Source organism: Pipra filicauda, unplaced genomic scaffold (assembly GCF_003945595.2).
Source record: "Pipra filicauda isolate LSUMZ 115617 unplaced genomic scaffold, ASM394559v2 scaffold133_size2016399_pilon, whole genome shotgun sequence".
In the NCBI taxonomy this organism is placed as follows: Eukaryota; Metazoa; Chordata; class Aves; order Passeriformes; family Pipridae; genus Pipra; species Pipra filicauda.
In genome coordinates this window covers 1-64,543 of record NW_024103807.1, presented here as the reverse complement: position 1 = coordinate 64,543, position 64,543 = coordinate 1, and the positions used below count along the sequence as shown (strand labels likewise).

The window sequence follows — 64,543 nt, the reverse complement described above, 5'->3', positions numbered from 1 at the left end:
AGGTCTTATTAGCACAAGCTCTGGATGCCCTGCATATCTCACTCATAGCTTTGCCAGATGCCGGGTGTCAGAGCAGCACGAGAGGGCTGCTCTGCAAGGGCTGAGGGTGACAGCAGGACAGGCAGGGCAGTGCTCCCACCCACAAAAGTGCAGGCCCACAGTGCAGGAGCAAGGAAACAGAGAAGATCCAATGACTCTAATCACGGCTGGACTCAGTCCAGCAGTTGCCAGACAAGTCCACAAAGGCAAGGCAGCTTTGAAGTCAGGCTATGAATTTCATTCACTGGGTCAGGGACCAGGGGGTAGGTACACGGTCAGACACAGACATATGTGCAATAGAGCTTCAGTAAGGACAAAGGGCCTGAGTTTAAAAGTGGCTCCCAAGCACTCTCCCAGGTCTCTCCAAGGGGGAGACCCCTGACTAGGCTTTACACAGATCTCACACTTCTTGTGTCACAGTGACTCACACCAGGTTACAGCTGTGCATAGCAGACCTGGTCATGGGCACAGGCAGCCAAAGCCCTTCCCAGGGAGCAGGGGAAGGTTGCAGAGTCTGTTGGTACACTCTGCCTATGGCATAGCAAAGGTCCCCAGACCTAGTTTATGCCAATGGCTCTTCTGTATTACCCCAAAGCTATCATGCATGTGTCAGCATTGATCCTACATTTGTTCTTGCTTTTTCAGCTCTTCCTAATCTCAAAAGATGGTAAATCTGAAATGGATGCTATGTCTCCATCAAGCAGTGCCCAGTGCCTGAGGATGAGATATTTTATCATGGTTTGGAAAACAATATACAGCAGAAGAACTGAACAAAATGTCCAGAACAAGCAAGCAAACAGAAAAACATCTGTAGCACGTTATGGAGACACATTCAGAAACAGAGACACCCACATCCATGCCCATTCACGCAACACATAAGAGGTCATTACAGAATTCTATTTGTTTCTGCAAAAGAGAAATAAAAAAATGCTTTAAGTTTCCTTCTCAAAGTATATTTAGAACCTCTGATCGAATTTCCTCCCTCTATCCATTTGGTTTGACTCAACTCAGTATACCTTTCTCCTGCATCAACCATTTAAGCAGCATAACAGTCTCTGCCACTTCAGCCCAGTCATTCATGGCACCTAACAGCTACTAAGGCTCCTATAGCATTCCTGAAATCAGATAAGGCTGCCTTGGAAATCTAAGGGACAGGCTTTTGATACCAACGGCACAAAATAAAAGAGATAATGGATATACAGGCATGTGAGTATGCCCTGGAAACTGAACCTGGGAAAAATTATAACTGAAACACAGGCTGTACGCTGAAGAGTATCTTCTTTGCTGCAGGAAGAAATAAAACGCAGCCCTTACAGAGTAAATCCAGTCAGCTACAAGCAAAACCATCTGATTGAGTCCTTGTCATTGCCCAGACAAAACTTCAGAAGAGGGCATCAGTACTGGTATCCAGACACAGAATATTTGCCACTCCTATGACACCATGCAAGTGATATTACTCAGGTGATGGCACAGACAGATACTGAGAAGATGAGGAAGCTAATCAGCAACACCAATGAATGCTGTGCTTTGTCTCAGTCCCTTTACAGACTCAGATTCAGATACACAACAAACTCAAAGTCAAGTGAGACTTGGAGATTAGCATCTGCCTGTTATGAAGAAGCTGTTGTTAATGTGTTTCACAGTCAAACCAATAAAAACTGAAACACTCAGCACTCCAGCCACATAGCAGATTTTTCACCATAGGCTGAGAAAAAAACCCAAAGGGAGTCACAAAAAGAGCCTCTGTTCAGAAATGAGAAATGTTAGCAGTTTTCTCAGTGGAAGAAGTCCACCTAATGCCTGTTCTAACAGTGTCTGACTCTAGTTGCTTCTGAAGCAACAATCTGAATAATCTTGAAAATCTATTCAGATTCTTTTATGCAAAAGAAAAGGCATCAAGAAAGAGAAGTGGGAAAATGAGTAGTGTTAGCAAATTTAATCTTTTGGTGAATAATAGCTCTGTACAAACTCTGTTTCCACTGCTGGTGAAGTGGTGTACTGTGGCAAGAGGAAAAGGGATTAGAAAAACAAGAGAAGGAAAACAAATAGTCCTATCTCACTCACCACCAGAGACTATAAAAGAAGGGAAGAGGGTTCTCCTGAGCTTGGTACATCCCTCTACAGTGGGAAGGTCACAGGACAGCTTTTGGAAGTTCCTGACCTGAAGGCCTTCCTGCTCTTTGGGGGCCTCTCTTTCCACATAGTGTTATTCCAGAAAACAGAGACCATGTCCCATAGTTGACTTTAAACACTAAGTCAAGGTCAGGGTATTAGGAAAGCAGCTAACATTTGCTAGGAAAAAGTGCTTAGTATTTTCAGGAGTTTCCTTGACTTGGGAGAGAAAAGGTTAAATTAGTAGGTTCAGTGATGAAAAAAACTACTGTCAAACATAGCCTAAAGGATTATTTTACTGCTAACCAGTGGATTTTATTGTAATCAGAATTAAAAACACACTTCTGGATATCAGAGCATCCAGGCTTTATCGCTGAGCGGGACTGTCTGTAGTAGGAACCGCAGGAACTGGAAAACAAGACTTCGAATGTAAGGCTTATTCTATTCAATTAATTCAGCTTACAGAAGAGAAGTTTTAAAGGTGACATAATTGCTGAATATAGGGATTTACACATAGAAAAGGGTTTATAAGGAGGAGGAGGCAAGCAGACAGACGTTTCAGTCTTTCTGTCAAAGACATAATGTGAACCAATACTTGGAAAGTCAACAAGAAAAATTCTTTCTTATTTAAATAAGATGCAATTTCTGGGCAGTCAGAACTACAAAAGCATAATAGTGGAGGTCACCCTCTTTTGGAGTCTTTATGACAAGACTGTATATCTTTTAAAACCCCATATTTACTATTTAGCTTCAGAGGAAAAATTGCAAAGGGTGTGTTCAAGCTGTCTACTTTCCTTTTGAAGTCAAGATACCTCTGCACTGCATTCATCCTTCAGGACAGACAGCAAAGTTTGAAACAGGGCTGACAGCAGAGCACCCTACAGGAGAGCCTTTGGTACTACTGTGAAAGAGATGTCCAGGCGTTGTGTAAGCAGCCAGGGTCCAGTGCCCCCAACTACCCTTGCACATGTGAGACAGCACACTTGCAGTTTCATGCCACAAAGGTCTAGAAGGAACTTAAAATCAGTTAAGAATAACTTTCCCAATACAGGGATCACATATCTCCCTCTAAAGCATTTGGCAGTGGCTGGAGATAGCATACCAAAAGAGACAGCCCACTGGGCAGACACAGTCTGGCAGTTGCTATATCCTTGGCACAGGCTGAATAGCACACAGGGTGTCCTTGGAGGTCTCCTATGCACACATTGACCAGAGCTGACCCTACTTAATTTATGAGCTCGTCTGAGATCACAGCCTCATGTATTATGGCTCCAGGCTCCATTGAAATGAACTTTATTAAAATAAATTCCAGCTGTTTGGAAGGAGTTACAGAAATTACAAAAAGAAGGCAAACTCCTCCATTCCCTAACTCACTGCAAGCAGAAAAAGAAATAGTTGCAGGAGACCAAGCAAAATTCAGCTGGTTCAATTGAAGGGCCATGAGAAAAACATCTAGCTGAAGAACAAGCAATTTTGATAAAATGGGATGTTTACAAATGCTGAGGTAGAACTCACAACTAGGTAACATACAGGGCAAACAGGCTTAAAGCAGAGAGGTAGAGGGACAAAGGGTCAGGAGGGCACCTGATAAAGCTTCTGACTGAAGGTGGGATGCATTTTAATAAATCAGATTAATTTCTAAGAGGTCTGGAATACTTGTACCTTTCCTGTTTTGTCTGTTCCCTGGCCTTTGGTCTGCTGTATTTCCTTCCCCAGGATGCCTGTGGGCTGTTAATGGGGAATATTAGGGAGCAGCACCAGGATGTACCTCACTCTGCATGTTGCTGCCAGCAGCCTACATGTTGATTATTGTCCCTGTTTGGTAGATGCTCTTTTTATCCTTGCCTGGCTCCTGGGGAATTTCAAAAGGATGAAATTTCTAATGAAGCCTGGCATTCTTGTCCAGCCACAACTAATCAGAATTGAGTCTGCTAAGGATCTCAGAAGGAAAGCTTGAGTTTTCTGCCCTTTCATGGGCCAGCAGCTAGAAGATTAGACCTAGACCCTACCATAGGAGAAGAAATGCTCTCCTTGATTAAGGGGTTGTCAGGAAAAATGCAGTTTCCAGAACTCATATGCTCAGAAAGCTATGGGGAAGGAGCTGAACAAATAGGATTAGTTGTTGATTTAGGTGGGAACTAACCATGTGTTTATGAAGTACTCATGAACTAGTTATGTTTATAGAATCTACAAAAGCGGGGTGTAACATTCACCCCTCTTTCCCCATCAAATGCTGACTCTGAGCTCACTGTAGTGCAGACAGCAGTGGCACAGCAGAGCCACCCACCACTCCTACCTCACGTATCGTCACTGAAACTGCCCCTTGGAGTTCCACTATGACTGCCTACATTTTCAGGAGTTAGGGAGCTGAGACATTAGCAGTGCTTATGTGATGTTGTCCCCACCCCTATCTTTCTGACTAACAGCAATGAATTCTCATGACCTTCTAACAGATTTCTCCAATTTAAACCAACATTGCCAACAGCCTGCTTTCAGCAAGAAATTCTGCAGTCTCCTAACAATTATTTCTTGATAGTCCTGGAAATAGCCTTTCCTGCTTGATGTCAGGAATCACAGACAACCTGAGTGATATTTTACTTGAGGTTCCTAGATTCAAGCCACCTACAGTGCTAAATGAAACAAACAAACAAAAAATCCCCAAACTAGTAGCCTGGGATCCACTAGTTTCAGTAAAGTGGAAAGAGCGCATCTCAAGTATAGTCAGTAAAGCAAAAACATTTGCCAGATAATCCTGTAAATAGGGAAGATCTGCAGGTTGTCAACAGTTTTATGGCATGCATTGCCACCCTGGGAAGGATGTGACAACTCAGTAGGAACAGGTTCTACTGACTGACATGAGAACATTCCAGTTCAGCAGTCGTTTCACTGAATATCAGCTCTAGAGCAGGGGTTTAATGTGAATACTGTAGCTGAAAGCCATTAGACTTCTCCCTCATGCTATCATCAACCATTTTTGGCAAGGTCTGTTAAATGGAATAACTTGTAGAGTGAGCCAGAAATACGGCCTGTGGAACACATTCTTCAGATCACAAATGTTAAACTGTGGAGATGGATTGGTGAGAAAGAGGGTGGAGGGGAGACAGAAGTTTCCACATACTATTTTTTTCTCCCCCATCACCACCACAGATGTGGTCTTCACCCCAACATATGCTTGCAATGAGTGTAGGCCAAGAGACATTCCAGATCTTACTCAAGATTTGAAACTTGAAAGAATCAGCCAAGTTTGAGATTAATCAAAGGGCAGGGTAGCCACGTGTACTAAGCGTAATGGAGCTGCCCATGCTTAGATTCCACAGGCAAGGGGGTAGAGAGGTACAAATGGTCCTGTGGTAGTGCCTCTAAACTGTAGTCTGAGACTTCAGCAGCTACTAAAGGGCTCACCTCCTAGTTCAGATTAGGTTTTCAACTGTGAGTAGGCTATCAATTCAGGCACCTCAGGTGTGTGCCCAAAGTAAGAGATGAAGCTTACTTTGGGGAGCTCTTGGTTTTGAAAGAAGGTTCTTTGAATTTTATGGCTCCTTCCTTTCTTGCCTCTACCTCCTCCTCTCATCCTATTACCACTGAATTAGTTTCCCAATCTTCACAGAAGCTCCCTAAGCATAAAAGAAAATGCCTCTTCACTTAGCTAAATCCAAAGTATATGAGGAAAAATGGCTGCTGAAGAGTGAATACCACTCAGGTCATGTCAGATCAGAACTAAGGAAGCAAAATGTTTTTAGCAGAAAAAAGAAATTAAATACAGCAAGAGGATTACCATGGGACACAGAATGTTCATACTAATAAAATTCTTGAAAAATTTACCTTATATGTATGTTTAATAGAGACATTTTGTGCAAATAATTTTGTGAGTTTGATAGAGACTCATACTTTCTTTAAAATTCCTGAAAAAGTGTTACAGAAAATCAGCCATACAAATATAAGTTCTAACACATTCCTCTGGTAACATAAGTTAATTTAGGGAGCACCTCTTAGAGAATGAGATAGTTTATGTAAATATGTTGTTTTATTTATCACAAATGTTTGTGCACTAGATTTAAAAGACAACTAAATATTTACTGGGACCTGGGATATAGCCTGTGGACTTTTATAAAGCTATAAATGAAAAAGGAGCAGAAAGGAGAAACACATTTCAATTTTATATACCCGGTACTGAGACTTGAACTAAATACAGAGAAATAGAACAGTGCTCCCAAACAGCCACAGCTGTGTCACATGGGGGCATGGTAGGTAACACCTCTGATATCACTATGGAATTGTTAGCTGGGAAATGACCCACCAATTTCTAGCGCAAGTAGAACTTTTTCCCAATGGAGTAAGTGCAGTAACTAAATAAAAATTTATGGAATGGGCTGAATGCTGCAGGTCCATATCTTATCGGAGTTGGTGCCTATGTTAAAATGATGAATTAGTTTTGGCAACTAGATTTAGAAATTTATAGCCTTAGTACTGTGAATCTATTTATTGCTGTTTTTACTTTTCTTCATTGGAGGAACGACTAACAGCTGGGAAGGAAGCCTATAAATCTTAACATTAGAGAGGGGAAAGGGTAAGGCATTTTACATACACACAGGGGCTAGACCAGAAATTGGTTTTTCTAGAGACAAAGAGCAATGTGCAACAGATTTCTTTTGAAGACTTTTCATTTGCTGAAAAACAGAAAAAAAACTGCAGCGCACATCTCCTTCATTCTTTTAATTCCAGGTTTTATTAATTTTCACAAAAAAAATCTGTAGGCATTTCAAAAACAACAAAAAAACACCCCATTGTTTCTTTTACACAAAAAAAGTGATTGCAGATTTTTGCCAGAAAGAAGAAATGTCAAAAGAAAGCAAACCTGTTTATCTCTTTAGAAGAGTACATAACCTTTGAGTTTTTCTGGGATGAGAAGTGTTTGGGAATCACCTTACCTTTAGGTGAGGTATCTGCCCCAAACAGTGGTTTGCTACTCTCCAGTATGGAGCACAGATGAGGAATGCACAGTCCCTATGGGGAAACAGCCAAGTAGAACAGTATGTGGCACAAGGCTGCTGAAAGGGTGATGGGAGCAGCACTTGTAAATGATAAAAAATCCTGACATCAGTTGAAAGTAGTCTGAAGAGCTCCAACCTGCATGGAAAAGCACAAGGAGAGGTATATAGTTGTAATAAAACTTTCTATTGGCTATTTGCAATGATTCCTCCTATCCCTGGGCGAGACGTGCAAAATTGCCTAATTAAGTCCACATCTCTGAAAGTCCCAATTAAACCATCTTCTTTTGCTGAGAGGCAAAAGTGCCTCTCATTCTCTAACTCTGCATTCTCTAACTGAAGCTGGTGGCAGCATTTAATGTAGTATGCAGAGAGCTCACGGCTAAAGTTTGAAGTTCCAGGAATCTCGTCCATGCCGGTATGTTTGGGATGGAGCTGGTAATCAGCAGGCTCTAGAAGGAACATGAACACTTTAGTTTGAAATGAGCCATTGAAGAAGTTCATAAACTCTCTGGTATTAGCAAGTGATGACGAGAAACACTCATGGGTAATAGGGGCTGGCAGGAGCTTCAGAAGAAGTTTGCTTCTTACCTTGGCAAGCACAAGGGAAACTCCCTTCTCCTTCTCCTCTTTCCCTTAAACCAAAACAACCTCCCTCGGAGCATTCTTTCCTGATCTTAGTTTTAAATCCAGTCCAGTAACCACTTCCCACATTATGCCTCATGCATTTGCCAAAACCTCACCAGCCTTTTTCTTAATACTACAAAACCTGAATAGATCCTCCAAATCCCTTTTAGTCCCTATCTCTCCTGAACACTGCCCAACCCTAGCCTCACCTCACCCTCAAACTGGTACCTAAACATCCATGGCCCTTCTTGGAAGCAGCCTTTATTCTTGCCCTGTAGGCAAGGAAAGCCAGAATAGAACAACAAATCTTAATCCCAGCCCAAATCCTGTCCTTGTCTCCGGTGGAAAGACATCAAGCAGTTCTGTCACCTGTGCTGAACTTCAAAGCATCTTTAAAAATCTCTGCTCTCTCTGAAAGCTAGAGTTAGGTTACTCAACACTAAATTGTATTTGCAGGCATATCCCAATGGGTAGCCATCAGTAACATCCTAGGAATTGCCTCTACTTTGAGATCTCTGGGCTTTAGCAGACCACAGTTTAGACTAGCATTAGGAGGTTGTAATAAAGAGTTTTTACTGCAATACCAGAAGGCTTGCAGATATAATGAGGCTGTTGTGGCAAACACCCGGTGGCTCCAGCTGAATTTGCAGGGAGGCCTATGCAGCACTAAGTGAACTCCAGGGTTCAGACTGGATTTATAATTCTTTTTCCAAAATAGAAGTATCAAAGAGTTTCAGCCTGATTCCTATATGTAGGTTTCCAAGAGCATGCTGTGACTGCATGCCAAAAAGTTCCTCCAAGCCATGATTACTTTCAGGGATGCAGTGCCTCAGCAGCCTTCAGATAAAGTTAGGACTGTGGATACGAAATAACTAGAAGTTCCTTTGGTTCATGAATCTCAGAAATTTGCACAAGCAGACAGCTAGGGCTTCTTGGCTTATGTGTTATTTGTGGCTAAGCTTGCAATATCAAACTCTTTTGAAACTGAATGTACAGCGGGAGTTGGGCTTTGCTTTTGGAATAGAGGTATAGACCATAACCAGTTCTTTTTATGCTCTCAAGGCTTGCAGAAGAACAAGGAAACAGCAGCGTTCAAGGGTGTTATTTAGAAGACACAAGGTCTCACCAATTATGATGTAGTGTAAGAGTATGCAAGAAAAATGAGGAGAATGCGAGTTGTTTTTACATACTAAAAGACTTCTATAGATAGTGGAAAGAATTATGTTCAGTAGGATCCTATAGCTTGCAGTTACTTCACTGACACCATGCTGTGTCAAAGCTTAGGCCTGGGAAGGAATCAGACTGAACTTCCATCTCCCCTAACTAAGTAACAAAGTGCTAGTAGCAGGCTGACCACAGTTGCTAGTTTTCTGGGCAGTCCTGAAGCATCGCTGTACGATGGGTGCTGAGATCACAAAGGGTGTTCTAGGACCTTTTACCCAACTGCCTAAACCTAAGCCAGTCAATAGCTTCTCAACTCATTTCACCCCAAACAAGTCATTGTTTCTTTTTCCAGTGTCACAGGTTTTTTAGAATACAGCAGTAAGAGGTGTTCTTAAATCAATTCCATCCCACAGCTAACATAAATGATAAGAATTTCTAGTGCCAGAAGTTTTCCTAAACTACAACCTTCTTGCATAGCTCTTCATCCCTCGTTCTTAATTGAGGTCTCATTTTATTCCCATGAACAAGATGTTACTGAAGCCAAAGAATCCTATCAACACTAGACTTCTACCATTCCCGAGGAATGGGCAAACTCCAGCTTCAGCTTTTCTTGTCCCAGCCCTCACTGTCCTTGCAACTGACTCAACAAAAAGGAAAAAAAAAAGGCTGTTAGAGTTGCATTCACACTTTACATTCCTTACCGTACACAGCATGTCAGGCAGTCACACAGCAGCAGTGCTACGTGGGCAGGCTGGGACTCAACAGCACAAATATGGGGGCTCATAAGAAAGACAGGTACGTACCTTCTACCAGGGCCTGTTGCAATAGAACAGGAGTAATGACTTTAAACTGAAGGAGGGTAGATTCATATCAGATATAAGGGGAAAACTTTTTTACAGTTTTAGTGTTGAAACACTGGAACGGGTTGTCCAGAGAGGTGATAGATGTCCCATTATTGGAAACATTCAAGGCCAGGTTGGATGGGGCTCTGAGCAACCTGATCTGGTTGAAGATGTCCCTGCTCATTGAGGGGGGTTGGGGATGGTGGACCACCAAATATTCTATGATGTTTCTATGAAATATACTCCCCCTTACCCCTTAACCAGATTATCAAGACATTCTCTGCTTCTGTCACCAATTACTTTGCTATAAACAGGTGAGTTTTACAGTTTTAATACGCTTTTATTTGTCCTTGCATGGATCCTAATCATAACCTTTCACTGCCAGTGAGGCAGGCTTTGCTTTACTGATGGAATCTGACAACAGCAGTTGTAAACACTACAAGTCTTCCAGGATCCTGAAATGTGCCATACCCTCAACCTTCTGGTCCTTGGCTTTTATCCTTATGGGAAATATCTCTGCATAATATAAACCAATTACATGCTCAACTGTAGTCCTCTCCCTGCAAACAACAGTCAGCAAAGCTCTTAGAAGGTCCTGCTGGTGTTAACCAGAGCACATGACAGAAGTTCTCTTAGTTTGGGAGAATAAAGGGTCAAGTGGGAAGTAGTTACTCCAGAGATTTCACCATGAAGACAGCAGCTAGCAGACTACCCTTTCCCACCATGCTCATTTCAGGTTAGAGACAGAGAGACTGCTTCCTCCTCTTTACCCTCCCCTTTGCTACTAGAGCATAGGTGTCCTCAGCACAGCTCATGAGGAATTCAAGAGAAGGGAGGATGATCTCATTACCATTTTGCTGGCAATTAAAGAGTGAGACAATCTAGCTGTGGTAAAAAATAAATGGCTGCATGCAACTATGAGAATCACCACATATCTCATTTCATGTCAGGCAAGACTATTGCCTAATAGGAAGACAATACAATCCTGCTGTTGCCTAGCTCAGATGAGTGAGACTTGAACTAATTAGCTGCCACTATAGCCAGGCATGAAATTGTTAATTTTATTTTATGATAGCCATCTGAACAGTGATGTGCTCTCTGCATCTTCTCATCATATAAAAGCGGGTGTAACCAGCTTCTTCACTACTCTAACAAAGTGCAAGTTCCTCACTACTGACCACTGAGATACTGTGGGAAATCTAAGAGAAAACAAGAGAGGGTTCCCAAATCCCAGACACACCTCTGTTTCGAAGCCTTGGTCCTTGGCAGGACATCTTCCCTCACTTCTGCTCACAGCTCACCAGTGTGTGGGGATTCCTTGCAACTAAGAGCCTGCACTCCACAGCATTCTGCAGCCAAACTTTCTCATCAAGTTTTGGGACCCACTAGCCAAAGCAGAAGTTGCTGGGGACTTCAGGAAGAGCCAGTAAGCGTGAGAAAGAACATTTAATCTGGGTGTTTAGATTGGGAGGCAGGAGATTGTTTTCATAACATCTGTGGTGAAAGTGTATAAACCAACAGACAGACTGCCAATACTTGGAAATACACAAAAGGCAACTCTGGCAACCTTGTAGATTGTTTTATAAACAACTGGTTTCAAACTGATCCTGAAATTAATATAAAAGGCAGTAGAGTTACTTAAGGACAAAGGTGCTGTGGTTTCTGCATTCCCTGCTGCCTACTTCCACAACAGCAGCCCTACAATGGAGTGCTCATGCTCAGGCACAGAAGTTGTGTCCTTCCATCTCACAATGCCGGTGAGAACTAATGTGGCAAACCTCAAGAGCTGAAATACTGCCCACTACCCTACCTGTCTCATACTCCCAGCCCCCTGAGAACAACTCTTCAAGAGAAATGTGCTTTCTACATCCCTTCCAGGGTTGGCTGCAGCTCATCCCAGTGCCTTTCACGGTCAGACCGCAGCTTGGCATTTCTTTAGCAAACCAACCTACCCAGCCACACTGGCTCCTCAGACTGGCTTGTGGGTGCTGCTCTGTGGGGGCCCATTCCTCAGGCTTCTCCAGGCACATCTCTCACAGGCATGACCTGCCCCCCCCCCCCAATTTATGTCACCTTGCAGAACAGGGAAGTGAGGCCTTGTCTCATCTCTCCTTGCCTCAAGAATCCAAGAGACTCCTGGATGGATTGACACCACTGCCAGATGACTCCTGCTTGGCTTACAATGGGCAGTAGCCCTGAGGTGGTGCTGTTGCCATTGCCTGGGGCACAAACTAGGCCTTCAATAAGAACACAAATTAAAGCCAAACCCCTTTCTAAACAGTCATTCAGATTTTCTAGAGCAAATAGCTGCAGCTAAACATCTAGGAATGGATCTCCACCACCCTACTCTCTACTACCTTCCCACCCTGCTCATTGCAGGGCCCTGCCCTCTACCATGGTTCCCTCTTGTCAGGGCAAACACCACAACACCTCTGCCTGTCCCAGATACCTCCTTCACCCCTAGATCATGTGCCAAGGGCTCATCCTCCTCCCTAGACTCCTCCCCAGGTTTTTCCCTCCTGTGGATGCACCTCACTTTCCAGAAGCTCCCGTACTGCCCCAGCCCACCTTCCACACCACCTCACCTCCACAGGCTCATACAGACCTGGTACTGGTGCATTTCCACCTAAAAACAAGCTCTGAGGACTTGCTCACATGGGTCTATAGGAATTGCTCCAAAATACAAAATTCTCAGGTGTCAGTCTCTTTTCCAAAATAAAAAGTGATAGGATGAGAGGAAACAGCCTCAAGTGCCACTGGGCAGGGGGAGAAGAGGTGTTAGATTCGATATTAATTTCTTCAATGAAAGGGTTATCAACTGTTGGAACAAGTCGCCCAGGAAAGTGGCTGAGTCACCATTCTGGGAGGTATTTAAAAGACATGTAGATGTGGCACTTCGGAACATGGTTTATTGGTAGGCTTGCAAGTGCTCAGTTTGTGGTTGGACTCAATCTTAGCAGAAAAAATGTACCCATCTTCCCATTCTGTCCCACCTCAGAAGCCCCATATACCCAGGTTTTAGGTGACAGATTTAGAATACAGTTTTATAATTCTATTTTGTTCAATTCCAAGTCTTTCACATGTTTACTATGTAGCAACCACCAAGAAAGCAGAAGAAATCCCTCCATCAGAAGTTATCCAATTATTTTCAGTCTGTTTAAGCAGAAGGAAAAAAATCCCCATAAATAAAACACACTTTGTTTTATAGGAACCTACACTCTCTAGGGAAAAATTGTTTTGGCAAAAGAATTTCCAACCAGTGCTAACCAGAGCTAATTACTACGTCGCATTAAAAGAACAACTTCTTTTCAAATACTTAAGAGCATCATGAAACAATCTCTGCCAAAGATCTGCACTGTACTGGGTTATAGTTCCAGGCTGTCTGCAGACATCACTGCCTGAGGTATACTATTCTGACATCATTGTGCAAGTTCAGTGCACAAAGCACATGTCTGTACTATAACATGGTCTTGACAGGACCTCACATTTCCACCCTGGTAAACCCTAAATAGTTTCCAGAAGAGCTATGTAGAAAATACCCAGGAAGCATGCTGGGTAAGCCATTCAGATGATCACATGCTCTGGGATTCTTGCTGTCTCTGAAGAGCTTCCATATGTCCAGTCTGTAACTCTACGGAGGGAAAAAAAAAAAAAAAAAAGGAAAAGTTAGTCTGATGCACAGTCCTCTGACCTCCTGCACTGTCACAACTGTTGTTTTATTAGAGTTGGTTACCTGATGCTGGCAGTCAGATTCAGGAAGAACTGCAGACTGAGAACTTCCAGGAAAATTGCTTGGACACGAAGAAACAACATGGAGAAGACTTAAGGTTGTGAACAGCAGGTAATGCTGACAAGAGACACACAGTGGACAAAGTGGTGACATAGTAAGGATCTTGGGCCCTGCAGGAGGCCTAGATCTGATGTAGGTCTGGAGCAGCAGCACGATGACATCACTGTGGTGTAAAACCAATAGTTCCTAAGCTGGTGAACACTCACAGAACAAAGAGTGATATCAAGATAATCCCTGAGCTGCTGCCATTGCTCGAAGACACATCGTGAAGGAATGGGAGTTACTAACATCTGGAGCCCATAGGAGGGGAGGAAAATGCTCTCTGGTTTCCTAAAGATAGGGCCTGTTTTAGTTACAGAAGTAGGTTTCCATACTTTCTGCGTAACTCTGGATTGTTGTGGACAGAGGAGTCACTTCATGATGCCATTTGTCAGTGAGAGAGTTATAGGAAAGAAGATACCAGAGAGAAATTTAATTCAAGTGTGTGCAAATACCATCCTCGGGGCCTAAAGCAGGATTTTACCTTTCACATTCCATACCTCTTAGAGCATCCACATACTACTTGGAGCTTCATCCTCCTCTTAAACCCCTATTTTAAATAGAGGTAATATTTTTGCCTGGAGAACTTAGAATACCTTTTCTCCATGTACAGAGCAACCAATATCCCCCTAATCTCACCCTACAAAAGCCAAACAGCACACACACCTCAGCCAATTGTAATATTAGGATCTTAGCAGGGAGAATCCCAAAAATTCATATCTGGGAGAAGTAAGAATGTATGGCTGGAGTTATACAATCTACTTAGGAGAAGGTAATTTCCCATGTTTGGCAGAAGGGATTCTTGCCACAAGGCAAAAAATTGCATGCGCTCTGCCAGCCACACTTGCTAGAAATTGTTTATGATGGCTAAAGCACACTTAGTAGCTTTACTAGCAACATTTTACTAATAGCTTTGGTTCACTATTTGCATATTTTTTGCTAAGGGCCTTTTGCCATCTTGAAAGTGTTTGAAGACTTCCATGCTAGTAGATTTTTACATTGACAAGTTTTTAGTGTCAACCTGGTTTAATATATCTTTCAGAAATCCTGTCTGCTAATTAAGATTTATTTGTAATAAAAGGCCACAGCTAGAGCAGAGTCTCAGCTAATGGAATAGAGCCAGATCATGAATAATTGAGGGTATGTTCTCCATTTATGGCATCGAGTGGCAGCATTTGTAGGAATCCCAGGGTCCTCAGGCTTTTCAGCAGTGAGCCCCTGTGGCTGCCTGTTCCTTGCCTTCCCCAACCAAGTCATGGAGTCTGACACCACCACTTGCAGCCTGTCCTTCAGCAGCCAGAAATCAGACATTTCTGAAGTCTAGCAAATTCAGCCTAATTCCAGAGCAAAGCTGGCAGAGACCAGCCACATCAACACACATGGGACAATTAGAGGGAAAAGAACAGTTGCCACATGTTACATTTAAGCATGAGCTATGCAGAAACCATAAAAGAAAACAAGATGCATTGTGACCTATAGACTTGCCCATAGTCACTCTAACTAATGCCATTTCTTTTCCCTTTCCAGAAGAAAAAACACCTCACGGAAAGAATTATAGCAGCTTCTGCGTGCTTCATGATCACAAAGAATGAGGAATGTCACCAGTTCATTACTAGGAGCTCTGCTTCAGGCCACATGGCAGTCACAACTCTACTCTTGCAATATTAATTATTGGCCTGGGACAGCCATATAGCAGTTTATTGGCTACACACAAAATGCTTCCATGTGCTGAGCTTCTGCAGTGGCTGGCCTGTGGGCTTTGCTAGACAAACACTGCAGCTCCCAAGAAGTCTGAGTGCTAGTCTGATTCCTAGTTCCAGCAGCAAACCTTTACCTCTAGAGAAGAGCTGGGAGCCTGGCCCAAGAAGCAGCAGCAGATTTTTTCCCTCTCTGAAGATCTGAGGACTTTCTTCCTGGAATCTTTTTTAGATCAAGTTTATAAGCATTAAATGCCCTCTCCTTTCCCACAGACTGATTGCACAAAGGAACTGAGGATGGAGCAAAAAGGAAAAAAATGGGGACAAGGAAAGAAGCAGTAGGAGAAGCTACTCATGCTTAACTTCCAGAGCTACATACAGCAGAAACACAAGAAGGAAACATAACTCTCACAGTAGCGAAAGACAAGCAACAAAATATTCAACAGTGTGCCCCAAAGAATGGAAGGGAAAACTATGCCTAAAAATGCCAAGCACGTAGCACAAATCTTTCATGAGGAGAATAAATCTGTAATTACAAATTATTTTAGCTACCCTGCTGCCAGGAGCAGAAGGAAGCCATCAGTGTCATCCTCTCATTCCCCAGGGACCTGCCTGAACTTAGTTTTCTTGGTGGAACACCTCCCTCCAGTGGTCAAAGGCAAGTGGTTTCCACAGAGCTCGGGCAGTTTGGAACCCAAGCTGTGGACGCGCAACGGACCAGTCCTCACTTTCCCTCCTCTCTCCTTCCAGCTCCACATCAGGCTGAATGGAAACCAGCAGCGCCCTTCTACACCTAGGAGTCATCTGGTCGGGGCTGGCATGAAATGTATCCTTCTAAATGGTGGGGCCCGGGGAAAGCATTGCCACCTGATTAAAGCAGAGCGCTCTGGGAAACCAACCAGAAAGAAGGGGGACTCTGTATTACCAAGAACCAAGCTCTCCTCAAGCACAGCCCTGGAAAGCCGAAAGGAACAAGTTGTACTCACAATAAGACAGATCATTGCACCCTTCTGTGGGTCCAGGATCCATTTAAGCACCTCTTGCTCTGCACTCATCTGGTCAGGGTTACTGAAGTCTTGGCTTTAGATCCAGTTGCCACCAGTGTTTACCGATAGCACCCCAGTACCTTCTTCTCTGCAAACTTCATTCTGTTTCTTCAAATATGTATGAAGACTTAGGTCATGTCCATTATTTGCTAAAGCAACAGCTGTAGACTTCATTAGCACACTACCACAGGTTCCTCTAAGCCATTTTAAATGGTCAGAAACACCAACATGGCACAGGATCTGAAAGAATTTTGAGATCCAGCTCATATCCACTTCTCAACTGCCAAGCTGAGAAAAGCAAGATTTATACATTTGCCCTATCTACTTCTCAAGAGCTTTTCACTCAAGCCCAGTGTGTGGTGACATAACCTACAAAAATTTCTTTCTTCCTCCTCACAGCGGTAGGGCAGGGGCTGAGGAATCTTTTTTTAAAATAGCAGCCTGGTGGCAGAAGCCTGCTGACGGTGAGTACGAAAAAATTATAAAGGTAAGTTAGCAAGAGCTGTATGCACTGTGGGCATAGCAGCAAGCTTCCATTTTGTCAGAATTAGTCCTCAAGGCTTATGAGTTCATACTGTGCAGACTGTACAGATTTGAAGCGACATCTTCAAATAGAGAGATCACTTAGCTTAGGACATAGTAGGTAATCTAAAGGAACTACCACTCAATCAGATCACCCCAACTCAAACATACTTCATAAAACAAGGCAGAGTACAGCCCAGAAAATTGTCACCTCCCTCTGCTGGCAGTATCTTCACAGTCCACATTGATCTCACACATGGGTCTGAGACCAGCTTTTTGACAGGCCCCTTTGCTACCTTGAACAAACAAGAGGTCAGTGATTTGCATGTAAAGCAGAAGGGGATGGAGAGGAAGCAAGGGGAAAACACTGCAATGCACAAGTCACAGACAGAGATATATATTTTTTTAGCAAAGTCTTTATTACAGAAATATTCACCCTCTAGACTTTTATATCTGTACATGCATTTCTTCCAGTAGGAAGATTTTGCTAAAAACAGACAAAAACAAAAAAGGAAATCCAGAATGGGCTTGGTATTTTTTTACTTGCTGTTTGGTATTGGCATCTGTAACTGAACAAGAATCTTACAAATAAGAACATATTAGAGAATAGAGTGTGTTACAAAAGCTAGCAAGCTTTACTGCTAAAGGTGCCTTCTGCTATAGCAAAGATCAGCTCAAAGGACCTGTGCAGGAAGGGGCTGATATCTCAGAATTGCAAAGCCTTATCCGACCTCTATAAAAATCAGTTGCCCAGTCATAGCTACTCTCTCCCCAGTCACTACTGTGTCCAGAGAGGACAGAGCAGGGACCCACTGCTGGGGCCCTGATCCCCTGCACAAGCCTTTCTCCCCAGAAGAAAACTGAGTAGGTAGTGAAACCACTTCCGGAACTGCTACTAGGGTTATGACTACCAACCCCCCCCGACAGGAGATGGTCCAGGGACCACCTCTGTAAGGCAAAGGCTCTCTCACCAGGTACCTCGTAATAGGTCTCAGGCAAGGACCACCCACTTCACTCTCATACAGCTTCCTGCTATCAGGGTGGTTGTATTATGTACAACAGCAGGAAACCTATTGTGCGCAAGACACCTCTAAGACCGAAGATTTGCACCCAGCTCTCTTCTGCAGGAAGATGGGGCAGTGTTTCACACACATCTCCTACCTTCTTTCGGTCTACACCACTCCTTGCTGCTGGCCACTGGCTGAATAGAGTGAACAGCCCAGCCATTTAACACAGAATCCACCCACCCTGCATGACTGCAGAACCTGCTACTTATCTGCTGCAGTGCTGGCACTTGAGACAGAACTCAGGATGTAGCCATGGCTCCAGACCACAGTGGAGTTAGAAAAATGGACAACTGAAATAAAAGCAACTTATTCTTGCATCCAAACTACAGAACTTACACTGGGCACTGGCAGCAGTGGTCTTTCCAATATACAGCATCAGCAATCCAGTCAGATCCCTCCATATCCATATCTAAAAACCACAGCTAACAAATTTTAGGTTCATATAGGGGCAGGGGAAGAATCAAAATTAATCGTAATCTCTGTAGAGTTGGCAACCCAAGAATGCAACCAGCAGAGACAGCCTGGGGCTGAGTCCACACTATGCAGCAGTCTCTGAAGTACCTTCAACTGACAGGAGCCAGCGAAGGGGAGCTAAGAGGAGAGGAAAAGGTAAAGAGGCAAATGGGAGAAACATCTAAGCATCAAACCCAAACTCCAAGGATCCATTCCAGAGGTAGCTGAGCACTGCCACCACAATCAGCCAGGTCACACTAGGAATTAATGGGTAGGCTTGGCTCCCTCCCAGTGGCTTCTCATCACGCTCAAAGGGAAGAACTCCACTGAAGGCAAGGCATAGCTGACTCCAGAAGTAGAAGAAGCAAGTATGATGGTAGCACTCTATTTCAGATGAGAACCTAGTCTGGAAGATGCACAGTAGGAGCCAAATAAGGTTAACTGCAAGGGAGGAGAAAGCCTATAAAGCATGATTAGTTACCACCACAAGTCAGTGAAGCAAGTGAAGCTACCAAAGCACTGGAATCTCAACAGAATTCCTGGTTCATGGGACTAAGAGATGGGACTTCTGGGGGGAGGTGAAAAGATGTGCAGGAGAAGAGCGAGAGAGAGAGAAGTTACTGTATGTTAGGCCCAGTGGGTTGTAGAATGATGATATGAGTAGTATTGTTTATCATGGAGCAGGCAGCAAAAGCATTGTCCCCTCAGGTTAATCAGTGTCTCACGTGATATGAGACAGTTCAAGTTCTGCTTCTTGAAGTAGAAATAATCCAGAGGCAGGATGCAGGTGGCCCAATGGCCCTATTGCCAGAAGATCAGGCTGTGTTGCAGGTCTAACAGTTCTTAGCAGAGTGGTATCAGAAATGGGATGTCACAGGAATAATGGTCAACGGTTGGACAGTCTGGGTATGAGGCAGGAATGTTCTGTTTGCTCCTTTCTCTGTGGTGCCGTAGCTCTGGAGTCAGCCAACTCAAGACTTGGGCACTTTGGTGTAGTCTTCGCTGTGTATGTTCTTGCAAAGCGAAATGGACAGAATCATCCCCAGCAGCTGGAATAAATATGAAGAATGGGAACAAAATCAGCAACCAGACAGATAATAGGGGGACAAGAACAGGTGATACAGGGGAGCAGAATACAGTGAATGTCTTTCAATGACACCACACAGGTGAATAGAATTGGTCCACAACACAAAGCAAATGCAGTAACTGGAATGGCAAAATGGACTGCAGAAAGATGTGCCTTCCTCGGGAATCTATGTTATGGGCTTTTTAAGGCAACAAGTGGGATTTCACTAGCAGAATGCTGCTTGTCTCAGTCTTCCTGGTTATGCATACAGTGAATTGTCAAGAGTCAGACACATCAGAAGGAACTACAAGTAGACAGGGCTTTGTTCCATTTTTAATCCAATCAATGAAAGCAGCAGTTCAAAGGCCCAGGTAGACATAACCAAGAGCTAAAACTGCACCACCATTAAACCAGGTGTCAATTACTCAAGAAAATAGCTTTGCCTTTTAAAGAATCTCCATGGTAAGAGAGTACAGGTTCACATCAGGAAGTGACTTACCTCTATAACAGCAACACCAGTGCAAACCCCAAGAATGACACCAAGGTTGTCCTTCAACCACTGCTCTACACCATCCATACATCCCTATAGAAAAAATACGGTCACAAGAAAAAGAAGCATGAATCTAAATATCTCAAGACTAAAAATCCGTAACACATTGCCTTTGCATGCAGGAATTATCTCCATTACATGCTATACCAAGTTTCATGGTAGCTTTAGCCAAAAAGGGTGGGATCTCTGTTCCCCCTTCCCCCAAATTCCACACGTACTTCAAGCACTAATGACGTGAAAGTAGTTCCCAGAGGAACAAAGATACGGCAACTTCAGTGGAAGCTTCACAGGGCCCAGGCATATCCACTCACCTGCCCATGAACAGGCCAGTCAGTATAGGTTGCAGTGCCATTGACAGGATCATCCAGACGACAGAACCCTCTTCCTTCCTCTAAGTCTTCAGTTCTATTGGAGCAGGAGCAGGGATACTCAGTCATGCTTTTGTTGATAATAATCTCATTATCTTCCCAGTCTTTTGCTCCAGTCCAGCCACAGCAGGAAATCTAATAACCAGAGAGAGATCATCACAATCTTACACTTTGCACTGGCAACATAACTGAAAATAAACAGGCAGAAGTACACAGGAACTCTCCATGTAACAACAACAGTCAGGCCATACCATTTGCATGAATTAGCTGCATTAGAACACCACCCTGTTCACTTATGCATAGGGCTGTCCAGAAGACAGGGACATTATTTCCTACTAAAGAATCACTCTCCTAGCAAAACAAGAGTTGAAGGTTGACTTCTAGCAGACTAAATACTAGCAGACCTGATTTTATTTCCAGGTGACAATGCTAAATAAAGGTAAAAATGCAAATGGAGGTGTTGCTGGTGGGTCAGCTGGAGGAGGGCAGTTGTCCTGTGTGACACATTTGAGAAATTTTTTCAGTCCCTCCTCTTTTATCATTGGCAGGTTGATTTGGTGAGGGAGAGGCAAGTCAGGCAAGAGATTCATACATTGAAAATTCATCACGTGTATTCACAGACATGTCAAAAGCCTTACTACCTAGTCTTCCACTAGTGATGCCACTTCCATAGGTTTAAATGCTAATACTTGATTTTTCTTTGAGTAGCACACATTTTTTGATCAGGCACGAAACAGGAACTTCTCATTTTCTTGTTCCCAGTCGCAAGGTACCACTGATCTCGGCCGTGGCCCCGGGGACAGCAGCAGCCACCGCACGATGGCGTCACCAGGCTGCCGAGCCCCAGCACGTCACCATGAGCTAGCGCCTGCCTGGCTGCAGTGGGGACTGGCTGGAAAATGGGATGAGGAATATTTTCCATCCAAAGAAACATTTACATTTCTATACAGCCACGTGATAAAACTGTAGTTGCTGGAGGGGAAAGCACATCGGGAAGTCCAGCAAGTACTAAGATCCTATCATAAGCATGGATCCCTGTGCCTGCATGAAAGGCTATAAATCTCAAGGTAGAAGGTTAGGGAAAATCTCCCTCTGCCCAGAAAGGAAAAGTAGTGTTTCTGCTATAACAGACACGAAGCAGAGATACAAACAGCTGAACATCCACACCAGGACAAGTATTTGCATTCCCAACAAGGGTTGTGAAGATCCAGCCTCCAGAAGGAACTACCTCTGCCTCACAAGAGGTTTGGACTTTAACTCCAAGACTGGTCTACAGAATACCCACCCCCTTTCAAATGCTAACTTCAGTGTGCAAAGACTCCCAACACTCTACTTCTCCACCTCTACAAAACCCTCGTCTTCTTACATACAAAAAGGGCTCAACATGAGCCTCTCTCCACAGTAGATTCAGGCTTCTCTTGTGTTCACTAGCAAGGAGTTGCAACCACAGCGATAAAACATAAATAAATCATTCTCCAAGGAGGAGAAATACTGCAGGTCAACATTTTGCAGACCAAAGAACAGACAGAGGACAAATGCTATTACTTGTACTTACTACACATCAGTCCCATGCTGGGCATGTATTTAACCACAACAGCCAGCCAGCTCTCAAGGCTTGTGGTTTGGCAGTAAACAGCTGTCATGACTCCAGTGTGCTTGAATACTCTCTAGCTGCTCAAGTGCTGACCCTGATGCTAAAACAGAAACCATGGGCAGTTGGATGGCTCCCAAGAATGCTGACACTTGCAGAAGAACCATCACAATAAGCAAGCAACATGCACCAAGTAGTAAGGCAGATGGTGCTGCTGACTTGCCTGGCAATAAGCTTGCTACAAATATCATATGCAAACTTGCTACAAAAGTCATATGCAAAGTGGTTTTCACGTGTTAGTATTCAGGAGGCCCAGCAAACAAGGACAGGCTGGATACATTAGGCCATGCAGCCGATACTAGTTAGTTTTAACAGCCAATATGTAGAAATGGTCCAGGGTCTGACCTAGTAGTAGCAAGCAAGACCATTTTCTAGTCTGCAGGCACCAAACCTCACAGGCAACTTTGCAGATCAGCCAGATCAACATGCAATATCTGTTTCCCTGTCCTCAGCCTAGCTTTAAAGGCCATTGTCTGAACTGACAAGTCATCTAACTCTTGGTGTCCCCCATGACTCACCTGTATTTGCACATAGTCCCATACTTCTCGCAAGTTCTTCTTATCTTCATTCAAAGGGTTATACTTTTCAATCAGATCTTTAACTACGTGGGACAACTCTTCTTTCAGCTGTCAAGAAAAAAAGAGGCAGGAAAGTTACATTAGTCAATTCCTTGTAGCCTTTTCTTTGGGACTTAGAATACATATATGAGGCTTCAGTCACTCTAAAAAGCTAACTGCAATAAATTAAGGACAGCAGCTTTGCCGCTGCAGCAGCCAAAGCACCAGTACTTCCCAGCAAGTCCTTGCCCAGGCACTGGGAAGGGCTTCAAGCCTGATGAGCTGTAAGGAAACAGAACCGGGTATAGTTATCCTGCTAAGACACAGACTGAACTGCCTGCCCCAGACAAGAGAGATGTGCAAGATAAGTGTAAGCTGAAGGACAACATTGCCTTAAGGACTCACAAAAAATGTGAGTCTGTGTACTGCCAGCAAAACTCTGGTCAAGAATCTCAGTCACTGCAGTTCATCTCCACTGCTCAGGGAAGGTATGAGTCACTCTCCTGCTCCTGTATGCAGCTGGGTTTACTGACAAACAGCTGGTGGAAACTCGCCTTTTTCACAAGGCCTTGAACTGCCTCTCCTCAGATTCCTACAACTTCTGTTTCTGTATTAAGACAGGAAGTATTACAACTATCTAAATTGCTCATTAACAGTCTTATCACAAATCTCAGGTGTATCAAATCATCCCTACAACCCCATTCCTTATCCAGAGACATTTACAACACCTTTCAGTTCGATAAGAGGTGCAAGCTACACCTGGCAGACCCCTTCACCTTCTTCCTCCCACCTCCTTCTGAAGCTCTTCTTCACCAGCCCGTACATGATGACAGCTCTTACTGCTGAGGACAGACCCAGATAACAAGAAGTTGGAAAAAAGTGTCATTAGACTGCCTGAGGGATGGGATAGAGTTACATCAGACTAAGGACTAGGATGTTCCCATCCTATATATTACCTGTTTGACTGTGGTACCACAGCATATTTCAAATCAGTGGAAATGGTTTTTCTCTTTTCTTCTACTATTAAGCATGGTAAATGACCACAGCAAACTCCAGGACACTCAGCCAGAGGAAACACTTCCTACTGTTAAGAAAAGCTTTTCTACATCACCAACTCTTCTTCCTAGGAAAACTGGAGCTCAGTTCACTAGGACCAGCTATGTCAGGCCAGACAGATGGGAGCTGCATGATCTTTCTTCTCATGATGTCTAGCTCTTCCCCGTTTAATTACTTCACTTCCCCTTTTCCTTCCCTTCAAATTGAGGCAACCTGACCTGGTTCTCACTAATGAGATTGGCCTTGGCTTCTGCCATAAGCCTTATCAGTTACTGAACCTCTGAGTTCCCACCCTCACCCCTCCCGCACACTGCTGCTCCACATGCAGAGGGAGGCAAAGAGAGCTGGATTTGTTTTCCTACCCTGGGCCCATCTAGTCCCTTAGCTATTGGGTCAGATTCTGCAAGAATCCCAGGCAGTGCTTCTGTTCTCCATCCCAGGACCCCACCACAAGCAAAGACAAGACCTGAACCTGGTGACCCCAATCACAGCTGCATAGGGAAGCTGTATGTCTGTTATTCCCCTACTCTTATACAAGAACAGGCAAGAGGTCTTGCAAACAGCGCTGGTTTCAAAAAGTGAGGCATTTCAGCTAGAGAAAAACTCAGGCATTCCTACATGTTTCAGAAAGTAATCTGAGAAAGGGAGAATATTACGCAAACAATAGCACAGCTCTGGAGAGCACACACACAGCCAGCTTGTTCATGAGTTTAACCAGCAGAGCAGCCCAAAGGGAAAACACAGGCACCTGCAGCTGTTCACCCTTAGGTACCTGGCAGAGTAAAACAAAGAGCAACAAGCTAGAAGGGATTATGGAACCCTTAGACAGGTTTTCAACATCTCCACCATCTTCACCCATTTAAGGCCTGTCAGGACTCAGTGCTTTGTGAGACATACAATGCTCCAGGAAAAGCCACGGACCACTGCCAGAAAGCAGCAAGGCTGTCAGTCTCCCCTTCACATGGGCTTACTGAAGAGGGAGATGGAGAAAGCTGAATGCCAGAGGCAAGAGCCTGGGTCTTCAATCCCCGTCTTGATCATAGAATGAATTGTGCAGGCTTCTTCCACTGTCAGTCATCTATCCTGTTCCCTCTGTCAGACTCAAGCTAGACTCTTCCTCCAGCATTTATTAGCATCTAGCCTGCACACATAAATAGGCTCAAAAAACCTGGAGGGAGCTCTCCCCACCTAGTCACTTCAGATTTGTAAACTAATGCATAGTCCATAGCCCCAGACAAGTCATTGCACAAAATCACCCAAGCCTGTTTGCTGCAAACAATAGTGAGCAAGTAGGACTATTCCCAAAACATCACTACCTCTCCTTCACTCCAAGCATTTAGAGGCAAGCTGCAGAGCACTGTGTGGACTAGGCCAAGAGAGACTTTGCCCACGCTCTCACGTCTAAGGGCTTGTCATCCACTAGATGTAGGTGAGTAGCGACATTAGGCTCACAAAGCAGAATGCCATTAGTAACATTTGTGAAGTTACTATTTCATTGTCCATTAAAAAAACCCTCTCCACAGTTTCAGCCACCAGCAGACGTAGGGAAATGAATGTTGCATCAACATCCTCCCAGCAGTACTAGGCAATTCCAGTTTGAAGGGGCATTCCTCTAACAATGCTCATGGCAGAGGCAAAGCAGCAGTCTTCCTGTCAGAGGCTCGGCCTTTTAGTTATGCCAACTTTATTTCAATATACTGTCACATGTCAGGGTGGAGGGGATTTTGACATCGAAAAGGAGCAGATATTCCAATAACATCAAGCGAACCTGTAGAAATAAATACTTGAGTTACAAGAAGTGGAGGAGCAAGCACCAACTTGCTGCATCCTGGATCCAAAATCCTTTCCCTCACTCTGTTAATTCCTTGTTTCATATCTAACCAAGTTCCCAAAGTCAGAAAGAAATAAACACAAAGAACACAATAGACATCTAGGGACTGGATCTTGTGCAGTTTCCGTGTGCTTCACTGTGCTCCGAGCTGCCCTGGGATGACGCACACCAAGCGAAGCAGAGCGACGTGCACTGAAGCGCAGCCTCAAACCAGTGTGCTGGAGGTTTCAGCCAAGACCTTCCTGAAACAGTTTTTCATAGCACTTTAGGTTGGCACTTTGGAGGACCCCTGAAATAGAAGGGCTCTAGAAAAAGCTTTTCCGTGGATTTTGTTCACTGAGGACTGAACAGGAGCATCTGTTCAAAGCCCAGCTTCCCTGACCGTTCTGTCAGATCTATACAAGTGATGATGTCAGTCACACCAGCTCCCAGGGCTGTGCAGAATAACCCCCAGCACTTTAATCTCTCCCAGGTCTGACTGAGGTTTAAATGAAGAGCTACAGCTTAAAAGCTAGAGTTTATTTTAGAACAGAGTGACAACTGGAGGAGAAATAACAGAGGTACAGAATTTCATGGTCTGAAAAGTCGTATTTCCCCATCACAGGGGAATGCCCATCCCCACAGCTCCTCCCTGTATTAGTCAGAGCTGTTGAGATTCAGCAGCTCATTTAAAGCTGCATCTTTACACACCTGTTAGCCAACATTTTATTTTCTCCTTCAGCTTCAGTCAGCCCAAAGAGCAAGCTACATTCACACCACATCTGGCAAGGAACCCAGGCAACAGCTGCTCAGAGTCACCACAGCCACTTACACAAAGCTCATATCCGTTAGGCTCATGGAAGGCACCTTCCCTCTGCTCCCAAACTACTCCACCAGGTCCCATCCATAACTTCCTCAACCATCTGTTTTCTGTAACTGCCTAGCTGAAGGGCTGGCTTAGGAGAAACAAGCACAGCCATACAGTGGTATAGATATACAGTTATGCAGCAAAGGACGGGTTATCCACAACTGGTACCAGAAGCCAGTAGTGACCCCACAGTTATAACTTGTGACTGCATGTCTGTGGCTCCCAGTTTAGCCAGGATGAGTTGTTGCAATGCACTTAGGTAGCTCAAGAATTATTCCCTTTACACTACCAAGCCTGTTGGAGCTCTAGAAGCATACACTGTGAAACTGCATTCCTGACAAAGAGATCCACTTCAAAATATTAAACCACTGGTTTTTAAGCTCCAGTTGTAGAACAGGAACCGTCAGATATTTGGGTTTGCTCTCGGGGAAAGAGGAGAGCTCTTGCAAGGAGAGTTTTGTACAGATGCAGAAACACTGAAAGCACAGAACAAGATGGTACAAGGAGGTAGACCAGTCCTAAAAGCGCTTAGGCTGGTAACTCCTCAAGGCACCAGTGATGGCAACGTGGTAGTAACCACTGCTAATACATGCCCAAATAGTTTTCTACAGCAGGATCAAGAGGAGGTGCAGACTACAGCCTTTCAGGATTTTCTTTTTACTGTTCCCACTACCCAAAAATAAAGCCTGCATACCAAACAGAGCTTCATATTACTTGAGAAAGCAGCACTATTGAGGCACATACAGAAAAATCAAACTGCCCAACAAAGCTGCTGAGTGTGGGTAGAGGAAAGGAGAATCCAGTTATGCCTGTTCGTTATAGCCTAGTTTGGAAGAAAGAATTTCTAGATGTCTCCTGTTTTCCCAAACCAAGACCAAGGAAAAGATACATAGTAAGAAACACTTACCGTTTCTTTCTGGAAGTAGATGACCAGTCCAGCAGCAACCTGAGTAATGAGGATTATCATCAGGCAGGTGAAGTACTGGAAACCAAAAAGAAACCTTTAGAAAAGTCTGTACATAATAGCACAAGTTTAATAAGGTTTCATATACAAGAGAAATCACAACATTGAGCTAACACCTTTTGTGCTTGCAGACAAACTGCTATCAGCAATGTTCTTCCTGGGAAAAGGCTTACATACAAGCATCCACATCAGACCAGTGCACCTCAGCACTTCTCCCAGCAGGCCAACAGGAAGACTTCTGGAGGGAGAGGGCTTACAAGCACTGTCTGCATATGTCATTTCAACTGGGACTCCCTTTCCCACCTCCAGCTCCATTCCCAGACCACTCTGGCCTCCATCAGTTGGACTCTGCCTATCCCAAACCTCAACAGAAAAACAGAGTCAATTTTACAAACCTAGTTTTTCAAAACTGTTTTTAAAGTCAATTACCTTTTTTAAAAATGCTATTCTACTTGTTTGAGGATCTAAATTTAAGATTCACCAGCAAACTGCTGAGGTTACTTTTAAACGATGGCAGCTACTACCGTTACACTAGGAGATGCCCCTAGAACCAGGACACACAGCGTGTGCGATATTTGAGTTCCTATACACATGTGCTCTGAATAAGCCCAAGTCAAGTAGCAGGTTGAGGTGTATGAAGCTAGTGCCATCTCATCCATCACAGCCAGAAAACTTCCTACAGATGAACTATTTGAAGAGAAGTCCTGACACACAGGACATTCCTAGTTGAGTCTCTCTCGACTCTTACAGTTTCCACAGAAGCTGAACTTCGTAGCACGGCAGGACACTGTCATTCTTCCTGTTCTCTTTCACTGTGCTTGATACCAACTGCAAAGTCAGGGCAAGGGGGACAGGGCACAGGGTCACTTGAGACACTTGCAGTTGGCAGTCCTGAACTCACTATGTGCAAAAAGAGTCAGTGACATCCTCTCTCATTTCACAGTTATCATCTCAGTAGTCTCTGAGGTGCTCTGCTGCAGTCTGTTGACTGCTGGAGAATTTAACATGTGCAAATTAAGAAACAGATCTAAGTTGACCTAGCAAAGTACTATCCCCAGGAGACCAGAGATCCAGCTACAATTCAACAGATATTTCACAGGAGAGTTATTAAACAGCATGAATACTCTCACCAGACCCAAGAGACATCGAATTTCATTGACTGCTCCAAGACAGCCCAGGAACCCCATGAGCATGGTGAGTGCCCCAACACCGATGAGAATGTATGCACCAGTCTTCAGGGAGGGAGATGATGTCTCTGTAGGAGCCACGAGAGGGAACAACATTAGCTACTGACAAAAACTTCATCTGCCATCACCATTTATAGAGCTGTGTCCCTATCTCCTGGTAACTGTATTTTGTCTTCAACAAAGGGACTGCGCAGAGGTGTGCTGAATGTGGTGACAGAAGGCTGCTTCTGGGTGTCCTCTGATTGAAGGTAGACTTTCAAAGCCAGCCTGCAGGTCTCCAGAGCCTGGAAGACTCAAGGTCACTTGAAACAAATGAACCTTGTTTGGAGAAAGTTAGCTGCTTACTGGAATTTTACTCCCTCATGAAAGCACTCTGAGTGAGAATAAGATAAAGGATGTTCTACTCTACAACTACTACCTATTTGCTTGAATTCCCTTTGCCGTCTTCCCAGAAGCTTTCATCCAAATTCTAAAACCCCTTTTTGGTTCATCTTTTCACTTTGTTCTGTTTTTACTTATCCAGTTACGGTCAACAGTGGGACACACTAACTCTGTGGAGTGAAACATGAAACAAGAGCTACAGCTAGTGTTGAGCACAGATGATGTGACAGGTTACTTGACAAGTCAGTGTTGAATGACTTGAAGCCAGGTACTTACTGAAGGCTGTTGCAGGACTTGTGCATGACCCCCTGCAAACAGATGCTATTCTAGGATCAAAACAGATATCATGCCCAAATTAGCTACTTTTACAAAACCTCCTAGTTATCCTCCTGCTTTTGTCTGGACTGACTGTGCTCTTGAATGCTCAACAGTTTTTCAACTAAGTTAGGTCACATTATTTCAGCCATGCTGGTGCTGTCAGCCCTCTCCCCTCACCATTTAGTACTGCGAGTAACAGAAGAAACAAGTGTTTACATTTGAGTTGGTCACTGGACTGTTTCTTGTAGGATAGGATTGGAGAGAGCAAGTGTGACAGCATAAAAGTTGAAGAGATACTGTCTAGAAATAGTAACTAGAAACCTCATTTATCATTAAGAGACATTCTTAAATCTGAAAGCTGCGCAGTGTAGGGGAATTCTGGATGTCCAGTGATTAATGAAAATACATTTTTAGAGCTCAGCATTTAGTTTCCTGAACAGAAGTCCCAGGAGGCAAGCTTCTTCTGAAATACATTAAAAGAGTAATCAAATCCAGACTAATACTCTCCCACCTCATACATATCTTCCCCTACTTCTGATACCTGGTGCAAGTCACTAGCTTCCAAAGCCTTTTCCCTAGAACAGAGGAAAGTTCACTTATCAAAAAGTGAACCAGATCCATTCGCTACACAGGTCATTTCATCCTTGATTAATTTCCAGGCCAGACTCTCCCTGGGTGGACATATGCCCCAGAAGCCAGGATCCTACTTCCTCACCAGTCCTGTGACTCTTGCTGTGCAGATTAGGTGGTGATACTGCAAAGCATTTACTGAAGAAGCAGCCTTACAGGAGTGGCCTTCACAAGTCTATACTATTCCCTCTCAAAATTTGCTCAGCCATCATACACTAAGTGTTCAAGCGCCCAGGCTGCAGCACCTGCACAGTGCTAGAAAGCACTAAGTCAACTTTCCATTACAAGAAAGAAAAAGCCATTTCCAACTCAGAAGCCTTTGGTGAACTGACAGTGTTCAGGAGTCATGCTTGCACTTCTTATCTGCAGTAGTCTTGTCTTGCAACAGAAGGCTCTGCAGGCGCTCAACTCCTGCTCTTTTCCTGTCGCTCCATGTTTTCCTCTGCACTGGGCAGGCAGCCAAGCAAGTACAACAGGCTTCTTTGGCAGCAGCTGGAGTGCCCTGCTGTGCCGAGCTTCCTCCCTGATGCCTAGGTCACTAAAGCAGAGGCAAAGAGGGGCAAGGCATGGGAAAGGAAGTGAGGGGGCAGGGAGAAAGAGCTGATTCTGGAAATCTCCAGGAAGGAAACAAAATCCTTAAATGCTCTGTTAGCAGAGATTCCAAGTAAAATGGGAAGAAGCTGAGCCAAGCTCAGGGACTTCTACCTCCAGAAGTGGCTGTTACACCCAACAACCTGAGGGAACAGCTGCTGGCCCACTGGTATTAAGCACACCTCACACTACGAGGGGTGCTGCAAACAGCCAGGCCCCGATAAGCTCCTTTTAGGCTGCATGTTATTAGTTCGTTTCTGCTCATGTCCCCAGTTTATTAACCAACACCCCTTGCTGTGCTTCTTGACCTTCTAGTACTGCAGTAGCAAGCCAGATGCCACAGCACAAAAACAGTGCAGCAGTATTCACATGTGCGGTATTAGCAGGGGGTATCTCTCCACCCAGCACCTTCCAAAGCCAGGCTAGAGCGCTCAGCAGGACTTGGGAGATAAAGCTCCTTGCAGAATCAGTCTAATTGGAAAAGGGACTATGAATGCCACTAGTGTTCATTCTCTGGGGCTGCAAGCAGTGTGCACACAGCCTTACTGCAGCATCTGAGGCTGGTGTCAGACTCAGCAATTCTGGAGGTAGTGGCAACAAGTAACCAGACCCACCAAACAGAAAAGTTGTTTGAAGTCTCCTCTAGGAAAAAGTGCAAAGGAAGTAGAGCCTGTGAAAGACGGAGCTGAGCTACTCATTTGGTGAAAGTCCGCTTACAGTCCTACGAAGCCCAGACTCTGCAAAGTCAGCTCACTTTTCTGATTATTGCAGAAAGTAGACTCTTTGTTAAAACTCAAGTCCCCTTCCATCAAATCCTCAAATCTACATCCTCAACTGCTTAGGAACAAATATAGTGTCTACTGTCAATGTAGATGAAGCATCAATAAAACTAGGTACTTATTTTCTTTGGCATTTAAAACAGTCAAATTGAAGTAGATCAATACAGAAAGCAAGTAATGGAAGCATGGAGGACTCACACAGCAAAACTACATTAAGGGATTGTGAGTCTTTGGACCCGACAGTAATAAGGAAGCTGTTGTGGAAACTGAGTATGCAGTGAAAATAGGACAAAATACTATTCCCTATGTTTAAGATAAAATATTTGGATTGTTGGTTGAAGTGGCAATGGTCTCACTCAGTCTGACCATGGTGTTGCAATCCACAAGACTAGGAGGAATGCTGTGTCTCCAGGGTTGCTCCCTTTCATCCTGTCCCTGATAAGAGTCCCATCTTGCTAAAGACCAGTGTTACTGCTCAGGCCACAGACCATGCACAAAAGTATTGCCTTTCCTAGTCTACATAATGGTGAAACACAGCTCCAGACCAAAGTCAATTCAGAAGAAGAATGAAGATGAAGAAACACAGGCTTACGTAGAACCGCAATGAAACTGGTTTTGTCGGCCAGAATCCATATTCCAAACCCCAGGATGACAGCCCCCAGGATCTGAAAGAGCAAGAACAAAACATACATAGCTGGCTTATTAGCTTAGACAAATAAGAGGAGGCAGTCACCATTATCCATATTTCCAGACTAAAAACAATCGTTCCTTTGCTGTTCCCGCCCATCTCCCCCATGGTACTCCTCCCAGAGTAAACAGGATTAGCATGACTCCAGGAAAAATGCCTCAGCCAACTGCACAGGAGCCCCAAGATCTGCTTGGCAGTCCTTCACACAGTATTTGAATAGTACATGCTGTTGTTGTATAGGAGGACCATTCAAAACAGTCTGAGGAAGAGACGCCCTGCTGCTAGAACATTGTTGTCAGAAGCAAAAGGTAAGTGCATTGCTTCTGTGAAGAACTGAAGAAGGACAAATGTATAGGATTTTAAAGATTTTTTGAATAGAGAAACCCATGACTCTATGGACCCAGGCTGGAAGCCTGACAAAGGATTAGATATCTGGCAGCTGGAACCCTTCCAGAAGGGAAATCTTTGCCTTGTCAGGCTCTTATAATGTTACGGCTTCAAACCACAAATACAAAAAACCCAGCAGCAGGTTCCTTTGAAAAAAGTGCTTTGTCCCTTCCAAAGCCAAGTTTAGGCATTTGCCTTGGCCCCTGCTTTATGCCAGAATACCACAGCCCCTCAAGCCAACACATCTTAGCCCCAATAGAGAGTCAAGAGTTATGAAACTCCTCTATGAAACGGCCTCTGCCTTGCTCACTACACAGTTTTATCTAGGACAAGGATTAGTAGAGCAATACATCCCTGTGAGGACTCAGCTGAACCTAACTGAGAAGTCAAGCAACACACAAATTTTCCCATCTCACTTTTGAAGGTAAGGGGAAGCATGCTCTGTTTTAGCTTCCAAGTATCACCATGTTTTATACTACACTGTGAGGTGTTTCAGTGTAGATGATCCCAGTTCCCAAAGTAGGGTAAGAGCACCACTACGCCCATAATAAAGTAACTACACTGAGAAGCCTGGAAGTCTGCAGAGACTGGAAACCATTTGTGCAAAGATCTAAAATAGACTTTGAAGAAACAAGGGAAGGACAAAAATTGCAAGTGAGATGCTTCCAGAGGACATGAACTGCAAGAAGCAGCAGCAGCAAGATTTCAAGAAAGGATGAAGTGAAATAAGTTAACAGGGCTGAAGAGAGATTGCAATTCTGTACTTCATTAGAGAATGTTCTGATACTTGGGATGCCAAACCACCATCTAAAGCAAGCTGGCAGAGAGGCTTGTATGGACAGGCATTGGCTCCACATTTTGAAAGTTTACACTATGCTTCAGCTCCTCATACAAAGAAGCTTTTCTGAGCAAAGATAAAGCCACAGTCTGAAATAAGCTGCTTGCAAGCTTTCCTGGCTTGGCAGAGGGTGCAACGTAGTTAGCTCTCAGGACAGGATTAGGAAGTCATCAAGCAAGTTCCCACCTATGAAGACGGATGGAGCATACTGACTCAGATTCAGAAAAAATGTAGCTGTTGTATCCCAGAAAAAAAAGAATTCCCCCTTGCTCCAACATGCTGCACCCGCAACACGCAATCTGGTGATCAAGTTAGAAAGGTCTCTTGAATGTGCAACAGCTGTGACACCTAAAAAATTCCTCTCAAACTTGGTAGTACCCAGAACTGCTGAACTGACAGTTTGAGGCAGTCTCACATTTAAACTATAGTCTCAATAAATATTTGTCTTAACAAAGATGCAAACCAGGCATATGGGACATCTCTTTTGGTTCACTGACCCTGAAATGTCACCTAAGTTTTGCTGTTGCAGACAAAACACAGAAGGGCTTCTGAGCAGAATTTCTGGGAAGTTATTTGCTATGAGGTGCTCAAAGTATCCAAGGCCTGTTTTCACTCTGATCTTTTCTCCAGTCCACAACTTGTATGTTTGCCAGGAGCTGCTGTGGAAAACACCACAAGGGGAAGGCAGAGAAGCAACAGTCCCAGGCAGAAAACACTATCCTATTAACAAAGGCATATTTACCTCATAGCAGGACAGTATCTCTGCTCAGCATCTTCAGAAGTTTGCATCTCATAGCAAGGCTGCTTCTGCCACTGCCTTGGCTTCAGACCCTCCATGGAAGAAATCATGTCTGCTTTGCATGGATTTTAAGTCCTCTGCTTCATTGCTGTAAATTCCTGAAGTGGGGAAAACATGTCTCCCCTCCTCCCTGGGGGGGTAGGGGGAGGTTTCACCCCCAATTTCAGCAAAATGTCCTTCCATGCCCAAGCCAGAAGGATGCAGCTCCCTCAAGGCAGGGTCAGCAGTTTCCCACAGAGAGCCAGTCAAGAGGGGCTTGGAAAAACCAAGCTGTGATGGAGCTGAGTCATCTTTCTGGAAAAAGCAGCTGGGGGTTCCCAACTATCCTTCCCCAGCACTGCTTTCCTTTACACTCAGATTGTGTGAGGTAACACTGAGCCTGGCACAGGGGACAAGAAGGCGGCTCTTAAACTTCAGACTTTGCTTTAGGTAATAGCCTTCTGCTGCACTTACAGAGGGGTTACAAGTATGACAGTTATATATTCTAAACAAATAGTTTCCAAAGAGTGTTGAACTTGTCTTAAAGAGTTGCTTTCCCTTTAAGAAGAAGCATGTGCTACGGCACGTGTCTGCTAGCCAAGAAGGTAGAAATGTTAAGTTCTGATGAGAGAAACTAAGATTATACTCCAAGTTTGTGTTTTTGGTATCTTTTCTAGCAAGCAGGCAAGCAGTCCAAGTAACCTTCTTCCCTTTAATCGAAGCAGGTCAAACCCTTCCCTGAAGTAAGGCTCCAAGACTGCAAAATACCACCAAGTCCCTGAACTACTTCAGCTATAGCAAGTGACTTTCTCACAGACCCCAAGCCGTAGAGCAGTGCTATTTCAATGACTAACGTCCAAAAAGAGTCACCAGCATGTCTCTAAAGGCTTCAATTGTCAGCAAGGCCTTGACAGAAGCACACAAAATCTTCACTCTAGAGAAGTATCAAGCTCCACCCCAGAACACAGTGGCTTTGGAGACCTCATGTTGACAGAGCAGCCTGAGGTGAAGATAGTGCCCGTGCTGCATGGCAGGCTTAAAGAGCTCATTTAAAGCAGCTTCCCTTCAGTCAGCACAGACCTTCTCACACACAACCTGTCTTAAAGCTCTTACTCTCCAGGCCCAGCTCAGTGCACCAGACCAGCTTTCCACAAGAGGGAGAGGGGCTGGGTGCTACAGCAGAGTAGGTTTGGAGCAGGGTGTGCACAAGACAAAGAACATCTGCTTCCCATCACTTGCCACCCAGTGAGGAGTGCTCAAGCCTCCTCAGCATCCACAGAAGGATTCAGAGCCTGCCATCCTACCCGTCTCACAAAATTTAGGAAAATGCAGCGCAGATGTGGGTCAGCCCAACAGAGTAGCTCAACTCTGCCTCCTGAGAGCACATCTATCCCCACAGGCTGCCTGCAACCATGGCTCAGCAAAGAAGGGAGGGAAAGGCAATGTGAAATAGAGATACCACAGTAACAATTGACAGCATACAGCAAAAACAGTGACACTACTGTAAGGCACTGTAGCATATCAGGCTGTCATCCCCTTTCCTCATACACTAGGCTGGCTTTCTTGAAGAGAACTTTCTCTGTACAGAGATTAGCTTATGAACTTGGATTTAGGTTTAGGCATAAAGAAAAACTAGCCAGTGCCCAGGTACTGGGTTTCAGCAAGACTCAAACACTGCCTTAACAAATACAGCTCTGCTTACCAGGGTAGACTGGTTGTTATATGCTGCTTAGAATTTATCGCCTCTTCAAGAGAGGAGATAGCCTGAATATTAATGCCTTCAGAGGAGTCCTGCACTAATAGGGGGACAGGCCTGGACTCAGCTGGATTTTTCCTATTTTTAAAGTGGACTGAATCATACTCTGGAAGTCCCAGTAGCACTTGAAAAAACTCTCCTCTCCCCTCTCTCCCAAGAACCTTCCCCATGGATGCTCTGAGCACCCCTGACTTTGGGCTGATAGACCACACCTAACTACTCTTAGGATGGAAGCAAAATGCAAAGAGCAAAGAGCGAGCACAGTAGGCAAGGAAAACCAGATCCAGATGTGCCTCAAGTTCATTCTGTGTGCTAGCAGCACAGTACAGCCATGAAGGAAGCAAAAGGGAAGCTGTGTGCAGGGACAGAGACCAGAAAGCTGTGCTCACCTTATCATGCTCCAGTTCTCTCCCTTCTCTCCCAGCCTGACCTTTCCTTCTCCTTACACGCTGCACAAGTGTAACAATATCAGACAGGCTATTCCTTGCTGAAATGCGGAAAGCTGAAACCTTGTACATCCCCACTACACAATTCCATGGAAGTAGGCATCACCAACAGTATGATCATCACCAACACCGTCCACATGACACAAAATATCTAAGCTTCAAAAAGGGATACATGCAAGAATGTGTGTGGCCCTCCCAGACCCATTATGTTCCAAAAGGAGTTCAGCTTTTGCTAAGCCTCATACTTGAAAATAACTGCACCCAGTGGGCTGCTTCATTTCCCCAGACAAGCCTGCCCCAGTCTGCCCCACCTCCCAACTCCATTTCAAACTTGGACTAATTCATCTTGTTAAAAATCAAAACCAGCCGTTGGGACTCAAACAAAATTAGAGTTGTTCTTTGAAGCCTGCCTGGCCTATTTAGGAGGGCACTGCCATTACTTGGCAGGTTTTGTAGCTTTGCTGCTCAGGGATAGTTCAGCTGCTGCTCCAGATGTGTCAGAGAAAGTAGTTACAACTACTCTCCTTCCAGAAAGAACCTATAACTCCTCTTTCCCTTCCCAGTGCAGGAAGGGAGCTGTGTGCACTGGAGACTGCAGGTGGGTTCTGGGAGCAGAGCTGCTCAGCACACCTGAGACATACACAGCAGCTCTGACATGCCTGAACTTCAGGGATTCCCTCCCTCCTTCCAAAACTGTGGCCATTTTATTCAGTGAATACGCTGGGCCAACATCCATCAAAAAACACTTTCCAGCTAATTTTGGTCCAGGCCTTCCTTTTTACTCCACAGATGCCCACAATACTTACAAGGAACAGGAGATTGAAGAGGAAGAGGAAGTACTTGGTGACTTTTAGGCAGCCAGACCCCATCTTCTTTCACTTATGGGACCTAAGGGGAAAGCAGACAGACAATCAGTTATACTACAGACAGGTCCTCTGGGCAACTTCAGAGCAACATCCTTATCCTGTGGGGACCTCTGGATCATCTGAGGGAGTCTCAGAGCATATGCACAGATAGCATGTCTTCCACAGAATACCCAAGTTGCCTTTTCAGGACAGCAAAACAGGACACTGCTGTCACTACAGACACTGCTGCCAAGAGGGCTACCAGCAGTTCCAGAAGAGATTTAATAACAAATACACTGCTAATTCCACCGCTATTTATACAGACTTTGCAATAGGAGCATCAGCCAAAACACCAACTCTAGCTACTACTCCTGGTGGTAAAAAGTGATGCAAGCTACTTCAATTGACACCGAAGGGCTCGGAAGCTCGAAAAAAGTCCCACAAACCAATCCCACTGCTGAAATGAGCCTCCTCCTGGGGAAGCAGCACAGCTGAGCAACACATGAGGACTGGTGGGGGAACATCTCAGAGATCAAGAGAGTATAAGAGAGACACAGAGCTCCTGGAGTAAGTCCACTGGATTCACTGGCAAAAAAGATGATTAAGGGACCGGAGCGTCTCTCTTATGAGGATAGACTGAGACAGTTGGGCCTGTTCAGCCTCGAGAAGAGGCAACTGAGGGGTGACCTTATCAATGTCTATAAGTATCTGAAAGGAGGGTTTCAAGAAGATGGATCAAGGCTCTTCTGGGTGTTGCCAAGCAAAAGGATAGGAGACGACAGAAATTGATGCACAGGAAGTTTCACCTGAATGTGAGGAAGAACTCTACAATGTAGGTGACTGCTCACTGGGACAGATTGCCCAGAGACATTGTGGCATCTCCCTCACCGGAGATATTCGAGTTATGTTTCTTGCATAGGCAACAGAGGACTTTTAAGTTCCTTAAAATTTGCTCTACCAAGCTCCTTGCTTGGTGCAAACATTTCCTTGCTTGCTTGCAAACAGACTATGCTGCTTTAAGAATCAACAGCCACAGGAAGAGCAATAGTAGGCTGGGGTCACCAGTCTAGCCTGGGAAGAAATAGCCCCAACAGAGAGCAAGGTCAGCAGGGTTCCCTCTGCCAGCCTGGGTGTACCAATGATTACTGGAGCCCAGTATGTTCTTTTGTTTCAATCAAAGGCTTTTGCTTAATCCTATTAAATATTTAGGTTAACTCTGGAGCTAAACTGGTATGTGGGCCTTGTTATAACTGGTTAACCTTCCCACCAAGCAACGGTCACCCTTTAACTACCAGGAGAGAGCACAAGTTTGAACTCTGCAGCTGAAGATAACACTACTGCTCTAACTTCAAGGGATGCCATAGCTAGAGACTATGCTAAGCCCATCGCTGCACAGCACCTAGCAAGATGCTACTGAGGTGGGAAAGCAGCACAGAAATACAACCTCATCCAGCTGTGCTACAGACTGATCTCAAAAATCTCATCTATATAGCAGTCACTGCACCTAAGGAGTTCTTACTGCACAGCCAGGTTAACAACATCTGTCAGTTTTTATTCAGTTAACCCCTCAGGTCAGAGTCCATAAAACCAGCAGCACCCAAAAGCAGGTCCTTCAAATAAGCCATGGAAAGCTCCCGTAATAGTTTCTGGTGCATATGTGCACCAAATATCAAACACACAGCATTACCATTTCCAGTGTCCCTGGGTGCAGCCATCACTTGTGAGCTGGTTCTGTTCCAGCACAGATGTACTATACAACAGCTGCATCGCTACCAACCTAGGAAAAGTGAGTGAAGGTTCTCTGTTAGCAGATTTCCTCCTTTCCTCTTCAGGAAAAATGTTCTCTCAGGCCCTTAATCCTGAAAGGCAACAACACATAAGACTGCACTTGAAGAGGATAACTAAGATGTAAAATTTCCCATCTACTTGGCTTGCTAACTGGCTTCACCATGAACACATCTCCTCTTAATAGCATCACAAACTGGAGCCTGGGAGTCTAATCAGAACACTGAGGCAGCCAGGACCCTAGTCAATAACAAATGTTGTGGGGGTTACAAATGGTTTTCTACTCTTCAACCTAGCCAAGAACTAAGCTAGATAACCTCCTGCCCAATGCATTGGACTTCTTACCTTAAGATGCCTGGTTCCGGGTCCAATTCTCCTTATTTTCAAACTGGAGGGGCAAGTCCCTGTAGTCGCTGACTTGCTTCCTAGCACTAAGGAATAGCCCTGTGCTACCTACTTCCAACTCTGCCCACACTTCTTTGATAAGTCATTTAAGCTGCCTACACTTCTTTGATAAGTCATTGATAAGTTATTTAAGCTAATTAAGTAGTCAAACAAGTTGAGAAGAGCTGTTGTGGAAGAAGACATGCCTGAGGTAACAAGTGTAAAATATTGCTTTCAGGGCTCTTCTACTCCTAGCTATTTGTTAAAGGCATACCATCTTCAATGTTTATTCAAAAACCCAACAAACCCCAACTGTGCATTACAGGACTATGCACTATTCTCTTCTTTCCACAGGGCAATATATCTCTTTCATAGCTCCTAGCCATAAAGTACTTCAAAGTACAGTTTTCAAGCCAGAAGAGAAATAGGTTTTTAGATTTTTGCTTTGAGCTTTTAAAATACTTTAAGGCCCCACATATTCAAACATTACAGATTTTCCAATTCTTCATCTCTTCTTCGGAAAGTAACTTGTTTTTGTTCACTGCATTAATGAAACTCCCCAAAACCCTCCCTTATGAAATTGCACAAACAGCCACAAAACTAGCAACACTAGAAGCAGCAGCTCAACAAAATTTGAGATAGGTTGGGTTTGGAAGTAGACGAGCTTGGAGTTATCACAACCAGGCATATCCACAGGTCATTTAACAGCAAAAACATGGGTTAAGTACCACAGCCACAAAGCTGCCATTTGCCTTTTGAAATTGGTCAAGTTTTGAGCCTTAATGTCCCGCAGCAACACATGCAAACGTTTAATACATTAAGTTTGCAGTTGTAAAATTCCACTGATTGTCCACAATTGTTTCTTTCTTTTCCTCTCCACCCCAACTGCTTTGACTATTTTAATCTTCCTCCCCAAGCAGCAACACCCACTCTATTCAACAATCCTTCCTATACATTTCCAAATTTTCCCTGTCATTCTCCAGATTGATGCCACCTCTGAAGATGTCAGAAGAAACCATCAGCTTGGAGAATGGCATTTCTCCCAGTCTCTCATTCCCCATCCTGCATAAAGACATGCAGGATTATTTATGCAGTTTGCTGCTTTGAGGCACCACTGCCATAAAAACTTGGTTGCCAACACAGCCTGGTCAGCTGTTGTGTAGTTGATTCTGGGTCTTTCTTAGCCTAGCTTAAGCCTCAGGACCTGAAGGGAGAACTAAGTCCAGGAAGGCATCAACTGATCCAGAACCCTGGGGTTTCCCATAGGGGAGGAACAGAACAAGTCTGCACAGACTAGACTGGCATCCGGGGTTGGCTTCCTGCCCCGTTCCTCACCTCCAGCTCTCAGGCCTGTCGTTCTCCCAGCAACGGCAATGACAGCAAGACCTGTATGTAGAGCAGGAGCACAAAATCCAGGACATGTGCCTGTGGAGAGGCAGACAGAGGCCTGCTTTGTTAGCAACAGCAGGAGTCCCATCACAGGTCAGATTAACTTATTTTTGTTGCAGGAGTCTGTGATACTCCCAGCCCCCCTCCTGTAAAAGGTGACCGCAGAGAAAGACAGGTGATATGGGGAGAGTTGAACACCTCTGCCTCCTGGACCCACCACTGGCCAGAGAGGCAGGAGGGGGAAACTTCACGCAGAGACATTATAACCACATGAGTCAAGGGACAGAGAGGCTAAGTTAATTTTTAATTGCAATTCTGCTCTCTCAAATTAGATCCTGTATTGCCTCCACCCAGCAATCACTGCATGCTTAGTGTTCACTGAAGTTTGAGATGTGGCTCAGGCTAGCACTGTACATGCCTGTGCCACGCAGCTCTGCCGGTAAGAGCTCAGCCCTCCTCTGCAGCACCACCCTTATGCTCACCCTGCAGGTTTCTTCCTGATGAGCTCTGGCACCTGAAGCACCTCAGCTGCCAAGTTACTGTACAGCACAAATAAGGGGCTCATTTATGAGTGCAGTGAAAGAGAAGGAGGAAGAACCACAAAACAAACCAGAGTACAACAGCTGTGGAAATCACCTCTCAGTAGATTTATAAGCAAGTGCAAAGTTCACACAAACCCTCAAGGACAGCACACGTGCTCCCAAGAGCAAGGAGCTCTGCCAGTCAGCCCCAATACTCCAACTCAAGTAAAGAAGGCACATTTTAATGCATCTAAATAGCCGGAAGATGCTGCCCTCTCTTCCCCAGATCCTCTCGCTTAAGGAAAGGAAATAATTGGTTACAAAGCAGTTGCAGATTGTTTCTATGTACTTTCGTCAGTTGCTTCTCACCACCACTCCTCAGGCTCTAACATCAGGGGACATAAAACAAAGGCAGACCCTATAGGATGTGCTACAGCCAGCATCCACCAGGCTAGGGTGAGGTCAAGCCAGCACCAGATTTGGTTTTCTCAAGTTGCTATTTCCCTTACCCCCACAAACACCTCAAATGCCCTGTAAGGCTGGCACGCTGGCTCAGTTCTGCTATCCCTCCTGCCTGCTCAAGGAGAAACATCCAACTTGGCACATGCAGAGATGCAGCAGCAAGCACTGTGAATCAAGGTTCTGCAGTATACCTCGAGGCTCCTGACTCTTCACATCTTGCATCTGATGTGGCAGGTGGGACCTCTGGGTCAAAGTCCAGCTGGTCCACTGAAGCAACCTCAGCCAATCTCATGCACTGCAAGTGCTTCTTAACACAACAGGCAAGCATGACGTTCCCATGCCTACAACCAAGCCTTACATATTGCAACAAGGTGTCTCCCTCAAGATTTTATTACCAGGCTGCACGCTGAAAATTTTTAAAGTTCTCCCTGATCTGATCTCGCCTCTCTCCCTTTTCTTCACGCCACAACATTGACCAAGGTTAGCTGGGTTCATTTGCAGACAGATTGATCAAGAAACCCACTTGATGTACTCCCACTGATGTACTCAGGTTGCAGAACTGGCTCTCTCTGACCAAAGCAACTAGCGTTTGTCCCTAGGAAAGGATCAGCATGTTGCTGATTCCATAAAGATGTTTATCTGCACAGTAATTTGCATAAGGTTGAGGCCATTTTGAAGGCCAGTTGCTTTCTGCAGTATTATCCCAATCCAGAAACCAGGACCAGATTAGACGCACACCTGGCTAGCGACCCAAGAAGCCAGCTTAATAAAGAAGTTGGTCACTAAATGATCTAATCACTTCCCCTTGATCACTTTTTTTTCCAGCTCCAAACCAGACACACCCATGCAGAAGAAGAGAGTGGGGAAGGGGCAGCTCAGAAAGCCACGTGCAGAAGGAAACAGGTTATCCTTTGCAGGATTCTGAGCCCTTGCACCCAGAAGCTCAGCTCCTTCTCTATCCATGCACATACAGAACAGGCATTTGGCAACAAGGTCTCCCGATCACCAGTGATGAGACAGGACAGCTTCACACAACAGTACCAGTTAATGAACAATGACAGAGTTACTAAGTCTCCTGTTAACCAGGTACACCACTGCCCTCAGGGCAGAGACTGCAAGTTACAGCCACATTAACATACAAAGAATATCCTAAGGAGTTCATCTCGTTGACGTTAATATTCAGAGGCCTTGGACTTTCAGTACACCTGGGAAGTACATCTTGTCTCTGGCAAGTAAATAACCGCAAAGCCAATGAATGACTCAAGTCTGAATTCACTGAACTTTTCTTTAAGCTTCACTGAGATAATACCAGCTGTGTAATGACCCTGAAAACATAAACAAGATCATATTTGTTGTGGAGATCTTCCAAACAGCATCTCTTCAAAAGTTACAAAGGAAGGATCGAGGGAGAAGCTGTATCCTAAAAATGAAGGCTGCTTATTAGGGTTACCTGCTCAAACAGGCCACACTTGCAGTTGCAGAGATTATTTTTACACACATATATATATATATATATATATATATATATTTATGTGTGTGTGTTTGTGTATATCTCACTGATCCAGGTATAGTTCCTTTTTGAAGGAAAGTATCAGGGCAAGGCAAAAAACTATTTCTGAATAATACAAATGTCAGAAACAGAAAAAAGAAGGTACTTGGAACAGATTCCTATCCCATGTGCTCTAGAGACAGTTGCTGTTTATCTTAAGTAGAAGCAATTGCTTTCAAGCTGGAGCAGGTGGTCTGAGGGCTAGGCAAAGAGAAAGGAGTACAACTATATCAGGCTGCAAACTGCAGCACCACACTTAATTGTCCACAAACTTTGAACTAGCACTTCGCAGTATAGGCATGTACAGCAAGACCCTAACATTGTCTGCAAGACATCTGCAGGACAGAGATTCAAGCCTGCATGCAGTCCCACATTTGCTATCCCTGGACTAAGGGGAGCAGATCAGAGCAACAGTCTAGAACCAAGTAGGCAAGTTAGCTGCAGTTAGTTGCAAGAAATACCACTGGAATGGTTAGCTGCAAGAAATACCACAAGATTTCTCAGGAATAGTTTCTGAGATAATGCATCAGCTCACACCGCAAAGGTAGATTTGTTCCTGGTGCATCTGTTAGGATCTGTAGCTAGTATACTGTTGTGTGAATAATTTGACTGGCAACAGTGTCCTCCAGTGAGACCCTACATTAGAAAGCACTCATAGGGGTACGTATGATGGCAGAGTTTTTTCAGCATGTTTTGTCATAGCAAGTATGTTGTTCATTTTCTAAAAAGGAAATGCATTTTTAGAAATGTACTTCTGATGCTTGAGGGGAAGTGATTAGATATTTATAAACCACTATCATATTGTTAAAAAGAAGCCGATCTCACAGTTCAGTATCAAAAAGCAGCACAGGTTTTAGAAGCTTTTGAGAACATCTGGTCTTCACACTTCAGTTTGAAAGCCAACATTTAATTACGTCTTCAGTCCCTACAACTGGCAAATTGAGAAAGTTCTTTGCTATTTTCAGCCTATACACTCATGCTTGCCCAGCATGACAGTATTTGCAATGCAGCATTACTCCGATTTAAGCAAATCTTTCCATTCAGCAAGACCAGAGATACAACTCTGCCAAAAAAGTGGGAGGAAAAAAACCCAACAAACCAACCCAAAACCCCACAAACTGCCCCAGAAGTCATTTGGTTCTCCTCTCCCCCTAAAAAAAAAAAAAAAAAGCCAACCCAAACCAACCCAACAAAAATTAATCAACTTACCAAAAATCACAGACAGAAGAAATAGTTGAAAGTACAGTTTAGTGGACTTTCTCTTTTTTATTGCCACGTATTAGAATGTTAGTTGTGCCACAAACGCTGCAGGTCAGGTTAAGAAAGAGGTCACCACACTGACTAAAGCCAGCACACAATGCAGTAAAAATGCACAGCTTTCACAAAACTGGTTGGGCAACTCTGTCACTTGACTATATTGGCTCTTTAATGGCTTCAACAACAAGACCAGCTCAGCTTTGTTTTCTGCACTTGGACAGGGTGCAAACTGAAATGGATGCGCCCACCAGCTCCCGTGTCTGTGAGTGGCACCAGTGTGTCAAAAGCAGTCCCTCACTATCGCCTGCCCCACACCTCCCCACAGAGGGGCAAAGCCTGTGAGCAGGACCTGCACCCCAAACTGCAGTGGGGTGGCCAGCACAGACAAGCATTTGCTTGCGCTCAGGTAAGCTTCTCCCCAGTGTGGTTCTGCAGCACGCAGAGGATGCTTCTAAGTGTTTGCCGTTGCCACCAGTCATCAGCCTGGAAATCCCCAGTGCAAATACTTGCACAGGACAGGCTCCCATGCTTCCATTCTTATGCAAGCAATGCCGCCTTGGAGGCCAACAAATCTCCTCCAAGGAGACTGGGTTGTAGGTATCTTAATAAGACCCAGCAACTTTCTCACCCTGCCAGAGCACCCAAAGGTTACCACAATCCAGGTAGGAAGAAAACCTTAATACAAGTTTTTTTCTGCCTTACAAGACAGCACCAGAGATTGTGAGACTTACGAAGGAGCCAGGTAGTATAACTGATTTTTATCTTTTCCACCTCCTCCCCCCATAAAACGCAAGAGGTCAAAGTCAAGGACTTTCTACTGTAAAGTTCCCTTTCAAAACAAACTGGCTTTCAGTTACTTCCATTTTCTCAGATGCCAGGGCAGATAACTAGTGGGTGTTTAGATTCAGTACACCCATGCCAAACATGTTTCTGAGAAGTTACAGCATCTGCCTGAGCTGGGAAATGAGGTTTCCTACTCTTTTGGTTCTTTCCGGGAATTAGCAGAGAGAGTAGTTTTACTTCAAGGGCAGGAAGTTTTCCTCAGCTTGGCAACTTGCACAGCAAAAAAACAAACAACCTCTCTTCTCCACCTCCCCTCTGCTCATTGAGCCTTCAAACCACATGCCTCCACGGACAGGTGGACTGCGCTGAGCAGAGCCTAGGCACCAGCACCTAGCGTGGGAACAAAGCTGAGCTTACCCAGCACCATTCCCAGTAACAGCAGGTTCTCCTGTAGTTCACTCCATAGCTGAAGCCAGACACTTTGAGAAGCCAAAGCAGTAGAGACCATTCAGAAGAGCATAGGGTGATGAGCACTCCCTTGTCCTTCTCAGACTAAGCCTCTAGAGAAGCTCAAACACCCTGCCAAGCTATCAGAGCGCTCAACAGAGCAATGAAGTCCCTTGCAGCTGACAGACCAGTCCACAGGAGAATGGAAGCATCTTCTTCACCAGGATTCTCCCCAAGAGTTCTCCCTCTAGAGTATATCCACATGATCTAAAGTGGCAGAAGAAAAAAAAAAATCCAAAAACCCAGAGCCCACCACAAAGCAAACAGAGCAGACCTCTGCCTTGTTATTCCAAATGATCGTGAAGCTTTAGGATTGTCAGCTTCCTCAAGCAACAGAAGAGACAGGCTATTAGTCTACTTTAATCATATCACATGCTTTGTATCAGATCGTTTGCTGATAGCAAGGCAGTGATCTCAAGAAACAGAGGCTTTAACCATTTAGTCCCACGGATCAAGTAGAGCTCAAAGACTACTGCAAACCCATCATGACTGGAAAGTCGCCATAAGTCCTACTGGCACAGTCAAGTGCCTCAGGCCACAGGGAACGCATCTTTTGGCTTGTTACCAGAAACAGTCCCTTTATTATTTGTAATCTCAGGAATCTTTGTTTTTGCCAAATAGATCACTTGTTAATTGCAGATCATTTACCAGTCCAGTATGCCACTAGTAACTGAACCGCTCCTGTTCCCCTGCTAGTATGTTTGCACTGCTACATGTGATTCTAGAGCAGAAGACCACTGATCAGCAGCTGTAACAATTATCCCTCTTCAGCAAAGTCTCCAATCTGAAGGACCCCACTTCAGGCTGACAATACAGGAGTAAAGTACAGGAGCCAGAAGTACAGGATTCCTGCAAGATTCTCACACATAGGATCTCAGGATGTCTCCCACACTTGCATATCAGAGAGGACAAGGAAAGGAATTCAGCAAACCCATTTGTTAAAGTAGACAGGGCCAGCTGAGCCTGACGTCTCCAAACTCAGTGGACTCAGTGATGCAGAACCACTCATGCCATGGCAGCAGTGCCACAGCCACGAAAGGTTACTGCTGGGCCCAGCCTCTGCATCCACTGCCCTCTACCCTAAGAGAAGCTGCACTTCCCATCAAACCATCCCAGGGTCACAAGAGATCTTGTGCCCCACAGCAGCATGGTCTGCCTGCCTGCTGGCAAGATGAGCACTGTCACAGACAGTCTGAGGATTTCACAACATCCTGAGTTTCACACCATGGATACCAGACCCTACCAGTGGGCATGAATGAAAAGAGAAAGCCAGAGCTATAAAAAAAGCTTCTGAGGAAGGGATTCTGTCTCAAGCAGCCTCTCTTTCAAGAAATGACTTAGAAAGGGCAGAAGGGCAAGAAAAGCCCTAAAGTACAAGAGTTCAGAGTACGGATGTTCTGAGTCGTTCCCTGCTATTCAAAAATACTGGCCTGCAACCACTTTTCCCCCCTCCAACGTCAAGGTGAATAATATAAACAGTTTTGCATTTGTAACTGGCAGCACCCGGCCAAACCCCTTGCTGGCCTGATCCCTCTGAGGATGCAATTCAGAAGTTATTCCACGCTTTGCTCTGGAAGAGTCAGTCCCAGCAGTAGCTGCTGTACAGTCTCCAAGATGTACAGCAGCATTGTCTAGCACTTTTTCCTTTCACCTTCACAGAACAGTCTCCGCATGCCAAGCTCTTTATACAGGAGAAAGAAAGTGGAAAAGAAAGCTGCATTGTACAGCAGTAAAACGCAGCACTGTGAGGAGCAAGAATAACACAGCATGAGCTGTTACAGAAGCTGCAGCAAAGCTGCTTTGTTCCCAGTCTAAGCATTTTAGGAAGTGAAATGCCACAGTAAGAAATCTCAGTAGACAAAGCTGGAAAACAAAGGGGACCTCCAGGAAACACTTTGCCAGGTGGAAGAGATACTCAAGAACTTTTGGTGGCCCATCTACGAAGATGGTCCTAGAGGCCAGGGCAGGATTCAATAGACACAGGTGTTTTGCTGCCCTGATGACTGTTACATTACCATGCAGGTAATCCCAGCAGAGTTAATACAAGAACATTGCTCAATCATAGACCTGCCACCTGCAGTTAAGATCACTCTTCCACCAACACCATCTCAAAAAAAGAAAATAATCAATCAAAGCTTCAAAGCAATACAATGTGTAGGTTCTGGACAGGGTTATTTCAAGCCAAGAAGAACAGACATATGGGATAAGTTCCCCAGGAATTTGGCAGTTAAAATAGACAGCAAGACTTCGAAAAGCTGAATCTATTTTGGGAAAAAGAGGGGCCTCCTTTGAGTCTGCAGACCTATGCACAGTCTGTAAAACGGGTTCAGCTGAACCTGAACCAAGAGAGGCTGGGTGGCCTTTTCTACTTTCCTGAAAGGGTCTCCTTTTCTATACTTAGAGCACAAATATTTCAGAAGACTATTTGATGGAGGAACGTTAGAAGAATGAGATAGAAAAGAGCAGTTCAGAGGTATTTATTTTAAAAATAAAGAACTTTTATACAGAATAACTTATTTAGAGATAATCAGCTGAGCCTCAATGCAGACATAAATGATCCCATTTCAAAGGGGAAAAAAAAAAAGCAGGGCTGTTTCATCTTTAATCAGTAAATCATGATTGAGGATAAGACTACTTTTTAAATAGTTCTGCAGACACATTTTTTTCTTACTTGCTTCTGTCCAACCACATTGTGCTCTTTCCCCCACAGCCCACCCATTTTTATGTCACATCAGCTCTACAACTTTAAATCAAGCCAAACCTACCAATGACATAAAATTACAGCAAGGGGTCTCATGTATGCTACCTGGGCAGGTTATGGCTGTGACACTAGGCTCCCTCTGCTTTCAGGATACGTGCCCACCTCTCACTAGTGCAGCAGCTTGAAACCCAGCCCAGTAAAACCCCATTGCCTGGTCCTTCTCTAATGGGAGGCTGTCAGCAGGAGAACCACCCGCTGCAGGTCACCAGCGCTCTCCACTGAGATCCTGGGCACAGGAATAATCATTAGACAGCACCACAGTAACACAGCTGCTGACCTGACCCAGCTCACATGCTGCTTATACAGGCTCTTATTCCTGACAGCAAACACCCTGTCATGAAGGCTGTTTCTCTTCCAGGCAAAAAAGGAGCAACTGTTTAGGTTCCCAAGGGACAGCACTGGCCATCCACTTGTACACACAGTGGTAGGTCTTGCTTGTAGCTGACAGCTGGGCTAGGAAGAGGTTTCCCATCTGCCAGAAGCTAGGCAAACCAGCAACTTCGTGTTTTATTACAGGATCACGTCTAAACCACCGCCGCAACAGTCTCCACAGCTGCAGTATGATGGACTGGGAACAAATGCAGAAAGATCCAGGCTCTGAGACCACCAGCCAGACTGTAGCATCAAATAAAAGAGCCTTTGAGGTCTTGGACTTGGGCATTAAAGCAGCTTGTCATTCCTCAAAATAGCCCTCCCTTGAAATAGCCTCTTCTGCCAAGGCAGTAGACAATTTGACGCAGATTTTGGCATTAAGAAATTCCCACGCAGTTTCGGCAACTACATTTTGGTCACCTCAGTTTTGTTCCAGGAAACCGCTAGTCACAACCCTTCCCCAGAGAGCACATGCGAGAGGAAACACTGACGTTTCAGGTCCCCTCACATCAGGCCAGAGAAGTACCAGCAGCTGTAGGCATCACTGCCTAACCCTCAGGAGGCCACAACCACCCCCACTTTAGTTGAACTGGCACAGCGTTATCATCCTTGGAGGGATCTGGTGCAGAGGAGCTGCTGAGCCCTGTGCACAAGGAGCAGCCACCCCATGCAGCTCGCTCGCAAGGCTGACCTGTCACACAGGACAGGGCTCCACTTCTCCAGCCTCCAGTAACCTCCATTGTTCCTGCAGCCTCTCCCCCCACTCCTGTGCAGTGTTCCCAGAGAGGTGCAACAGACCCCTCAAGAATCAGGAGAGGGTTGTGCCTTTACCTTGTTTCACAAGGCTTACCAGGGCTTCTCCACACAGCTGTGGTCTAGCACTGTTCCACACAGCAGCTGCCGAGCAGAAGTCTTTTCTAATTAAAAGAGCTTCCTTTGGGAATAGGTAGATTTACTGCACAATTGAGAGGGCTCTTTAGTTATTCCACGTGCAGTGTATCTGTAAGCCTGCATTAGAAAGGGACCTGAATGCAAAGAAGAGTCCAGCAGCTTCTTAGACTGTTGGGAAAGTACATCCAGACAGCTGGGTTTTGTCTGAGTGGGGTTCCTCTCACTCTGAAAAGACTGCAGAGATGAGCATAATTAGAACTCCTGCCTGCTTTTTAAGCTCCAGTTTCTTCAAGCATGCAGAACAGATGCTGCATAATAGTTCCCATCTCTATTTGGATGGTAAAAAAATTCAAGGTAACAGCAGGGGCAAATAGCCTTGCTAACCTGCAGGTGAGCAGTCTCCTTAATCCAGGTCCCACTCTCTTAACAGGGAGCCTAGCTCCATGATCAGAAGACACAGAAGAATGGGAGTGAGGGGACAGAAGATCAAGTTTACATAGTGAAGCTCTCTGGGAAGTTGAGGACATTCCAGCAAAGCCACTCAAGATTGACTCATCACCAGCAGCTTCAATCCACGTTGACACACATGGCAGACACATGACTGGCTCCACAGCAGGCAAGAGGAGACTTTGTGCCATGCCATCAGCATGAAAGAAGCCCCAGAACCAATGCATCATTATAACTACAGTACTAGAGATAGTGTCCTACCACCACAAAAGCCAGCCTGTCACCCTTTTATGCAAAAACTACTCTACAAATTCTTTGACTACAAGCAGAAAGGAGAGGAGCAGAGCAGTCTGTATAGTGATTTTTGAAAGCAGGCATATTAGCTCTGGGGACCAAAGTCCAAAACTTCCTCTATACTGCCACCACTGAATACAGAACCTCTTTTAAATTTCTGTTCACACATAGCCCAAGTAATGTTAACTAAGCCATTTGCAGGATCAAGGAGAAATCAGGAAAAAAAAAAATCAAGTAGGAAAGGAATAAGACATTCCCAACACAGATATTTTTTTCTCTCTGCCCAGAACACCTAGAAACCAAAATGCCATGAAGGTACAGAAACTTCCCTGGAAAGGTCTCACTAGAGCACTGAAGCATTTTGTGCAACAGTAGAGACAGTCTAGTTAATTTAGATTTCACAACTGATTCCCAACAAAACTGCTAACCATCTATCACAGATGACATGATGCTGGCTCTGGATGTTTAGTATTTACATATTCTTATAGTATGGGATGACAGCAGCAGCCCTTGAAGTCCTAGTCAAGTGCCAAGATACCACTTCCACACCTGCCTTGCATGCTGTTCCAGAAGCCCTGCACCAACAGAGCATAAGTTGTGGTCCCACAGCACCCCAATGCACCAAACCCCTAGAGACAGCTCACCCGAACCTGTGCCAGCCTGGTACACCCGCTCAAGGAAAATCAAGGTCCTAGAGCAGGTTGCTTTTAAAACTAGACAGACAAGGTGCTGCATGAAGCCTCTCCTGAGGGCAGCAAGTTCCCATGTAGCCCCCTCAAACCCATTTTGGGGAGGGCACAGAAACCTCATGGATCACAGAGGCAGTGACCAAAACAAGGTGCTGGTGGAGGACATGGTCTGATCCAGTGATGTAACCCTTTCTCCAAGGCACTTCTGTGTAGCAGTGAATCTGATGAGAAACTGGTTTAAACATGTTTCAAAATGGCTTTTTGTATTTTCTGCAGTGTCATTGCTCCCTCTTCCCGACACCCCCTGTGAAGGACTATTGTCTCTCATACAAGGTGTCCTGGGAAGGTGTCCTGAGGTGTTTTTCATTGGTCCTTCGTTAACCCCTTCCTATTGGCTGTTGACCCTTTACCTGATGGTTTTTTCTGTGTGACCCTGAACTTGTGATTGGTTTCCCTTTGACCCTCCTAAAAGCTTTATAAACCCCTTCCCAACAATAAACTTTCTCTTGCCTCCTCTCCACGCAGGTGTGCTGTCTCTGTGCCTGCCATGGAGCCACGTGGGTGCTGGGGGGAGGGGAGGGCACCTCTCCCCTCCAGGTTCGGGACCTGAAAAACCCTGTCGCTGGAGTTCCCTTTCCCCCTCCCTCAAGACGTCGGAATGGTTCCTCAGATGGAGATGGAACTAGAACTGGGCTCCCCCACGTCGTGGGTGGGGAAAGGGATCCAGACTTCTGGGAAACAGCTCCCTTCATTCCCAACAGGTAAAGCTACTTTACAGCATGTTCAGTCCCCTCTATGCCAATCCCTGTAAGCTAGTTCCTCTTCTGCCCCCTTCCCAAACCACCTCCACAGCAATGGATGGAGAGCAGCAGCAGCAGCAGGGACAAAGGGCAGTTCGCATCTCCACTTGTGGGAAGGTTAGCTTGGCTCAAAGTACATGCTGCAGCTCTGACAGCTCATCCATTCCTTTGCTTGTGTATGAGAGACCTCCCTCTGACTGAAGCAGAATTGTTTTGCCTACAAAGGGAACTCTCCATTACGTAACTTCAAATCTTCAGGCTGCTGGATATCCTAATGTATATAGCTTCTCCCAGATCAGTATTTGTCCAGTACACATGGCCATGGGATTATCATCATACTAGAAGAGATCAGCAATCTGCTTACAGCTCAGCAACAATTTTGCAATAAAGGGTAAAGCGCTTTTGAGATACACCTGTTTGCTCAAGTCTGCGCTGCAAAGAAACTAAATCATCAGCCTAGCAAAATTCTTAACAAACGCCCCCAGTCCTTTGCCTATGTGCAAGGCCCTTCTTCTGGCCCTTTTCTGCTCCTGAGCTCCTTAAAAACAGACAAGCCACTTACCTCAGCAGCAATTTTCAGAAATTAAGTACGTGCACCAGTCTTTGGTTTGACTTGCTTTTAAATGGTGGTGTCCCAGTTCTGAAGCTCCATCAAGGAGACAAAGAACTAGAGCAGTCAGCCAGACAGCTGGTGCACGTGCCTCTACACACAGGAGAAAGCTTGCCCTCAGCTTAGTCTCCTTCCCTTTCTCCCCTGTATTTACTTTGGACGAGCCACAAACCACCCAGCTTCCCTGGTTCTGTGGTGTTAGAGAGGACACACACTTGGGTACTGAGCCAACAGTCTCCAATCCTTGTCCCCATCCCAACAGGCTACTTTTTTATTCCCTTTTTCTGCTGTCATCTACAAGGCAGTCCCTTTCACAGAGTTGCCCACGGTAACGCCTCATCTTTCTCCCAGAAAATTAGCTAACTCTGAATCTGTCAGTGCTCACAAGCAATGATTTAAGTAATCTCCAGTACACAGTTCCTTGTGCTTCACTTATCACCCTGTCTAGGTTCGAGTCAGCAGTTAACTGTTTCACTGTTTCCAAGCCCTGACAGCCCAGAGAGGTTTCAGCAAACAGGCTCCGCCACAGCCAATCAGCCCCCAAGGAACTGCTGGCACTGGCTGTGCCTCCTGTATTATTCCTTTCACCATGCCAAGAGAGCCTGTAATTTTTAGCCTTTCCTCCATTTCATTCCATCTAAAAACACAGAGCAGCCAAGAAGAGGCAGAGGTGGTTAGGTAATAGATTGAGTCTTATTACACAGTTCCTAAAGGAAAGGTGGCTCACCCAGCCATCCCTTCACACACTGTCATTAATCATTTGCCTGTAGAAAGCTCCAATCTCACATTCCTCCAACAGATACATCAGTGTAAGAGTACAGTTTATTTCTTTACTCATCAAAGCTGACAAGCACACGGTGAAAGCAAGGCTGCTGGGCCCAGCTCCCCCTCTGCTGTACAAAAGGACTTCAGATCTCAGGACACCGTGATCCACATTCAGAGGCAAATGAAGGCAGGGAAGGAGAATAAGGGGATGCAGATGTCATGTTCCTATTTTAGAGAGGTGAAGTTAAGGAACTCTAGCATGAGCCATAATTCCTGGCAGTAAGAAGTTAGTTTTGATGCACAAAAGTTTTTCTACACAGGAAACTGAGGAAGAAGTGCAAGAACTGACGCTCTGATCATCCTTGTTGCACAGAACCACTGAAAACATTGCTACCTCCTCCAGCCTTCAAAGCCACTCAGCCATAGCCTGAGCCCTGACAGACCCCCTCTAGCACCTCCACTCACCGGTGAATAGAAACAGAAAAGAGACCAGGAAGAAAGTGGCTGCCGCACCACTTTAAGATACCATTAAAGTGGACCAATAATTACTACTTTAGATAGCATGGCCACGGTCCAACTCCCAGCATCACCCTGGCATTCCTGTGACAGACCCTATGCCTTTGGTGTCCAAGGTCCTTGTAGCAACGCCTTTTGCTGTGCTGTGTGCTTCCTGCTGTAACAATGCCAGCAGGCACCAAGAACCACAGCCATGGTTTGAGTTGGAAAGTGTCTCAGGGCCTGTGATTACCAGAGGTCTGCAAAACTCCCGCCTGCACTTCTCTGATTTGAACATCTACTGGATGAACACCTGCAGTCCTGGATGGTCCTCTCCTGACTTACAGCAGTAGGACACGGAGTAACAGGAGAGGGATAAAACCTTTCCTCGGCTACAGTCAGATGAGTAATTTCATACAAACCCCCACCTTGCACTTCACAGAGCTGGAAGCAGAGTGGTTTGAGTAGCAGGGGCGGGAAACCTTCATGGAGCTGTGGGAAGGCCTTGTTAGAGGACTGTACCAGCTTACAGTTGTAGGTCACACAACACCTGCCTGTCCTCCAAGAACTAAAATAGAGACAATAACAGTAATGAAGAGAGTCCAGATGAGCTGCATCATTAAAGCTAAATCCTCTTAAGGGAGGAGCTTCCATGCTGCCCACAGGGAGGGCTTTCTCCAGGCACTCAGCTTGCATCCTGTTCTATTTCTGTCGCACACAGGTAAGAAGCTGAACAAACACTGCAAGACTTCACCAACCACGCCTGCCCTGCAGCACAGGGTTTGAGGATGTCATCTTAGCAGTCCCCACAGCCCTTGGCAATGATGGAGAAGCCCAGGCCAAGAGGGGTTCAGATTCACAGAGGCTCCACAGACTGAAGCTGTTTTGGAAGCGAGATCCCTCTACGAAAGATGTTAAATGAAAGGATGATAGGAGTGAGGCTACTCATTTCCCTGAGCCACTCGAAATCCACACATCGGCTTGCAGAGCAGTTGGCAAAGGTTCTTTTCACCTGTATGGCAGTCCAACATGAGCAAGCACCCATGGATTTTTTTTCTTTTTTTTTTTTTTAAGTACAACTGTAGCTGTGGGAGTTCTTGCTCCAGCAAAAGGACCAGAAACAAGTGTGAATGTTAAAAGCCACCCCACTGTTACATGAGGTTCTGCAGGTCTTTCCCCACCCATGCAGTGACACTGCAGAACAGGTCACTGACCACACCCCACCAGTGACCTTCTGCCTCCTTAACACTTTCTTCCCACTTAGTGGTCATGAAGTATCCAGTAAGATCTGAGTAATTTCTCATTTTTACAGCTTATCATATGCTTATCTTGACATCAGCATACAGCAGTACACTCCTGAGACTGCTCCTCTCACTAGACACCTCTCTAGATTTTCACAGCCATGTTTCTACACTTGGACCTTGTGGTCCATGAAAAGGATTCCAGTCACAGGCTTCTGCTTGATGGTTCTCATGCAGCGAGCAAGCTTCACAGCAGCAAGCTCACATCTCAGGCTTTGATGAGGATTTTTCTCAAGCCCATGGTATCTGAGAAAGTAACCAAAAAAAAAAAAGTCTTCCGTGGAGAGGAAGTATCACTGATGGCAGATTTCGAGACAGCACTCTCCAGCTGTACACCCTTGCTTGCACAGAAGCACATAGGAGTTGGCAGAAGTCACACATCAAGAGGCCTCACTAGCATTGGGATGGGTTACACCCCTGTGATCCTCTACTGTCAACAGCAGCTCAAACATCTCCAAGAGCTGCTCTCCTCACCAGCCAGTACCTCTGAGAGCACTGCAATAGGACACTGTCCCTCTCTTGCACAGCTAGGAAAGTTTCAAGCTCTCATCTCATACACAAGACTAGACTTTGTCCAAGACATAGGAACACTTCATTCTAAACCAGCTCTACAGTTTACTGAAGCCAACATTTAGATTCCAGAATGGTTAGGTCTGGTTTTATTCCCCCCCCAATCTTTTTTTTTTTTTTTTTTTGGTACCAAGTGCTCCATTTTACACTAAAGCATACACAGCAGAGCTTTTATGCTCTGGGGCTGAAACAGCATGCCTGGGTTGTAACATGCCACTATCCTCGTATCAACAGATTTGTTAACAGTCACACTGCAAAGGCAATTCACAGCCAACATCTACTCAGCTACTGAACCTCAAGCTAAACTACGCTGAACTTCTCACTGGGATCTTAAAAGGAAGGCGGGGGGCGGGGGGCGGGGGGAAAGGAACACGTTAAGCTGGGCCAGCACCAGATTTCTGTAGTCGTAACAGAGTAAAATCGCTAAAGAGGCACCTAACCCGTATCCTAGAAATCAAACAAGACAGAGCCGACTGAAGCCCCCGCACGCCCAGTCTCATCAGCAGGCAGCGGAGGGACTCGGCCGAAATCCCTTCACAGCAGCAACCGGCCGGGCCCACAAGACACCGGGTCCGCTGCACCTGGCGATGGTTTCTTTCAGGCCACGCACCAGCTGCGCCAGAGGATCACAGCTCGCCCACCGACTCAAGTTTGGAGGGACGCGGCCGAGAGCGGCGAGCAGCGGGGACCGGCGCCTCGAGAGGCTCCGCCGGCCCTGGCGCGGAATTCCCGCCCGGGGAGGGGGAGCGGGGCTGCCCGGAGCGCAGGGGGAGCCGCCCGACCGGCTGCCGCCCCCCGAGCGGGACTGCACGGACACAGAGGAGGCCCGCGCCCGGCCCAAAAAGAAAGCCCCGCCGAAAACCCCCGGGAAGTCCCCGCCGGGCACGGCCCCCGATCCTCCACGCCGAGACCCCCGAGTCGAGGCTAGCGGGGTCTCCGGCCACAGTGGAGGGAGTCCCGGCACACGCCCTCTCCTCCGGTGCCGCCCCGTTCCCCGACTCCTCAGGGCGGGCGGCTACAGCTCACCTACCTCCCCGGCTCGGCTCCGCTCGGCACCGCTGCGCTCCTTCCCACCGCCGATGTGGCCCCGCGGGGCGGAGCCGGCGCTGCACTGAGCCGGCCCCGGGGCGGGCCGCCGCCCCCGCCCTGCCCCCGCAGAGGGGCTGCGGGGAGCCAGCGCCTCTCCCGGCGGAGCTGCTGCGGCCGCGGCCGTGCGGTGCTGCGCGGTGCTTCTCCGCCCGCCCTCCTGCTGGGGGCACTGCCCGCTGCGGGTCCCTTTGTGCTCGCTCCTCAGAGCGAGTGACACGTTTTCCAGTGCCCACCTGTGAGGCCTTGGCCGCTGCCTCCTCCTCTCCCGCTGTGGCCAAGTCACCTTGCTCCGCTCAGGCAGGTGGCCAAGCTCTGCACTGGGGCCCTTTGCCCCGCCTCGCTGCTCTTACCGTGTTACCCACCTCTCCCTGTGTGGCTTGTCAAGTAGGTGCACACCCACCCCTATTAAAGTTTAAGGGCACGGGCAGCTTGTCTGATCCTGCGAGAGAGGTGCACTGCGGCTCTCTGGCCGGTGAAAGCAAGCCTGGTGATCCACCGAAAGATTTTTCCAACGGGCAATTTCACTGCCCCAGTGAAGCTTGTAAACGTCAGCAGAGCTGAGCATTGTTCCCCCTCCAAACCCCGTTAAGCTCTTGTTTGCCCCAGTGCCTCCAGCACTGACGATAGTGAAGTGCTCACATGCTGTGGCTGCTGTTTGCTCTGCTGACCGGTGTCATTGCATTGTTTCCATGGGCTTCCCCGTTTTGTGCAGTGTATCAGCTCTGTGCGGTGGGCAGCGAGCTTACACCAACAGGTCTTTGTTCTTGGCACGTGGCATAATTAGCCCAATGGGACCCCTGCCTCTACTGGCAGAACACAAATAAAAATAGAAGTGATAATGTAATCTAACAGTAACAACAATGTGATCGTCTTTAAATCCTCATATCAAAGATACTGAAAACAAATCCATCAAGCCAATCCTAAAATAGGGGAAGGTCAGGATGTCCCTCACCCTTCTGAGGAGCAACATTCCTCACTTTCATGGCTTCTGTTCTGACAGGAGGAGGACCAGAGAACTCCTGCAGCTCAAGGCCCCAGTCCTTGTTCCTGGGGGCAGCAAAAACCAGTTTGCCGTTTTTACTGAGGCAGGTGTACAATGACTACCTTGCTCTCTCCTTACAAGGGAGTCTCTCTCAGTCATTTTTCTGTGCCTGCAGGCTGATTCCTTACTATGCCACCAGGCTTTAAAGAAAAGATTTTAAAAGGTCCTTTTCTAGTCTGTGCTTTATTCATTGTGTCTACTTGACTTCTTGCATTTGGAGTTCCATCCAGTCCAAACCTTTCCCTGCAGATCCCAATCCTTGGTACCAGAATTAAACATATAATTTTTCCCTTTTTCAGCCATGACACTCAAAAGCCTTCCCACTAGCTTGTATTATCCTGCAGACATCTTACTTTTGTTGTCAGGATGAGCATGAGGTCATGCAGTGGGTGAAGACAGGCCACCTAACAGGTCCTCCTTCATGGATGTTGGATAGCATGAGGCAGGAGAGACCATGGAAGGAGGCTATACCTGGAGAGGAGGTGTCACTTGCTGAGTGCCACACACGTTGCATCCAGCACCCTGGGCTCCATGTCCTCCTCTGTGCCACCAGCAGGTAACTGCAGAGGCATCAGCTGGCATGAGGGCTCAGCTGGGGAGGGGTGATTCAAATGCAGGTGCTGCAGAAGAGGAATGATAAGGTGGAAGTGAAATTACTTTCTCTGCAAAGAGGATTTTGTGGGTGTGGTCTCACCACTCCTGTTTCTGCAGCTGTCCATAGCAATACCAGGCTATGCATGGCCTGCAAACTGGCTAGTAAACTTTGCTAAGACTTCTCTCTCTTACCAAAAAACTTGTAAGGTCAGCTCTTAGCGCCTAAGACAAGAACAAATTTTGCATAAGAATTTTTTGGGGCAATATCTGAAAACTCATTTACAACCAGTCTTGGGGACTATGTGTCTCTCTGGATATCAGCAACACTCCAGCATCTCTTTTCAAACACAATTAACCTTCATTAAAAACAGTCATACTCTCAAACAAAATATCAAACCCATTTTTCTTTATCCTTTCTCTCTCTGTAATAGTCTTTGTCTTTAATTTAAACATTAGCTCAGGCTCATGCCTGTACTCTGTAAGCCAGAATGCTTACCTATAAAGACATAAGGCTCTATGGGACAGGTGAAGTAGCATCTGCCTGTTCTTATATTTAGTCTTTCTCATCTTTGCACCATATCCAAACTTACAGGTACTGGGCGTGTAGCTTGTTTCTGATTCCTACAAAAAGTGTCCTACTTTGAGGAAGAAAGCCTGGGCTCAAAATATTTCCCTGGTGGATTAGTGTGAAGGCTGTTTCTTAAAGAAAATGGGTTTAAAATAAAAAGTGATTGCAAGGTACAGTGCAAATGGATCGTGCCAGCAGCTCTGGTGCCCAAATGCATTTGTGTCAATGTCTTTGAGAACAGGATACATATTAGCAAGGGCAGTGTGGAGATATATATGCATCGGTGATTGTCTGTATAACTAGTTATGCTTGAGTGCCACTCAGATATGAATCAGTGAGTCTGTAGAAAAAGCATTAAGTCTATACCACTGCATTTGCTCAGAGCAGGGGATAGGTTTTAAATGAGAGCTTCCAAAGTGCCTCAGTTTTATTAGAAAGTCTGACACGAATCATGCTTTTCAGAAGGCTTGCAACAGGGACTTGGCAGCAGAGGAGAAACAGATCTACTGAGATGTTGCAGCTAAGCTGTGCACAGATGGCAGACTAAAAGCCCAAGTATAAACAGCATCTTTTATAATGTACACATTAGGCTGGATTCTCAGCTAGTGATTAGACAAAAGTGCTTGTAAGAAAACCCCAGGCTGGAGAAACCCACCATTATGTGGCCCGTGAGGCTGAAAACCAAATTCACTTCAATGGCAGCCAGAGACCAGCCAAAGAGTCATTCAGCCAGGCAGTCTGTTTTTGCCTTGGGCCATCCTCATTGCAAATACAGCAACCATTCCCGGTCAAACAAATACTTTCTTTTCAGGAGGAATTAATCTCTTTACCCAATCAAGTCATGGCCTATTCTGTGGGTAAACAAGGGAAGTCTGCACCGCAGTCCAAGTCCCTGAGATGCAGCCTGGTACAGGTCCCAGTTCATTTGTACACAAGATCTGTTTCCTCAGGCACAGGAGAATACTAATGCCCTCCACAGAGCTGGCTGTACTGTGCCTTTATGGTTGTTTGCAGCCTTGCTCTGGGTTGTGAGAAGCTGCACAGTCCCACTGCTTTGCAATGAAAAACACATGGATGGCTAATAATTATGGATGGCTGATAATGATGGAGGGAGCTATGGTCCTCTCATTCTCTGTTGGTAAACTCATGTCTGATGGGTAGGGGCCATCCTGAAACAATGGGATACAAGCAAGAAAGTTCCCATCATTTTATGTACAGGCAGCACGTCATGTCTCTCTGTGAAGTTGGGATAGAAGTTGTTTGGGATAGGGTTGTTTGGCAGCAAGCTGCAGAGTGAAAGGGACAAAACTGCTTTTCTCTAGTCTTAGAGGATCTCTGAGAATAGAAGGTCTGAGGTTCAGCTGGCAAAGGTTGCTGCCCAGTGTTGCATGTACCAGAAGGAGGAAATTAGTCCTTGGCATTAGGAAGAACAGAGAAACAGGAAGACACATGGACTTATAACGTTTGCATATTTATTTCCTTATTTCCCTTAAAAAAACCTTTGAATTGGCCACACATTACTGTGACTCTAAGAGAGGAAGGGTTTCTCTGTTGATCGGGCCAAAACATGGAGGGTGATGCAGTGATGAGTGCTGTAATTAGCAATACAAACTGCCTAACTTTGAAAAAAAATAGAGCAAATAATTACTGTATTTTTTTCTTTTTAAACTCCAAGTTAAAAAAAGTGACTGAAGAACTTAGAGTTCATGGTTATTGTCGGTTTGATAGTACAGTATAAAATAGAAAGAATGCAAAGCACAATTAAAAATCACAGTTTTTGTCAAGTCTAATTTGACAGAAGTACATTCATGGCACCATAAGCAGAATCTTCTTTTATTTACCCCAAGCTGTGTTTTATTAGCAAATTAATTATATAGAAAAAATAATGGTTAGAGTGAACAGCAATAAAAGTGCAGTGGTTGCTGAAGCTTGTGGAGCAAGAGGAGAGTATTTTAACTTATATTAGGGGAAGATATGTTTATTAAAAGGTATGTTTTCAGGACTAAAGTATTTTTACTAATTCTGTGTTTTAGGACTTCAAAGTGCACAAGTGAGCTTTAGTAAACTGAATTAACTTTCCTGATGACCAGTTGCCCTCCCCTGGCTGAAATGAGAAATGCAGGCAATTGAAATTCTGCAGGAGGTTAGACTTGTACAAACTAAAAGGAAACTCTTCTGCCAGAAACACCACATAACTGGGAAGCAGATTGGTTATTTTGGATCCTGGTAAGGGTCCCTCACAGCTGACTATTACAGAGGTGACTGCACTCCCAAAGTTGGTATTTTGCAAGAAAAGATTGATCCCCCCTCAATAGGTACTGGAAAATGCAGCACACAGAGATTTGTCTTCCTAGGTAGGAATTTTGGGACTATTGAACTCTCAATTTTTGTGGTCTGGTAAGCAATAGCAAGTATGGGAGCGTGTGCTCCAGTACATGTTGGATGTCCATCTGACCTTTGGCATGGAAAATTTGCTGGAACAAATCATCAAGATTTACCATCCTGTACTTTCATAATTTCTCCCTTTTTAAAAAAATTCCTCATAGAAACAAATCTCAAAAGATCACAGACATCTCTGAACTGAGAAGAGTCTATGACTGTTGCTATGGGCTAGCTCATTTGAGGCAGATAAGACAGAAAATGGCAGATGAGTTTCAAAAATGCATCCCACTCACTAAAGGAGCTCTTGCTTGTTCTGCTGAGCTCAGTTCAGTTTGTGGGCATGCCTGGGCTAACAACATCCACAGTGGGACTTTGTGAAACTTGATGGATCTAGCACTTAATCATACAATCCTCTTTGTGCCTTTTGCAAGTATCTTTGGCAACCAGAAACTAATTTCAAAGAGGTAGCATTCAGCTCAGTCCTTTTAAACACCTGTAGATATGGATGAACACCTCAAGAACTTAACTCCTGAGGCTTATATAGTAGACACCAAAATTTTTTTTCTTCCTCTTACACAGAAGTATTCTGCTTCTTCAGATGTGCTCTCTCTCTCTCTTTGGAGATACAAGGTGTTTTGTTTGTGGCTTTTGCAGGTGTGCTGGTTTTGGCTGGGGTAAAGTTAATTTTCTTCACAGTGGCTAGTGTGGGGGTGTGTTTTGCATTTGTGCAGAATACAGTGTTGATAATATGGAGATATTTTTGTTATTGCTGAGCAGGGCTTACAAAGAGCCAGGGCCTTTTCTGCTTTTTGTCACACTGGTGAGGAAGTTGGGGGTGCGTGAAGGGTTGGGAAGAGACACAACCAGGACAGCTGACCCCAACTGACCAAAGGGGTATTCCATACCAGATGACATCATGCTTAGTCAGGGAAAGAAGGAAGAAGGGGGGACGTTTGGAGTGATGGTGTTGGTCTATCCAAGTAACCATTGCCCTTGATGGGGCCCTGCTCTCCTGGAGATGGCTGAACACCTGCCTGCTCATGGGAAGCAGTAATTAATTCCTTATTTTGCTTTGCTTTTGTGTTGCTTTTACTTTCCCTATTAAACTGTCTTTATCTCAACCCGTGAGTTTTCTAGCTTTTACCCTTCCAATTATCTCCCAGATCCTGCTGGTTGGGAGTGAGCAAGTGGCTGTGTGGGGCTTGATTGCAGGCTGGGGTTAAACCACGGCAGCAGAAAAAACCTTACTTGAAACACAACCTCCTGTTCAGAGGGCAACAAGAATATCCACCATTCCCTTCAGAAACCAAGTAGGGTCTTGTTTCTAAAGGCAGCCTGTGGAAGCACAGTAGATTCCACTTATAACCTTTTGATCTAGTACTTACAAATTGAAGTGATATTCTGGATTTTATGTGCAGCTTTGCACTCAGAGGTTACAAAGTGCCAAAGCACCATGAGGTTCCTTCCCTCCCACAAGATTTTAGCTATTTTGCTTAATATCTTTCCATAACAGTGTTTCTGAGGTTAGGCTGCATGGATAAGTGTAAGCATTTTTCTGCATGGTAGGAAGAAGGAGCCAGAGTGCTGATTAGATTACTTTCCTCCTAAGTTCATAAGTTGAATGCAGAGTTGAATGGATCTGCCCTCGTCTTTCAAAATAGGAAGAACAGAATTGGCACTAGAGAAACATGGGCACATCTGAGCAGATCTCATGTATGATTCACTTCTGGAACCCAAGCTGACCTGGACCAGCTCTGTCTGTGATAGAAGGCCAAATAAGTGTGTTTAAACACTCAACTGTTTCTTGACAGTTCTTTTAACTGTCTGTTGCCTTGGATTGAGAGGAATGATCATTGCTGATCCCTGTTGATCTGCATTGGGGGTGTGCCGGGTGTGCTGTTGCTTAGGCAGTATTATTTCCGCACTCCACGGTTACAGAGACTGGTGAGAAGTCATCCCTTTCAGTCCAGTTAACATAGACACTCCAGAAAATCCAGGGAAGGAGAAGGACCTAGTTCAAGGTCTGCCAAAGTAAATGAAAGCACTCAGAAGCTGGTACTGGCAGGCTGGGTATTTTCTCAGGGAGTTGTGTGCAACACTGGTACGATTTATCTGAAGAAGCAAGGCAAGTGGAACAAAAAATCCTATGACACAAATACCTCTTACATAAGCTCAGTTCCACAAAAATATTTAGAGATTTAATTACCTTCAGCTTCATTTATTAAGGCACCCAAGTTTCTCCTTGCTGTGTTAAGCCATTTTAAATCTCGCATTGGAAAGAATCTCTTTTCCACTTTTGCCTCCTTCTCTTTCTCACACAGATGCATGTTTCAATGACTACACGGGCAGTGAGGTGTGAAAATGTGCCCCTGCATCACCTACTTAGTCAGTAAAGCTGCAGTGAACCACATGGAATTACATCCTCGGGGGCCGCTGACAATTAGTCATGTGTCTTTCTTCCACTTGGTGTCTCCCTTTAGTTTCAAATCTGGGGCTAGATCTCCAATAGCACTCTCCTGGGAATGAGTATTTGTTATTTACGTCATATAAGGACCCTCAAGTTTCAGTGGTGCACCCTGACTCCAAAGTGATTTGCAACACAGAGAACTCACAAGATATGAGACTTTCCCTCTCCTCCCAGCTGTTTATCTTTGCTATATGCTCCCCATCAATTTTAAATGTGCTTAGGAAATTCAAATATTTCTTTTTGGTTACTGTTTTTCCTTGTGAAAGTAATATATTCATTGTACAATTTGATATAATTCTTGTTACAGAGAGCTAGGCCTGGTTTGACTCATCCTCTAACAAGTGCTAGAGAAGTTCACAGGCATGCAAGAGAAACACAAAGTGTTATTTCACTGACTTAATAAAATAGCATTTTCAAAGGGATAAATTCAAAATAACATCAAATAAAAGCCCAGTCTTTCCCCTTGTACACAAACAGAAAAGGCAAGGGATACTTTTAATACCTCTTTATATTGTAGTGGAAAAAAAATTTGGAGGGGGGAAGATAATTTCAGCTTTTTTGCACTAGAACCCAATTTCTTTATCGTATATACGACTTGATTGATAGGGAAATCTATAAGCTTGTATTCCTTTTCAATTTGTGTGTAATGGAAGCCAGTTTTTCAATGACAAAAGCTACTGAAACTCCCTGCTTTGAAAGACTTTAGATATTTTCTGCTACGTGGAAAACATTTACAGCATGAATGCCTTAATGTGCTTGATTCACTCCTGTTTCTGGGCTTTTCTGTTTTGCCAGTTCCTCTGAGATTAAATCTCTGAGAGAAAGTGGTCCAAATCTAATGTGTTTGGCAGTCCTCTCAAATAAAAGCT

At 45.1% G+C, this 64,543-nt stretch overlaps 1 protein-coding gene across 2 annotated transcripts; it reads right to left on the bottom strand.

Annotated features, from left to right (window-relative positions):
- Positions 1-17,262: 17,262 nt before the first annotated feature.
- CD82 (CD82 molecule) lies at positions 17,263-56,674 on the bottom strand. Of its 2 annotated transcripts, none has more exons than XM_027719601.2 (9): positions 56,563-56,674; positions 36,862-36,943; positions 31,755-31,827; positions 28,407-28,531; positions 27,220-27,294; positions 22,540-22,647; positions 20,314-20,505; positions 19,952-20,035; positions 17,263-19,435 (listed from the first exon to the last, which is right to left on the bottom strand). In XM_027719601.2, the coding sequence occupies exons 2-9, from the start codon at positions 36,922-36,924 to the stop codon at positions 19,358-19,360; spliced, it is 798 nt and encodes a 265-aa protein (XP_027575402.1). In that variant the 5' UTR covers positions 36,925-36,943; positions 56,563-56,674; the 3' UTR covers positions 17,263-19,357. The 2 variants fall into 2 exon arrangements, with proteins under 2 accessions (XP_027575402.1, XP_039234179.1); XM_039378245.1 differs by lacking the exon at positions 56,563-56,674 and adding an exon at positions 38,678-38,703.
- Between the last annotated feature and the right edge of the window lie 7,869 nt (positions 56,675-64,543).

Bases quoted from the DNA above. Each gene is read 5' to 3' on its own strand.
- CD82 (XM_027719601.2), bottom strand. From the start codon at position 36,924: ATGGGGTCTGGCTGCCTAAAAGTCACCAAGTACTTCCTCTTCCTCTTC. The intron at 28,532-31,754 runs GTAAGCCTGTGT...TGGCTCCTACAG, and splicing joins CAGTTTCATTGCGGTTCTAC to AGACATCATCTCCCTCCCTG. The intron at 27,295-28,406 runs GTGAGAGTATTC...TTTGGTTTCCAG, and splicing joins TTCGATGTCTCTTGGGTCTG to TACTTCACCTGCCTGATGAT.